The sequence below is a fragment of the Heterocephalus glaber genome, unplaced genomic scaffold (assembly GCF_053883595.1).
Source record: "Heterocephalus glaber isolate CG9 unplaced genomic scaffold, H.glaber_assembly_v1.0 deba00001509, whole genome shotgun sequence".
Classification (NCBI taxonomy): domain Eukaryota; kingdom Metazoa; phylum Chordata; class Mammalia; order Rodentia; family Bathyergidae; genus Heterocephalus; species Heterocephalus glaber.
In genome coordinates, this window is record NW_028258325.1 from 57,228,189 (window position 1) to 57,287,249 (window position 59,061).

The following is a 59,061-nucleotide window of genomic DNA, read 5'->3' on the forward strand; positions in this document are numbered from 1 at the left end:
GAAAATGGCCATACTTCAAAACATGCTATACAGATTCAATGCAATCCCAATTGAAATCCCAGCACCATACTTCATGGACCTTGAGAAAACAATCCAAAAATTCATTTGGAACAAGAAAAGACCCAGAACAGCAAAAGCAATTCTAGGTAACAGAGACATGGCAGGGGGTATCACAATCCCCAACCTGCAACTATACTACAAAGCTACTGTAATAAAAACAGCATGGTACTGGCAAAGAAACAGACCTGAGGACCAGTGGAACAGATTAGAAGATCCAGAAACAATTCCAGACACACTCAGCCATCTTGTCTTCAATAAAGGAGCCAAACACCTTCACTGGAGGAAAGATAGCCTCTTTAATAAATGGTGCTGGAAAAATTGGGTTTCAATTTGTAAATGATTAAAACTAGACCTGTATCTCTCACCATGCACTAAACTAAAATCAAAATGGATTAAAGATCTAAATATTAAAATAGAAACACTAAATTGGCTGGAATAGAGGTCAGGTAGAACTCTTGAAGACATTGGTGTAGGAAAAGAGTTTATGAACAAAACCTCAGTTGCCCATGAACTAGCACAAACAATCAACATGTGGGATCTCTTCTTATGAAAAGGCTTCTGCACAGCAAGAGAAACCACCAGCAGTGTAAAGAGACAACCCACAATGTGGGAAAAAATCTTCACCTGCTGTTCCTCAGACAAAGGTCTACTATCTCAAATCTATAAAGAACTTTAAAAAATCAGACCTCCCAAATTTAAAGACCCAATCCAAAAATGGGCTTCCAAAATAAACAAATATTTCTCATACAAAGAAGTAGATATAGCAAATAAACATATGATAAAATGTTCAATATCACTGGTCACTCAAGAGATGCAGATGAAAACAGTGCTGAGATTCCACCTCACTCCAGAAAGAATGTCTGATATCAAGAAATCACCCAATAATAAATGCTGGTGGGGTTGTGGGGAGAGAGGAACACTTCTCCATTGTTGGTGGGAGTGTAGGCTGGTGCAACCACTGTGGAAATCAATATGGAGATACCTCAAAGAAATAAGACTGGGAGTCTCATTTAACCCAGCTATTCCTCTGCTGGGTATCTTCCCCAAAGAATTAAAAGAATCATACCACAGTGATAAATGTGCACCCATGTTCATAGTGGCACAGTTTGTTATAGCCAAAACTTGGAAACAGCCCAATTCCCCATCAACTGGAGACTGGATAAAGAAAATGTGGGTTTTTTATAAAATGGAGTACTACTCAGCAGTAAAGAGTGAGAAATTAGAGACATTTATAGCTAAATGGATGCATATTGAGGCCATCCTCTCAAGTGAAATAAATAGGACGCATATGTGTAAATACTGAATAGTTTCCATGGTGTGACAAACTGAAAGTGTAAATAAGGAATAAAAAGTATAATTGATAAGGTGAAATAGGAAGAAAAGGGGGAAGGGGGAAGGGGAAGTGAAAGAGGTAGGGGAAAGGAAAGAAGGGAATGGAATTAATATGAGAAAATGAAAAAATGGAAACAAAGTCTTTGTAAATAGGAAGAGGTGGAGGGATTGAAAGGAGGGCAGGGGGATTGGGAAAAAATATGAACAAAGATATATCATGTAAAGTACAAATCCCCAATGATGAATGTCATCATATTGTTTACTTAAAATGCACCAATAAACTTAATGAAAAAAAAAAGAAAAACAGACTCATATCCTCTTTCTCAGCTTTCTGAACACTTTCTCAGGGCAGTCTCAACAACAAACATGGCTTCAGCAGTCCCTACAGCTTGAAGAGAACTCAAATTTATACATTTCTTTCCTGAGTAACAGAATGGCAACTCGGTAGTCACTCGTCATCTTCAACTTGAGCATTGCAGACACTTTTTATTCAAAACATACAATATGCACATCCCCCAAATTTCTGGTAAATTTGCTTTTCTCTGGTTTCTGTCTTTTTGAAATGCTACTATTAGTTACCCAGTCTCTATTCCAATGGATCTGAAGGTAATCCCACACAATTTCCAGTCTTCAGATGTTTAAGAGAATGGTGTCACCTTTCTCATGAGACACCAACATCTGTGGTGAGGACAAAAAAGAATGGTTAGAGAAAACGTCAGTCTTGAAGACAGTGAATCTCTCCCAGTATCTCCCCAAATAACTGTAGAACTATAAGCTAGAGAAATTTAAGTTACATAGTTCAACCCATAAATTGGTTACACTGAGGAATACTCCAAATACCTGTGTTGGATGCCTATCTCTTCCACTATATTGGGTATTGCTGGAAATTATGAGTTCTGTTTTGTTCATCTTCAATTTCTTAGTACCTGTGATGGCATGCAACATATAGTAGCTAATATTATTTAATATTTAAATGAATACATTCATAGAAGATGTGACTTGCCATATCTGTTTATGCTTTTAGGACTGAGGAGATGAGTGGTGTGGTGGAGCACCCTCTGAGTCTCTCATCAAGAAGGAGCTGCAGCTCAGAGGAGAGAAGCTTCTAGGCCAGGGCTTCTGGATTGGCTGTCACCAAGTCATCTTGCCTGGTTCCTAACATGCTTCTACATGGGTGAGGAAATGGCAGAAGAAGGGCAGAGGTGAGAGTTCAGGAACAAAGAACTTTCTATGCAATGGGAACACTTGCCTCAAAAGACTGAGCAGTTAAACTATATAATATGACTTCTATGTGGATTCTGAAGTTCCCTGGAACTTCTTCTTATCCTCTTTGTGGGAGGATATTACTAGTTCCTCCCAGTGCAAACCTTTGTTGGCTATATTCATAGCAGTCCTGCTGACCTTATTATTTAGCCCATATATTCTTAACTGTTTCTTTGGTTTTTGTCTCCTCCAGACTCAAAGCTATATGGCTACCAAGATAACAATGCCTACCACCTATTGAGGGATTTCAGATAGACTCTGTGGACTAACTCTAACTGCTGATCACAACTATGACCCTCTTCATCTGGAAGTAGCCCGAACTGTCTTCACCCTTTGCCCCCTCACAGCAGGGATACTTCTTCAGAAGGGGGAATATTGCAGATAGGTAAGTTAATTAGACATCTTGTGTGCAGTTAGACAGGACCAGCACTCCAGGAGCCAACACAGCAGGAGGCCAACATGGAGGACAATCAAGACACATTTACTGAAGGTCAGAATTGTAAAAGGAGAAAAATTTCACACCCTTGTGCTTCCCGTGGGGATAAATAGCAGTGATTGATATTCTAAATAGGTATCAATCACCTGGGTGGGGGGTCAAGGTCTTAACCCAGCCTCTCTAGGAAATATTGTATGCTTCCTATGGGACTTGCTCCCCCATTTGACCCCCATTTAATCAATATTACCTGGGTGACTGTACTTGTAATCTTACTGGTTGGTCATGGTTTTTTCCCACCTCATGCCCACCTTGTAAATTTCCACTGGGTCTTATAGTTTTGTCCCACTTTGTACCCACCTCACCACATGGCTTTGCTATATAAAACATCTTTGAAAAGTGGGGTGAGTGGGCAACCCACTTTCCGTCCCCCTTTGGTCTCTTTTAGGCAGAAGCTTTCTTTCAATAAATTTTTCCTACTGTTAAAAAAAAAATACTGGCCAGTATCACTCATAATAATTTTGTCTCTTTTTTTGAAGCATCAACAAGTAATGCTATAAATAGAAGCACAACACTATCACAGAATATAAATGAGATAAAACAAAGAGGATGTTATTTCCACCACATAAATATTTACTAGTCTGCTTAAACTTTGTAGAAGTCATGATGAATAGGTGCCCAGCTCTGGCCATGGGAGCATTGTGTATCTGCTGAAAGGAGAAACTGACTGTTTTCTTCCTTTTACATTTTTAGTGTTGTATTTTTAACCATGTTCATTTATTTACTGTGTGGGATTCCACATTTTTTTGTCAGCTTATTTCACTTACATTATAAACCCATGTCAAATGTTCATTGTGGTGACACTTATAAAGCCACTCAGTGGAATATAATGAGGCCTGCAGCCAATAAATAAATAATGTTGACCTGAAAAGAATAGCAAAAACACAACTTACACCCACAAGTAACTAGGACTGTTAACTGCTCTACAGAACACCATGAAAAGAACACTGTGCCCATGGCAACCCAGCAGCTGAACTCTGAGGGTGGGTTTTTGAATCTTGGGAGGAGGGAAGATGTGAATTCATATGCCTACCATAGTTAATAATAACTTCTAAATCTGGAATTTCCTAATAATACAAGTTTATATAACAGCTTTTATCCAAGGACCTTACAAAAGCCAAAAATCAAGCAAGTATTATCAGCATTTGAAAGATGAAGCCCCAGAGGATTATGCAATTTGCCCAAGGTCAGGGAGGAAAAACTTGCTAAAGCAAAAATACAATTCAAGGTAACCAACTCCCCATTTGTTGTTCTAATTATTAGACAATCCTCCCCTGTGCCAGGCTTGAAGCCTTGCCTTAGGTTCTCAAAACCTTCAACAGATCCTACAGTCCAGGGAATGCTCCCAAAGGGCAGCTGTGGTTAATTGAACATCTTGCATCTTGCAAGATTCTGTTATTAGTCTCATTAATTAGTCTAAAGCATTTCTCACAAAACAAATTCTCAAAACACATGAAAATTGAGGATTTCCCCTTTGTTTTATAATCTCACAAATGAAGATGTTAAAAACAAATTATAATTGAAATGAATGTATCACATTTTCATTTATAACTCAATAGAAAATAAAGTCTTAAATGTACCAGGTTAGGATAGCCACAAACAGGCTGGAGGTATAAAGACCACCTACTAAACTTTCTCCATGTTGAAGAGGGTGTTCTAGAGTAAGTAGCATAAAACAATAGGAGTTAATTGCATAAATCCAGCAAAAGAGTCAAAATCACTAGGCAGTAATTTCTAAGGTGCTTTCTCTCTCATCCTTGTGTCCCTGCATGTATCACTCTCAAGACCCAGGCTGTCCTGTCTTTCAACTCTCCTTCTTCACCTCACTAACTCACAGATGACCCAACCTTGGTGTTTCCATTTTTCTGAATCCTGGTCTGTCTACCACATCGTGATGGTCTAGGATGGAGTTCTCTTTTGTTCTTATGTCTACCCTCTACTACCTTCCTGGGCTTGAATAGTCTTGATTGTGAGTGTTAGGTTGAGCTCCATGAAAGGAGGGAGGGTCTGTGTTTCTATTTTGTAAAAGGGGAGAGTGGTTGTTTCTAATTTCCAGTGATATAGCTTGATATTTTGGAGGATTTAGAAAAATTGTGCAAAACTGGAAAAATGGATTTTTCTATTCCAGTTCCAACATGCAAATCACTGTAAGGTTGTTACTCTCCTTATTGCAAGGAGCCAAAAACCACATAAAATAAAAACCAGTAACTATTCTTGGACCCACTGGACAACTGAAGCTTCAGGGAAAACCACCACAACCAAAATCAGGAGAAAGAGGTGAATCCAGAGAATTATGGCTGAGATTGGCTTACCTGGAGCAGAGGTTTCTGATAGGAATACTGCAATTAAATGATAAATTTGATGAATTTCTGGAGGCTGAACATGCAGTAGTGAGATATTCCTATGGGCTGTAGGCTAAGGCAATGGCCACACTTTCATGGCTTTTATCTCCAAAAACTCTGCCAGGTTCTTAGAGTGAAAACCCAACAAAGAGCTTCTCATGGCCCTGGCAGGGGCCCAGGGAATGTGTTCATTGTGGAATACACAGAGCACTCTCTACTGCCAATTTACTTTCCCAGGGAAAAGATTTCCCCAGACTTAACTCACCTAGGGACTGAAAGCTCCCTGCTTGTACCTATTCTATCTTTCAAGCCTCTCACATAAGGGACAAGACTAAAACTAAGAGACTTCTGTGAAGATGATAGCCCAGGCTCACTAAAAGACTAAAATTCAATGATGAAATTGTAGAGCCTTTCCCTGGCCCACACCTCACTGCCACAGTATAACACCCACAGATTACAGCAGAAAGGGCTGCAGGATTCATGCTCTATCCAAAGAGGAATTTGGAGAGACCAAGGACACCAGAAGAAAAACACAAGGATATATAAGCAATTTGAAACCTATGATACAGCTAAAGCAAACATTAAACATAGACCAACTCCCAAAGCATATTAAAGGATATCTCCACACTAAAGGCCTGTTTGCCCCAGTTCCTAGTACTCAAAACATAGTCAATTTTCAACAAAAAATTGCAAGGCATGTCAAAAGGCAAGAAAAAAACATAGTATAAAAATAAAAGGCAACATTAGTATGAGAGTCAGACATGACACAGAGTTTGGAATTATCAGCCAAGAAATTTACAATGTGTATGATTGATATATTCTGAGCTCTAATGAAAAAGAGCAGACAATGATAAGAAGGGGTTTGGTAATACAAGAGGTATGGAAACACCAGGAAAGAATCAAAAGAAAATGCTAACAATAAAACACAGAGAAATGAAAATGTCTTTGACAAGCTCACCAGTAGACCACACACAGTCAACAAAACAATGAACTTGAAGGTAATCAATAATATCAATAAAATTTCCCAAAGCCAAGCATAGTGGTGCATGCCTGTAATCCTAGCACTCATGAGGATGAGATTGGAAGATCTCTGAGTTTGAGGGCAGCCTGACCTACATAGCAAAACCCTGTCTTCAAAAACAACAGCAGGCACCAATACCATCAGTAAGTGCATGCAGATCCATGCAAACAGCAGTGTGAACAAGAGCTTCCCAGCTGCAGGCAGATCCAACCAGGGCCTCACCCTGACCTCAGCCAGTTGGACACAAAAGCCCAAGACAAAGGCCTGTCTGGAAAAGAACTGCACAGGCACACAAGTGTCAGACAGAGGCTTGCCCCAGTATTATCAGTAAGTGTGCAAAGACCCTAGCCAGAAGCCTGCTCAGACACCAGGGAGTGAGGTTCACAGCCAACAGCCAAAGGCCCTCCCAGACAACAGATATGTAGGGGGGCAGGCACTAGCCAGAGACATGCCTAGATACTATCCCTAGTGTGCACAGGCCCCAGCCAGAAGCCCACCCAGGCAACAAGTCAGCTCAGGGGTCCAGAAAGCAACCATTCTGAACCCTGGAATGGGTGCACTGGTGAGCAGCAGAGAAAAGGCTTCTCAGTGACAAGCTGAGAATTGAAGACCACAGGGTGAGCAAAAAGTTGCCTCAACAAAGGCACAGCAGGATGCATCTGTTGAAATGAGAAGACATGTAAACAAGTCTCAAAACCAGACTTCCAGATCACCTAAGGCAACCACAAATGGAAATGAGGCTGAACAATCTGATACTAACCCACCTAGATACCCTGAACTGTTAATGAAAGAAGAAAAAATAAAATCAGAAATAATTTTCAGATAACAACAGAGATTGTGCCCATAGTGCAAGACATGATTAAGAAATCTAGAGAGGACACAGATAAAAAAACAGAGGAGCTGAGGAACATGACGGAATCCCAACATAGGAAACAAATGCAATTCATAAAACAGATGTAAACAGATTTCCAGGAGATTAAAAACTCTACTGAAAGTTTACACAGCAGAATAAGCAAATGTGAGGACATAATTTCAGATATAGAAGCTAAAATTGCAATTAGGGACCAGGAAAAGATAATTTTCTTAAAAATACTAATGAACCATGAGAAATCATTCCAGCAGCTGCTAGACAATGCAAAGAAGAATAACATAAGACTGATTGGAGTAAATGAAGAAACAGGAGAGAGGGCAGACAACATAAACTATTCACAGAGGTAATGGCAGAAAACTTCCCAAGTAGGAGAAAAGAACTTGACGTGCCAATAAGTGAGACATATAGGGCTCCAAATGGTCATGATGAAAAAAAATCTACACACAGGTATATACTAGTTAAGATTCCAGAAACCCAACAGAAGAACAAAATTCTACAAGAAATTAGAGAAAAGAAACAAATCACATACAAAGGAAAGCCCATCACAATCACAGCAGACTTCTCAACACAAACCCTCAAGGAAAGAAGAGCTAGGAGTGACATATTTCCAGCACTAAAGGAAACAGCCTCCAACCTAGATTGATGTACCCTGCAAAACTATCTTTCAAAACTGATGAAAAATGAGATACTTTCATGACAAAGAACATCTGAAGAACTTCATCAATACCAAACCAGCACTCTACAAAACGTTAAACAATATCCTAGGAAAAGACAATGAGGATCACAATCCCAAGAAGCCCAGCAGAATGAATCTATCAGGTACAGCAAGAAATTAAATGTAAAGGGGAAGAATTCAACAAAAAGAAAAAAGTCATGATAAGAATAAGTCAATACATATCAGTTATAACCATCAAGGTTAATGATTTCACTTCAATAAAAAGTAGATTGGCAGAATGGGTCAAGAAGCAAGATCCATAAATATGCTGCATACAAGAAGCACACTTATTCAAAAGGAAACTCATAGACTGAAAGTTAAAGGGTAGAAAACAATACTCCATGCAACAGAAATCCCCAAAAACATAGGAGTAGCTATCCTCTTTGCATATCAAGTGGAATTAAAACCAACACTGATTAACAGAGACAAAGAAGGACACTATATCCTTGTAAAGGAAACAATCCAAGAGGGAGAGATGGCAATCAATATATATATATACACCAAACACTAGTGTCCCCAAATATATAAAAAATAATACTACTGGACATGAAAAATCAAATAAGCACTAATACAGTGGTAGTGGGGGACCTCAATACTGCACTGTCACAAATAGATAGAACAACTAGACAGAAAATAAAGAAGGAAATACTAAAGCTCAATCAAACTCTTCAGCAAATGAATTTAACAGTTGTTCACAGAGTGCTCCACCCAAAAATATCAGAATACACATTCTTTTCAGCAGCACATGGGTTGTTCTTCAAAATATACCACATACTCACTCAGAGAACATGTTTAAGTAAGTGCAAAGGAATTGAAGTTATACCGTGTATATTGTCAGACCATAGTGTGATGGAATTGGAGATCAATAGCTAAAGAAACTGCAAGAATTTCATAAACACATGGAAATTGAGAAGAAGCTGGGCTGGTCCCAGCACCTGGAAGGAAGATCCCTGCTGCCATCCCATGCTCCTAGGGCAGAAAAGATGAGCCACACAGGTGCCAGAAGCACCTCTGCCACCAGGGGAAATGAGAAGACATGTAAACAAGTCTCAAAAACGGACTTCTGGATCACCTACAGCAACCCAAAGGGAAACAAGATGGAACAATCTGATACTCAAGCACCTGGACTCTCTGAACTGGCAACAAAAGAGGATCTGGGAAAAATGAAATCAGAAATAATTACTCAGATAACAGAAAAGATTTTGCTCATGGTGCAAGACATGATTAAGAAATCTACAGAGGACACAGATTAAAAAAATAGAGGATCTGAGGAACATGATGGAATCCCAACATAGGAAACAAATGGAATCCATAAAACAGATGCAAACAGATTTCCAGGAGATTAAAAATTCCATCAAAACTCTGTGCAGCAGAATGAACCCATGTGAGGACAGAATTTCAGATATAGAAGAAAAGATTGCAATTAGTGACCAGGAAAAGAAAAATTGCTTTAAAATTGTAAAGGAACACAAGAAATCAATCCAACAGCTGCTAGATGATGCAAAGAAAAATAACATGGGACTAATTGGTGTCAATGAGGAAAGAGGAGAGAGTGCAGATGACATAAAAAAAACTCTTCACAAAAGTGATGGCAGAAAACTTCCCAAGGAGGGGAAAAGAACTTGACATACAGATAAGTGAGGCATATAGGACTCCAGCTAACCTTAATCAAAAAAAAATCTACACGTAGGCATATAATTGTGAAGATTCCAGAAAACCAACAGAGGAAAAAAATTCTACAAGCAGTGAGAGAAAAGAAACAAATCACACACAAAGGAAAGCCCACCAGAATCATAGCAGACTTCTCAATGCAAACCCTCAAGACAAGAAGAGCTTGGAGTAATGTATTTCAAGCCCTAAAGGAAAACAGCCTCCAACCCAGATTGATGTACCCTGCAAAACTATCTTTCAAAATTGATGGAGAAGTAAGATACTTTCATGATAAAGAGCGCCTCAGGAACTTCATGAATATCAAGCTGGCACTCCAAAATATTTTAGACAATACCCTAAGAAAAGACAATGAGGATCACAACCCCAGGAAACCCAGCAGAATGAATCCATTGGGTGTGATAAATTAAACACAAAGGGGGGAGAATCCAACAAAAAGAAAAAAATCATGACAAGGCTTTTAAAACTTTGAACTTCATCTCCCTAATGAGTGTATAATTCAATCTTGTTATTGTACTGATTAGTATTTTTCTGATTCTAGAGTTGCACACCTTTCCTTGTGCTATACTGGCTTTTATCATCTTCTTATGTCTACATTTTAATTGGGTTGTCTATAAATGAGCTCTAAGAATTCTTTATATATTCTGGTCATAAGTTATATGCATTGTAAATATGGTCTGTTTAAGGACTACTTTTCATTTTAATGATGTCATTTAAAGTTCTAAATTTTGATGGGATCTCATTTATCAATTTTTTTCTTTTATACATCATGTCTTTTGTATACTAGGTAGTTCTTGCCTACCCTGAATTCATAAACATTTTCCCTTATAATTTCTTCTTAAAGTTTTATACTTTTAGGCTTTCATATTTAGGTTCATAGATCCCTTCAAGTTATTTTCATGTATGGAAAAAAAGGGTTGAGGTTAATTTTTTATATACGGATACCAGGTATTCTAGTGCCATTTGCTGAAAACACTAACTCTTCCTTGGCTCTTCAATTGAGTTTATATTCTATAAAAAGCTAATGTTAAATAATCTTTCAAAACTCAGTGGACCATATATGTGTGGTTCTATTTCTAGATTCTCTGTTTTATTCCAATGATCGATCTATATGTCTTTCCTTACACCAACACTGCCTTGATTACTGTAGCTTTAGAAGAAGTCTTAAAATTAGGTACTAAATGTCTTCCAACACTGTTTTTGTTTTTGGGCTTTTTTAACTTTTCGAGGTCCTTTGTGTTCCCACATAACTTTAAATTTCAATATCCAATTCTTCATTTATAGCCAAGTATACACAGACCTGAATTTTTATATAGACCTTGTGTTTTCTAATCCTGCTAAATTCAAATGCAATTCTAGGGGCTCCTAGAGATTTCTTAGTATTTTCTCTGTAGATGATCATTTCATCTACATATAAAGATTTTACTTCTACCTTGCCAATCCTATCCTAATTGTGTCATTTTGTTGTCAGACTATTTTGGTGGGGCCTAGGTTTCAAAATTTAATGGACAGATAAAGAGTAAGCATATCTGCCCTTGTTCCCCACCTTAAGGAGAAAGCATTGTATCTTCTCCATTCATATAAGGCGTTCTCGCTGGAAGTATGGAGTACATGTCTTTAATCTGCTGAGAAGGTTCTGTTCTACTTCTAGGCTCCTGATAGCTTTTACCATGAACAGCTGTAGAATTTAGTCCAATACTCTTTCTCCAACTAGTGACAGGATCATATGGCTTTTTCCTTTCCTCTGTTAAAATGATGACTTTTGGGGGTGGATCTTCCAATGCTGAACCAACACTGACATCCCTATAACAAAATCACTTTCTACATACTGCCAGATCTGACTTCTAAGAGTTTGTTTTGTTAAACAAATTTCTATCTATGTTCATACTTTTTTCTTCTATTATCTTTATCCAGTTTTAGGATTAGCACAAGGTTGAGTTCCTAAAATGAGGGGAGAAGTGTTCCTTCTTTTATCTACTGAAGTTGTTTGATATAATTTATCAGTTAAAATGTATATGAGCCTGCTGTTGTCATATAGGTAGGTTATCAAGCTAGGAATATATTTTCTTTAATAGGTGCTATTCAAATTTTATATTCCTCCAGAGTTAGTTTCATTCATTTGTCTTCCAAGGTACTTCTTAGAAGTTGTCAAGTTTATTTCAAAACAGATTTTTGAAATATGCTTTCTATATCCTTTTAAATTCTGTAAAATCTGTGGTAATGTCTCCTAGATCTTGATATTGTAACTTTAAAAATGTATACTTGATATTGTGTAACAGGAAGAAAAGGTCTAAAGGTGCAGGGGAAGTGGGAGGGGTAGACAAAATGAAAAAAGGGAAAAGAAAAAATATGAGAAAAGGAAAAAAATGGAAACAAAGTCTTTGCAAATAGGGAGTGGTGGAGGGAGTGAAGGGAGGGCAAGGAAAGGGGGGAAAAAAAACCCAAGAAATTCATGTACTGGTACAAGATCCCAATGATGAATGTAACTGTATTTTATACAAAAAATGTACCAATAAACTTAATGGGAAAAAAAAAGAAATTGAATAGCACACTTCTGAATAACCAATGGGTCACAGAGGATATTAAAGAATAAAGCAGACAGTTTCTACAATTAAATGACAATGTCAATACAACATACTGGAATCTATGGGACACAATGAAAACAGTTTTACTAGGGAAATTCATAGCACTCAATTCTCATGAAAACAGAGTGAGCTCAATTAAATAAGCTGATGCTGTACCTCAAGCTTCTAGAAAAAGAAGAGCAGGACAAACCCAAAGCTCATACAAGGGAGGAAACTATAAAGATCAGAGCAGAAATCAATGCAATGGAGACTAAGAGAATGATACAAAAAAATCAGTGAAGCAAAGAGTAGGTTTTTTTGAAAAGATAAAATTGAAAAATGCTTAGCCAAACTTATCAAAAAAAAAAAAAAACGAAAGAAAAGGCCCACATCCATGCAATTAGGAATGAAAAGGGTGAAATTAAAACAGATCCAGTAGAAATCCAGAGGATCATCAATACCTGCTTTGAGAACCTATACAGCAATAAGATGGAAAACACAGAAGAAATGGACAGATTCCTAGATAAATATGAATTACCAAAGATGAATGAAAAAGACCTAAAAATTCTAAACAACCCAATATCAATCAATGAAACTGAAAACAAAATTAAAAGCTTACCAACTAAGAAAAGCCTGGGTCCTGATGGCTTCAATTCTGAATTATACAAGACATTTAGAGAGGAACAACTGCCACTACTGTTTGAACTTTTCAATGAAATTGAAAGGGAAGCAATACTCCCAAATTCATTCCTGGAAGCAAGCATCACCTTGATCCCCAAAGCAGAGAAAGACACAACCAAAAATCACTATTGTGGGTCAATATCTCTAAAGAACATAGATGCAAAAATCCTTAATAAGATACTGGCAAATAGATCGCAGAAGATCATCAGGATGATCATACACACTGATCAACTAGGATTCATCCCAGGGATGCAGGGATGGTTCAATATATGCACTTCAATGAATGCAATACACTATATATAGAGCCAAGGACAAAAACCATATGATCATCTCAATAGATTAAGGAAAAGCATTTAAAAAGTTGAACATGCATTTATGATAAAAACCTTACCAAAAAATGGAATAGAGGGTCTCTACCTCAATCTGATAAAAGGCATCCATGAAAAACCAATAGCCAATATCATACTAAATGGTCAAACACTGAAATGCTTCATGCTAAAATCAGGAACAAGACAAGGATGTCCACTATCACCACTCCTGTTCAATATAGTCTTGGAAACATTAACCACAGCAATTACATAAGAGAAAGAAATAAAAGAAATAAAGATAGGAAATGAAGTCAAATTGTCATTATTTGCAGATGACATGATACCCTATATAGAAGACCCCAAGAACTCCACCAAAAGTCTTCTAGACTTAATAACCAAATTCAGGAAAATCGCTGGATACATGGTCAACACACAAAAATCAATAGCTTTCCTCTACACAAACAACAGACTCACCAATACAGAAATAGGGCAAACAATTTCTTTCACAATAGCATACAAGAAACTGAAATACCTAGGAATCAACCAAGTGAAAGAAATCAAAACCTCATTTCTGAAAACTACAGCACTCTGAAAAGAGAGATTGAAGAGGCTATCAGAAAATGGAAAGACATCCTCTGCTCCTGGATAGAAAGGATCAACACAGTGAAAATGGCCATACTTCCAAAACTGCTATATAGATTCAATGCAATTCCATTTGAAATTCCAGCAGCATATTTCAGAGAACTTGAGAAAAAAATCCAAAAATTCATTTGGAACAAGAAGAGACCCAGAATAGCAGAAGCAATTCTAGGTAACAGAGACATGGCGGGGGGTATCACAATCCCCAACTTGAATTTATACTACAATGCTACTGTGATAAAAAAAAAAAAAAACAGCAAGGTACTAGCAAAGAAACAGACCTGAGGACCAGTGGAACAGATTAGAAGATGCAGAAATAATTCCAGACACACTCAGCCACCTCACCTTTGAAAAAGGAGCCAAATACCTTCACTGGAGGAAAGATAGCCTCTTTAATATATGGTGCTGGAAAAATTGGGTTTCAACTTGCCAAAGATTAAAACTAGACCTATATCTCTCACCATGCACTAAATTAAAATTGAAATAGATTAAATATCTAAATATTAAAAAAGAAAGACTAAGCCAGCTGGAAGGGAGGTTAGGTAGAATTCTTTTTTTTTTATTAATTTTTATTAAATTCTTTTATTGGTACATTGTAGGTATACAACACAATTACATTTCTCATTGGGAATTGTACCTTTACATGATGCATCTTGGTTCTTATTTTTCCCCATTCCTAGCCCTCCCTTCACCCCCTCCACCCTTCCCTATTTACAAAGACATTATTTCCATTTTATCCACTTCTCATCATTTTTCCTTTCCCTTCTTTCCTTTCCCTGCCCCTCCCACCACCCCTACCCCTTTGGACCTTTTCTTCCTATTTTACATTATCAATTATTCATTCTAATCATTGGTACATTTTAGGTATACAATATAATGACATTCATCATTGGAAATTTGCACCTTTACATAGTTTTTTGGCTCTTATTTTTCACCCTTGCCCAGCCCTCCCTTCAACCCCTCCATTCTTCCCTATTCACAAAGATTTTGTTCCTATTTTTCCATTTTCTCATATTAATCCCATTCCCTTCTATCCTTTCCCCTAGCCCTCCCACTTCCTTCCCCTTTGCCCCTTTTCTTCCTATTTCACATTACCTATTTTTTTGTATTAAATTCTTTTATTGGTACATTGTAGGTATACAACACAATTACATTTCTCATTGGGAATTGTACCTTTATATAATGCATCTTGGTTCTTATTTTTTCCCCATTCCTAGCCCTCCCTTCACCCCCTCCACCCTTCCCTATTTACAAAGACTTTATTTCCATTTTTTCCATTTCTCATCATTTTTTCCTTTCCCTTCTTTCCTTTCCCCTGTGCCTCCCACTACCCCTACACCTTTGGACCTTTTCTTCCTATTTTACATTATCGATTATTCATTCTAATCATTGGTACATTTTAGGTATACAATATAATGACATTCACCATTGGAAATTTACACCTTTACATAGTCTCTCTTGGTTCTTGTTTTTCACCTTTGCCCAGGCCTCCCTTCAACCCCTCCCTTCAACCCCTCCAGCCCTCACTATTTACAAAGATTTTGTTCCTATTTTTCCATTTTCTCATATTAATCCCATACCCTTCTATCCTTTCCCTTAGCTCTCCCACTTCCTTTCCCTTTGCCACTTTTCTTCCTATTTCACATGACCTATTATACATTTAGTCCTTATTTACACTTTCAGTTTCTCACACCAGAGAAACTATTCGGTATTTACACATCTGTGTCCTATTTATTTCACTTAAAAGTATCGCCGCAATGTGCATCCACTTAGCTAAAAATGTCTCTAATTTCTCATTTTTGATGGCTGAGTAGTACTCCATTTTATTAAAAAACCACATTTTCTTGACCCAGTCTCCAGTTGATGGGCATTTGGGCTGTTTCCAAGTTTTAGCTATTACAAACTGTGCTGCTATGAACATGGGTGCACATATATCACTGTGGTATGATTCTTTGAATTCTTTGGGGAAGATCCCCAGCAGGGGAATAGCGGGGTCAAATGGGACTTCCAGTCCTAGTTCTTTGAGGTATCTCCATACTGATTTCCACAGTGCTTGCACCAGTCTACACTCCCACCAGCAGTGGAGCAGTGTTCCTCTTTCCCCACAGCCCGCCAGCATTTGTTATTGGTTGATTTCATGATAGCAGCCATTCTTTCTGGAGTGAAATGGAATCTCAGTGTTGTTTTCATTTGCATCTCTCGAATGACCAGTGATGTTGAACATTTTTTCATCACATTACCTATTATACATTTAGTCCTTATTTACACTTTCAGTTTCTCACACCAGAGAAACTATTCAGTATTTATACATGTGTGTCCTATTTATTTCACTTAAGAGTATGGCCTCAATGTGCATCCACTTAGCTATAAATGTCTCTAATTTCTCATTTTTGATGGCTGAGTAGTACTCCATTTTATTAAAAAAACCACATTTTCTTTATCCAGTCTCCAGTTGATGGGCATTTGGGCTGTTTCCAAGTTTTAGCTATCACAAACTGTGCTGCTATGAACATGGGCACACATATATCACTGTGGTATGATTCTTTTAATTCTTTGGGGAAGAACTCCAGCAGTGGAATAGTGGGGTCAAATGGGACTTCCAGTCCTAGTTCTTTGAGGTATCTCCATACTGATTTCCACAGTGCTTGCACCAGTCTACACCCCCATCAGCAGTGGAGCAGGGTTCCTCTTTCCCCACAGCCCTGCCAGCATTTGTTATTGGTTGATTTCATGATAGCAGCCATTCTTTCTGGAGTGAAGTGGAATCTCAGTGTTGTTTTCATTTGCATCTCTTGAATGACCAGTGATGTTGAACATGGTTTCATGTATTTATTTGCTATTTCTACTTCTTTGTCTGAGAAATGTCTGTTCATTTCAGATGCCCATTTTTGCATTGGGTCTTTAAATTTGGGAGGTCTGATCTTCTTGCTCCAAATGAATTTTTGGATTGTTTTCTCAAGGTCCATGAAGTATGCTGCTGGGATCTTAATTGGAATTGCATTAAATCTATATAGCAGTTTTGGAAGTATGGAATTTTCACTATATTAATCCTTCCTACCCAGGAGCAGGGGATGTCTGTCCATTTTCTGATATCATCTTCAATCTCTCTTTTCAGAGTGCTATAGTTTTCAAAGAAGAGGTCTTTGATTTCTTTCGTTAGGTTGATTCCTAGGTATTTCAGTTTTTTAGGTGCTATTTTCAACAGAATTCTTTGCCCTATTTCTGTCTCAGTGACTCTGTTGTTTGTGTAGAGGAAAGTTATTGATTTTTGTGTGTTGACCTTGTATCCACCTACCCTACTGAATTTGGATATGAAGTCTAGAAGGCTTCTGGTGGAGTTCTTGGGATCTTCTATGTAGAGTATCATGGCATCTGCAAATAATGACAATTTGACTTCTTCCTTTCCTATCGTTCTTCCTTTTATTTCTCTCTTTTGTCTAATTGCTGTGGCTAATGTTTCCAAAACTATATTGAACAAGAGGGGTGATAGTGGAAATTCTTGTCTTGTTCCTGATTTTAGTGTGAAAGATTTCAGTTTTTGACCATTTAGTATGATATTGGCTGTTGGTTTTTCATAGATGGCTTCTATCAGTTTGAGGTAGAGACCATCTATTCCAATTTTTTGTAGGGTTTTTATCATAAATGCATGTTGGATTTTGTCAAATGCTTTTTCTGCATCTTTTGAGATAATCATATGGTTTTTGTCCTTGGCTCTATTGATATAGTATATTACATTCTTTGATTTCCATATGTTCAACCATCCCTGCATCCCTGGGATGAATCCCACTTGATCAGTGTATATGATCTTCTTGATGATCTTCTGCATTCTATTTGCCAGTATCTTATTAAGGATTTTTGCATCTATGTTCATTAGTGAGATTGACCTATAGTTCTCTTTCTCAGTTGGGTATTTCTCTCTGTTTTGGGGATCAAGCTGATGCTTGCTACCAGGAATCAATTCAGGAGTATTGCTTCCCTTTCAATTTCAATGAAGAGTTTAAACAATAGTGGCAGTAGTTCCTCTCTAAATGTCTTATAGACTTCAGTGGTGAAGCCTTCAGGATCTGGGCTTTTCTTGGTTGGTAAGTTTTTAATTACATTTTCAATTTTGTTGATTGAAATTGGGTTGTTTAGAATTTTTAGGTCTTTTTCATTCAACTTTGGTAATTGATATGTGTCTAGAAATCTGTCCATTTTTTTCTCTGTTTTCCATCTTATTGGAAATAGGTTCTCAAAGTAGGTATTCATGATTCTCTGGATTTCTGCTGGGTCTGTTGTCATTTCACCCTTTTCATTCCTAATTGCATAGATTTGGGCCTTTTCTTTCCTTTTTCTGATAACATTGGCTAAGGGTTTGTCAATTTTGTTGATTCTTTCGAAGAACCAACTCTTGGCTTCATTGATTTTTTGTATTGTTTTCTTAGTCTCCATTGCATTGATTTCTGCCCTGATCTTTGTAATTTCCTCCCATGTATGAGCTTTGGGTTTGTCCTGCTGTTCTCATTCCAGAAGCTTGAGGTTCACCATCATGTTGTTTAATTTGGCACGCTCTGTTTCCATAATATGATTATTCACTGCTATGAATTTCCATTGTGTCCCATAAATTCTGATATGTTGCATTTGTCATTGTCATTTATTTGAAAGAACTGTCTGATTTCTTTTTAATTGCCTCTGTGACCCATTGGTTATTCAGAAGCGTGTTGTTCAGTTTCCATGTGTTTATGAAGTTTTTCAGTTTCTTTTGCTGTTGATCTCTAATTTCATCACACTATGGTCTGATAATATACAGGGGACAACTTCAGTTCCTTTGAACTTACTTAAATATGTTCTATGAGTGAGTATGTGGTCTATTTTGGATAAGGACCCATGTGCAGCTGAAAAGAATGTGTATTCTGATTTTGTGAGGTGAAACACTCTGTAAACATCTGTTAGGTTCATATCTTCAACAGTTTGATTGAGTTCTAGTAGTTCATTGATTGTTTTTTGTCTAGTTGATCTATCTATTTGTGACAATGGGGTATTGAGGTCCCCCACTACTATTGAATTAGTGCTTATAGGGCCAGAGATTTAGCTCAGTGGTTTCGACGTCTGCTGTGCAAACACAAGGACCTGAGTTCAATCCCTGGTACCAAAAAAAAAGACAGAGTATTAGTGCTTATATGGTTTTTCATGTCCATTAGTATTTGTTTTATATAGTTGGGTGCTCTACTGTTTGGTGCATAAATATTTACAATTGTCATCTCTTCCTCTTGAATTGTTCCCTTTACAAGGATATAGTGTCTTTCTTTGTCTCTCTTAGTCGGTGTGCGTTTGAAACCCACTTGGTCTGCAAAGAGGATAGCTACTCCTGCTTTTTTGGGGGTTCCCGTCACATGGAGTATTGTTTTCCACCCTTTAACTTTCAGTCTATGAGTTTCTTTTTGAATTAAGTGTGTTTCTTGTATGTAACATATTGTTGGATCTTGCTTCTTGACCCATTCTGCCAGTCTATCTCTTTTGATTGGTGAGTTGAGACCATTAACATTGATGGTTATAACTGACATGTATTGAGTCATCATTATCATGACTTTTTCTTTTTGTTTTGCCCTCCCCCTTTGCTTTTTAATTTCCTGTCATACCTGGCAGATTCATTCCACTGGGCTTCCCAGGGTTTTGATCCTCATTGTCTTTTCCTAGGATTTTGTCTAAAATTTTTTTGGAGTATTGGTTTGGTATTCATAAAGTTCCTAAGGTGCTCTTTGTCATGAAAGTATCTTATTTCTTCATCAGTTTTGAAAGATAGTTTTGCAGGGTACATCAACCTGGGTTGGAGGTTGTTTTCCTTTAGGGCTTGGAATATGTCACTCCAAGCTCTTCTTGCCTTGAGGATTTGCACTGAGAAGTCTGCTGTGATTCTGATGGGCTTTCCTTTGTATGTGATTTGTTTCTTTTCTCTAACTACTTGTAGAATTTGGTTCTTCTGTTGGGTTTCTGGACTCTTAACAATTATATGCCTATGTGTAGTTTTTTTCTTTTTAATCAAGGGTAGTTGAAGTCCTATATGCCTCTCTTATCTGTATGTTAAATTCTTTCCCCTGCTTGGGAAGTTTTATGCCATCATTTCTGTAAACAGTTTTTTCATGTCATATGCACTCTCTCCTGTTTCTTCTTTAACTCCAATCAGTCTTATGTTATTTTTCTTTGCATCATCTAGCAGCTGCTGGATTGATTTCTCATGGTCCCTTAAAATTTTAAAGATTTTTTTCTTTTCCTGGTCACTAATTGCAATCTTATCTTCTACATCTGCAGTTCTGTCTTCACACTGGTTCTTTCTGCTTCTTAGACTTTCAATGGAGTTTTTAATCTCCTAGAAATCTGTTTGCAGCTGTTTTATGGATTCAATTTATTTCCTATGTTGACATTCCATCATGTTCCTCAGCTCCTCTGTTTTTTTTATCTGTATCCTCTCTAGATTTATTAATCATGTCTTGCACTATGGGCACAATCTCTCCTGTTATCTGAGAAATTATTTCTGATTTCATTTTTTCCAGATCCTCTTTTGTTGCCAGTTCAGTGGGTCCAGGTTGTTGAGTATCAGAGTGTTCCATCTCGTTTCCCTTTGGGGTTGCTGTAGGTGATCTAGAAGTCTGGTTTTGTGACTTGTTTATGTGTCTTCTCATTTTGACGGGGGGGGGGGTCGCTGTGTGTGTGTGTGTGTGTGTGCATGTGTGTGCTTCTGGCACCCACGTGGCTCACCTCCTGTGTGCTGAAAGCAGTGGTATAGTACCCGCGAAGCCTCCTCTGCACTGGGAGTGGTGGTACGGCAGCCCGGAAGCCTCCTCTATTTTTCTTTTCTTTTTAAAATTTTATTTTTTTACTTTCCTGTTCTTCAACACCTCCATTTTTATTATTACTATTAATCTTTAGCTATTTATTTGGCTCTATGGTATTATTGCTGGTCTTTTTTACTGTTAATGTTAATGTAATTGTTGCTTTTTATTTATATTATATGCCAATATTTGGTTTGTCTTTGTGTCTATATTAATATTTTTCAACTCTTTTCTAATGTTAAGGATAGTATAGTTATAGTTATAACTGGTTTTTATGGTACGTCAATAACTTGTTAGTCTTTGACTCTGTTATTGCCAATTACATTTCTATTGTTAATGGTGTCATAGTTGCTGCTTTTAATTAGTTTTTACTGTATACCATTATCTGGTTTGCCTTTTATGTCATCAACATTACTGCAGTTCATTTCCTTTCTGGAGAACAAACCCCCCAGAATAAGTTTGAAGCAAAACAAAAAAAGACCCTCAATCATTATGCTGAATAGGTTGAAGAGGGGTATAAACACCAAGCACAACCAAACCCAAGGATACATCACAGGGAAACAGAGTCTAACTAAACAGGTCTCCATAGTAGTGTTTCTCTACTCTGATTTTCAACTAGCTGTGCAAAAATAATAGAAAGCAAGACAACAAGATGCTCCCCAAAACTTTGAACTCCACAAAAGCTGATCTCATCGACACTTTTATAGAAGCTATAGGCAAAGAACTGCAAAATAAAATGATCAATATGTTTGAAGCGATAAAAGAAGAAATATAAAAGAAAATGCATATAATGTTTAGCAATATCAAAGAGGATTTAAACAGATAAAGGATTCACCCCCCAAAAATTCAATGAGCTTAAAGAAAAATCAGACAATATACAAATTGAGTTAAGCAAAACAATATGATATGGATGACACTTCAGAAAAAAATTTAAAAGTGTGAAAAGAAAGCAAGCAGAAATAGATGATATGAAAATGTCAATGGAAAGCTGGATAGCAGACTTGAGAATGAATGTCAGAAATAGAAAACAAGGCAGATATATTAGATCATAAACATACCCTTTAAAAGTCCTCAGAATTATAGGCATAAAGGAAAAATTAGAAGATTACTCAAGAGGTATACAATAAATTATTCACTTAAATTATAGCAAGAAATTTTCTAAATCTAAAGAAAGAATTTAATTTTCAATTACAAGAGGTGAGTAGAACCCCAAATAGCCATAACCAGAAAAGAACATCTCCACAACACATCACAATCAAAATCCCAGAAATTCAACAAAAGGAAAGAATACTGAAACCTCTTAGAGAAAAATGGCAAGCCCATTAGAATAGCTTGTTTGTAGCTACAATGTTTATAGCAGCACAATTTGTAATAGCTATAGCCTGGAAACAGCCTGTATACCCATTAACACATGATTGGGTAAAGAAAATATGGTATCTATATATAATGGAATATTACTCTGCTGTAAACAATGACAGATTTGAGACATTTGTAGGAAAATGGATGTGCCTGAAAAATATAATGTTGAGTGAAATAAATCAGACACAGAAGCTTAAATCCCAAATGGTAGCTCTCATTTGAGTGAGGCAGAGGTACAAAAAAAGAGAATAATAAAGGATGGATAGAAGAGAACAAGGGAATGGATCTCTTGCAATATGGAAGTGATCTAAGAAAAAAAGTTCAAAAGATGAGGAGACAAGGGAAACAAGTAGAATAAAGATATGCCATGTACAGGAACCTAATAACCTCAATTAATGTAAACATTATATGCTATCACATGAGCTAAGATTAATAATACCAACAAGAATGAAAAATGGGGTGAGGAATTGGAGGAGGGGGAGGGAAGGGAAAGGAGATTAAAAAAAAGAAAGAAACAATCTGTGGAATGTACATGTAACCACACTCCAAGATGATTATGAATTGCATGAACTGCAAACATGTACTAATAAATAAAAACTTTTTAAAAGAAACAAAAGGTTATATATACAAACATATATAATATACATTATATAGTACATAACATATATATAAAACATATCTATATATATATCATATATATTTCTTAACAGAAATTTTAAAGACTAGGAGAGCTTAGAGCAGTGGTGGCAAACCTATGGCACATGTGCTGAAGTAGGCACACACAGCCTCTCTGTAGAGCCAAGTCACTCCAACCATTGTTTGACAAATTATCAGCATGCATATGACAGCAAAGATTACATTAATTGTGCAAAAGCACACCAAAAGCAAACTTTTATCTTTCAATAAAAGCTGTGTCATTGAAAGCTCTGTTATCATGTTTTAAGACAAAAGATGTTAATGTATGAGTTGTTTTCTAAACCAAAACCTCAGTATTCAGGTTTAATTTTAGTGCTGGAACTTTATGATAAATAAGTGAGTTTTGGGTTGCAGTTTGGGCACTTGGTCTCTGGCTTGGGCACTGGCTTAGAGCAAAGTTTTTCCGACACTTTTCAACCCAGACTTTTGTATTCTGGAAAATTGGACTTCAAAATTAACAGAAAAGACTTTCCATGACAAAGAAATCCTAAAGAAAAACATGATTACTAAAACAGCATTGTGAAAAATACTTAAGAGGACCCTAGACAGAGACAGAGAGGTCACTAGAACCAAACTGCCTGAAGTAAAGTATACATCTAGTTAAATAATAAATAAAGGAATCAGCACTGGAAAAATAGTGCAATTCAATAAATACCTTACAAAAATACATTTCAATGCCAGTGCTCCCAACTCCACAATTGAAATGCAAAAACTAGCAGATTGGATTTTTTAAAAATGCAACAATACATTGCCCATAGGAGATTCACCTCATCCAAAAGGAGCTACATGGGCTAATACTCCATTCAACCAGCTCCTGAAAACAAGCAGTAGTAGCTATCTTATTTTTAGACACAGCAGACTTCAATCCACAACTGATCAAAAGAGATAAAGATGGTCATATATAATGGTAAAGAGAACAATTTAACAGGAAGAGATAATAATTACAAATATCTATGCACTGAATGTCAGCGCACCCAACTTCATAAAACAGAAACTACTTGACTTAACAGAGAGACACCAGTGCAATCATACTGAGGGAATTTGATACCCCACTTTCACAATTAGGCTAGTCAGACAAAGAAATCGACAATAACAACAAAATCAGAGTTAAACCACACCTTTGAATAAATGAGTTTAACAGATACCTACAGAATGTTTCATCCAAGAACAAAAGAATACACATTTTTCTCAACAGCACACAGAACTTTGTCCAAAATAAACCATATTTGAAGTCATAAAGCATGCTTAAATAAATACCAAAAAATTCAAATAATATGATCCAAGGTAGTAAGATCTGCATACTATCAGATCATAGCAGAATAAAGCTAAAAATCAACAGCAAAAGAAGACCCAGAAACTATGAAAATGTATAAGAGATTAAATAACACGCTATTGAATAATCAGTGGATCACAGAAGAAATCAAGGAAGAAATTAAAAAGTTCCTTGAATCAAATGACTGGAAACAGAACATACCAAAACCTATGAGACAAGCAGTTCTGAAAAGGCAACCGTAAATGCCCACATAAAGAGAATAGAGAAATCCCAAATAAATACCTTATTAAGCCTCTCAAGGTCTAGCAAGACAGAAACAATCCAAATCTGAAATTAATAGAAGGAAAATATAAAGATCAGAGCAAAAAATAATGAAATTGAGGCTAAAAAACAGTACAAAGGATCAGTGAATCTAAGTTTCTTGAAAGGGTAGAGAAATGATCTGGGAATGGGAGAGACAGGACAGAGAGGAGGAGAACAGGAAGTAAAAAAGATCAAGATGCAATCTCTATATGTACCAATTCCCCACAAGGAATGCATTTATTAAGCAGCATTTCAAATATGTACTAATAAAAATCAAGAAAAAATAGACATAGAGTATAATGTTTTCTCAACGTACAGTTTTACTTTCTTGCCATTTGGGATGCTTCCCTACCCTACCCCTACCTACCCTACCCCACTCCACCCCATGCTATTGCATTGACTGTGCCTCTTCTGTGCTGAAAGGAAATGGTAAGAGCAGAGATCCTTTTCTTATTTCTGATCTTAAGGAGAAAGCACTCACCATTACAGTTGATTTTAGGTGTAGGTATTTTGCAGCTGGCCTTTACCAGATGAAGAAATTCTTATTTATTCCAAGTTTTTTAATTAAAAGTCGCCATTAGATTTCATCAAATAATTTCTCTGCATCTATTGAGATGATCGTATGGGTTTACTAGTCAAGGTTATTACCATAACATTTAATTGATAAATTTAGAATGTTTAGAAAATTTGGCTTTTGGGGATTAAACTCACATGATTGTGATATATAGGTTTTTAGGTTATATTTTGTGATTTAATATGGTTTTGTTTAGAATTTTTGTATCTATGTTAGTAAGGGATATTAGCCTACAGTTTTCTGTTCTTATAATGTCCTGCCTGGTTTTGGAATCCAATTATGATAACTTCAAAGAATGAGTTGAGACATTCTAGCTCCTTTTTTATTTTCTGTATGAGTATGTATATAATTAGTATTATTTCTTCCTTAAATATTCTTGGAATTCACTCAGAAAGCAAAAAAAATAAAAATAAAAGTTATCCCAAATAATGGAATCCAGCAATAATCATTGTATATAAATATTCCTGTGTAGTACTATAAGATTACATATAATTTTATGTTTAGAATAATGAAAATTCATGTCATTTAAACACGTAACAATAAATATTTTAGTAAGTACAGATCATCTCTACAATATCATGCAATCACAAATACTAAAAGAATTTTTAATTCTAAGCTTGTTTAGTAGGACAGGATTGTGGGTTTCTGATATAACCTATGCAAATGTCTTTTTAAAGATATAACAGTGTGTCACAAACCCAGGATTGAGGATTCAATATATACAATATGCCTTTGAGATTAATTTGTTTTTTAAAATAAGTTGACTAGGGCAGAGGATTTAGCTCAGTGGTTCTGGCACCTGCCTCTCAAGCGCAAGGTCCCAAGTTCAATCCCCAGTACCAAAAAAACAAACAAACAAAAATAAGTTGACCATAAGCTTGGCTTCACAAGGAAGTGGCCACTGAAGAGCCACGAAGAAGCCTTGTGATATTGACTAATGCAGATATTTTTGGCTCAGAAGTATTTGTTTGTTTTTGTTTAAATTTGTTTTTGCTAATTTACATTTACAGTTGAACCATGGCTATCTTAGTCTCTGATTGTATTTATATAAAGACGACAGGAAAGAAGGAAAATGTCTTTTCTTTGTACAATTTCTGTATCTCTCTATGAAGCCCATGTGCAGCAAGTTTCTACCTTTTTGTAATGAAGTGCATTGAATAGTGGCTTATAGGTAATATAGGATAAGAACCACAGGACTACAGAAAAGACCTGTAGAAACAATCTTTAATGAAAAAAGATGAAAAATAAAACTGAACTGGGCTTTGACGTCACTTGTGAAGTTTTAATTAAGATTGAACACCCTCAAATGAGCTGTTTGACATTGCATTCTAATATCATTTTCTTCTCATAATTTTCACACTGCTCTGGTTTGAACAGGGGTGTCCCCCCCTACATAGAGGAAGTGTTTCCTCTTTTGTCATGCTGTGAAAAGAGTGCATAAGCTAGAAAATGAGAATTAGGAGCCAAGCACAGATTGAGACAAATGTTTAGCAGAGGCATGAAAGTGCTAAGGCTGACTCCTGTCAAATATAGACAGGCAGTGGGTTAGGCAGGGAGGAAGCCTCCCCAGGACCCAAGGATTGGCAAGTATCCAACTTGGAGAGCAGCCCCAGTGAGGAGCCAGATTCAAGCTAGTCCTTGTGTTGGGCTTTCCTTATATTATTCCCTCACATTCAACAAATCTTGCCCCAGGAGGCAGCCTGATTTATACTGTGAAAAATGAAGAGAAAGGTCTGGCAAAGAGCAAAAACAGAGGGAAGAGAAGTGGCCACCTCTTTAAGGCCAGAACTGAGGGAGTAATGGAAGAACTACCCAAAGAAAGTTGTACTCAGAAGAACAATTGCAGACAGAAACACTGGACACAAGCAGCTGATAAGGAAGGTGAGGAACCTGTTACCAAATATGTAGAGAAGCTGTGGAAATCTTTAGAGTGTGGAGACTTATAAGGAAAGAATAAATCATGAGATCATTTGGAAGAAGAATAGAACAAAGAATGTAATAAGGGAACATAGTCGTGTTCAGGTTGGTTTTTACACATACTAGCTGAATGAACTATGCCACATAGTTTGGCTGCTCTCTCCCTTAGGGTCCTCACTTTTAAAATGGGAATAATAGTTATACTTATCTAATTGGGCTGTTCTGAGGGGGATGTGAATATTAAGCTCTTAGGATAGTATTTGAATAAATGAAATATTATGTATTACTTACATAGACTGGTGAGTGTCAGGAGTATTTCTACATAAATTTTGGAGAAAAATCATTTCATAATTAAAGTACCACTATAGCTGTCTAAGGTTCAATGTCACCTTGCCTGTGAGCCAGCTATGGCATGCAGAAACATAACTCCATTTTGTCTCCAGTCACAGCTGAGGCCTCAAGGGTCTCGTGATGCTGTGGCACTCAGTGGCAAGATTGCATCAGCTGAAGACATCCTGGTTTGTTGAGAGCCAAGTAGTAATACAAAAAGAAAAAGGTTTCACCTGGGGAGGGACTAATTCCTTGTCAAACTTAACTCATCCCACCCACCATTGTAAGAATGCTCTCTATAGAGTCCTCCTCAACAGAAGAACCTTGTGACTTAAGATCTTCATCTGCTCCTCATTGTCCTAGGATTACCACTGCCCCCTCAGTCACCTGATACTCCCACAAATTATTGTATGTACCCAATAAATAATGTCTAGCTTGGAGAGTCTTGGGCTTTGCCCACTCTGAGGCACTGACATCCCAGCCCCTCATATACTTTGAAATTATGCAAATCTCTATTGTCTTTTTTCTCTTTAGCCCTTGCCATCCCCCTTTCTAGGTAGTCAGAGGATTAATTGCCCCCTGATAGCTGAAGGCTTACTATAGCATTTATTGATGGAAATATACCCATAATTAATTTAATAAATGTCATAAATAATATGCATCTTTTAATAGTATCTTTCAAAAATGTAGATTTTTTTTTGTTTTGCTTTGTTTTTTGAGACAGGGTCTTGCTATGTAGTCCAGGCTGGCCATGAACTCACTTTGCAGCCTAAACTGCCCTCACACTCATAGTAAACCTTCTGCCTGGGAGGTTTACTGTAATCCCAAGTGCTGGGATTACAGGCATGCACCACTATTCCTGGCCAACAAATGTAGATATACAAACAGAAATTATGAAAAAATATACCCCAATACCTCTAGATTAGAAGGTTACAGTTCCAACTTTTTTTTCCACATCTCTACTTTTTAAATTATCTACAGTGAACTTTTATAATAAGAAAAAAATGAAAATATATTGAAATATGTAATGAAAGAGCAGTATAATATAATATACCTTGTCCCTCACTTCTTCCTCTCTGGCACTGTTACTACTCTGCTTCCCAGCTGCCATGAACTAAACACCTTTGTTTCACAAGGTGCTTCCATATGATGTTTCTGCCTTGGAGCTAGCCAACCATGGACTGAATACACAGAAACTATGAACCAAATTAAACCTCTCCTCCCTTAAATTGAGGGTTTTGGGTATTGTATCTCAGCAATGGGAAAGCTGACTTATACAGACAGGGAAAAAGCAAGCCAAGATTCATAAATCTGAATACATACCCAGGTACTCAGATGAACTTTTAATTATATGAACTCAAAAGCACGTGTGTGCACAAACATCACATGTGACTGGGATGTGTCTTAGTCAGTTTTGTTTGCTAAAACAAATGTCACAGACTGGGAAGCTTAGGAACTGTAGACACTTTGCACAGTTTTGGAGACTGGGAAGTCCAAAATGCTCAGAGAGATTTGGTGTCTGATTCACAGCTAACACCTCCTCACTGTGTTTTCACACGGTAAAGAGACAAAGCAGCTTTCTGCACTGTTTTGATAAGGGCATACACCTCATTCATAAAAGCTCTGCCCTCATAACTGTATCTCCTCCCAAAGTCCCCACCATTGAACACCACCACACTAGTGATTAGATTAAACTTACGAATTTTGGGAGGACATAAACCTTCAGATCACAGCAGAAAAGTCCCCAACACACATAACAATCAATTATTCACAAGATTTTCCAGGACTAACCTCACTGACTTGAAAGTTTCTGTTAGCTTACAATTTTGAAGGAAAAGAGGGAATACCATCAATTAAAACACTGAATACCAGAGGGGTATACACCTCCCTGCGAAAAACATCTAAAAAGAATACATTGTAAGCTTGGGAACCCAACATAGCAGACTTTTCTCTTGATTGTCATTATAGAATGTAAGTGTCCCTCATACATTAGTTCACTTATTCCACAAATATTCACACACTGTCTGTTACATTTCAGGCATTCTATGGGAGACTGTGATAATGTTCCCAACAGTCCACTGAGAAGCATTTTATTTCTTATTTTAAGCTTCTCAGACCATCATTCACTAACATTCAGCATTAATGTAAAGGAAAATGCCCCTGAAGATGATTTAGGCAAGAAGAAGGATATCAGGGGAGAAGGCAAAGCACCGTGAGGGAGAGTAATGAGGGTGTGGATAGGATCAAAATATGTTGTATGCATGTATGAAAATGTCACAGTGTAGCCCAATATTCAGTATGATTAATTGCACTAATATCAAAAATGTCCCTGCCTCCAACAACACACATACTGCTGCATGGACAGAGGCCTAAACAAGGAGCAAACTGTATTCACGCTTATTAAAATCCAATTAACAGTATACACATATAAACACATATATGTAAATGGACAATGGGAGAATGAGTAAGAATCTATGCAAATAAAGGAAAATGCAATCAAAAGGCCTGGTACTCAGCTGGTATTTGTGTAACTGATGACTTCTTATCCCCAAAGATCCAAGGATTTAAAAAAGAAAACAAACAGCAAAAAAAGGTTGTGAAGATGACCATAAATGGTGGCTAATTCTCTGCTTTTTCCATGGAGGACACTTTGTTTTTGATGATGATGATTGCTTCTTTCTCCTTCTTTCCATGCAGGGAGAATCCTTCCTGAGCTGCAGCACCCTTTATTATGGCAGGCACGCTTTGTAATGGAGTCATTATCCCGCTGAGGACTGAGCAAGAGAAAGTGATCCTTCTTTCCTGTACTAAAGTGCCTGCTCCTCAGCTTGGTTATTAAAATGAGAACTCAAATAGCTCCTTGTTCTAATTTTCCTTATCAGCCTCCACAGGGCCCATTTCAGGCTGTCTGTGAAGTGTTCGAATGCAATTGTGTTCTTGAATAAAAAGGAGAAACTAAATTAGAGCCTCTTAAGACCATTATATTGTCTTATTTAGTGATACTGTTTGCCTCACCACTACTAAGCAATGAGCTAAGTGTTCTTCCTGAGTAAGAATAATAATACCCACATTTAACCAGCACTTTACACTTTGTAAAGCACTTTTGCATATGTTATCTCTTTTGAGCCATGTGAGAAGCTGAAGCACATTCAAAGGTGTTAGGATCATCAATTTACATAGTAAGTTATGGCTTTCAAATTTCAAAGCCAGGCCTTGCAAGCCAATGATCTGGCAAAGGAGCAGAGTGAGTTGTCTTAACTTTGGGCTCCAAGCATCTGCCACAGACCCTCCCAGATCATCAGGGATGACCATTGTCCTCCCTGCCCCTCTATATGGAGACCTCCTGATCTCAACTTACATGAGTAGCCTTTGAGAGCAGAAACCAATCAGAAGAACCAATCAGAAGAACTTCATATTAGGGGCACACACATGAATACTTGTTAGTAATCCACAAATTATGGAGGGCAGTGTAGGAACCAGCCTATGAATTTATTCCTGATCGAGGGGTGAATGAGAATGAAAAACAAAAGACACAAAGATAATTTGGAATGAATGAGTCAGAGGGATCTTTGACTCAAGTGGACAAAGCCCTAAGCGTTTGGCTCATCTTGTTTTTATTAACTTAGACACAGGAATGAACTATTAGGTTAATAGAAGATTCATCTGCCTCTTGTTATCTATAGCATGTACCCAAGTAAACATCCAGATCTCAACTGTATTGACTCTTCTCCAAAACTTCCAATGTGCTAGCATGCCTGCACATTGCCAGAGGAAATGCGGCTTGCTGTTTTTCTCTTTGGTGCTTGCAGAGAAGATCGATTAGGCCTCAATCCTCATTATGTGGTCTCCTACATCTACCTTTTTTGTTTTTGTAATAGCAGGAGCTGAAGCAAAATGAAGTGTGGTTGTGTTTGCATACATTGTTGAGTTCCTCTCCTGAGGTGGCAGACTATGAACAAAACAATAAGACAAATAGTTAAGAATCCCATCAATCCTTCATATATGCCAAAATGAGCATTCATATAACTGCAAGGACCAAATTGATTCAATGCTTGTGCAAATTAATCCTATTTCTGTATTTATCAAATCTTCAGTTTGTTAATACATACCCAGTAAGATTCACTTTGTACTACAGGTATACATACAAGTACATGCTATGATATCAATCATAGCAGTGAAGAGACTATCAAGCATTCTAGGAAGGCCTTGATGATGGACAAGTTTTTCTGCCTCCTGAGTGGTTTTCTTTAGTTGTCCCCATGTTATGAGATCCACGGCTCATGTGGATTGTAGAGGCTGTCTTTACTTACTGTCATCTAATGTCATCTGGGAGGAGGCACTCACTGGTGGAGAGAGCAATCAAGCTCCATCACAGGCATGTCATGAGAGGGGGGGACTCCTCTGTGGTTGCACGTTCCTAGAGGGCACCCACATTGCCCATCCATTTCCTGGAACAACACAAGCAAACTCCTATCCCCATGGCAACAGGTAACTGGTCCCTCCCATTTCCCCATCTCCAGGGACCACCATAACACTTGTAATTTCTCCTTTTTCCCAAACTCTTGTGCTTTTGACCAATGTAATTCCATTGGAGTGCTATCTATATTACCAACAGGATTCAAAATATTAAGTGTAAACACTGCAAGATTAAGGTGAGATTGTGGCTCCAAGGAATTAGTGACATTAACTACATACAGAATCACATAAAATGTTAACAGCTTCTGTGAGACTACATTCTAATACAATAATTACAGCAACCAATTCTGATCCTTGAGCTGAAAGTTCAGGGGTAGCAATCTTCTGGTGATTTTGCATAGTCCAGTAAGCAGCAAAACCATGAGAAGATGCATCCATAAAGTAGGTTGAGGTATCCATAAGAGGAATTGTCTGAGTATTTCTAGATAAGATAAATGAATAATGCCAATATAACTGTACAGAGTTATTGGAAGGATAATGATTATCAACTAATCCTATATAATTTGCAAAGACTATCTGCCAGACCAAGGAAGTTTATAATAAATGAGTAGTGGCCATCTATCTGAATATGGACCTGTTTCTAACAATGTATTTTCAGTAATCTCTGGATGTCTTGCCACTTGATTCTGTCACCTTGTTCAGCTGTTAATTCTTGAAAATTAACATGGAAATTTAATTATTGTCCTACAGAAAGGAAGGACCTAGCCAAATGCTTAATGTCTAAAGGAGCAAAGCATAAAGCTTAGGACAGATTCTAATGCACCCAACATGAAAGGTCCTTGAACCCCACTGTTCATGACATTGGATTTTAATTCTTTAAGCAACTTATACTCCAAAGGATGATGCTCATGAATATTCTGTTGCAGATTGTTAGGGTGAGGACAAACAGTAATTGGAAATGCACATATTCCAAAGGGTTGTGTGTTAAGAACAGCCTATCTGACCAATTTTTGATAAGGAGACACTACTTCTGTATCAACCGCAGATGAAAGGGAAAGATGAGGAGGAAGAGAAAGGGACCAAGGCTCTTCACCCTCATTTTTATCTTCTCTCAAGGGTGAACTAGATGTGGGATGTTTTCTTGAAATTAAAGGACAATGAACCTCATAGACCAAGCTTCATGTGGAGAAAGTTTCAGGGCATATAACAGAGTCCTGGCCATGAGCATGATTCAAACCTTCTCCCACTTTATCCCAACTTTTCTACATTAAACGAGCTAGTCTGAGGAAACCAAGGGTTATGTTTGATAACATCTTGTAACATATGAGAAAGCAATTGGGTACTGACTTCAGTCCCAAATTGGTGCAACAGAATTGCCAATAAAGGGACATAATGCTATACTTCAATTGACGAATTCTGCCCCATAACCCTAGATAAGAAAAAGTTTTCTGCACACACTTACTTTTGTTTTCTTGTCAGCTGGCTCAACTCATCTCCACTGTGGAACTTCTTGTCACTTATTCCCAACACCTTCCATTCAGGCAGACTTTCCCAGGTCAGGATCCTGTTTGGGCACCACTTGTGGGAACCAGCCTATGAGTCTATCTCTGACTAGCAGGCAAATGAGGATGAAAAACAAAAGACACAAAGATAATTTAGAATGAAGGGGCCAGGGGCCTCTTTTCCTCTATGGGACAAAGCCCTAAGCCTTTGGCTCACCTCACTTTTATTCACTTAGACATGGGAACAAACAATTAGATTAATAGAAGATTCATCTGCCTCTCATTATCTATAGCATGTACCCAGGTAAACATCCAGATCTCAGCTGTATTGACTCTTCTCTGGAACTTGCAATGTGCTAGCATGCCTCCACATTGCCAGAGGACGTACAGCTTGCTGTTTTTCTCTTTTTTGTTTGCACAGAAAGTCAATTAGGCCTTGATCCTTATTATCTGGCCTTCTACAGGGCAGGTCATTTTTAAAGTGTTTGAGTTTTTGAACAGCTGCTTTAGCTACATGGATTCATGCGATTATTTTATAATCTGTTCAAATACTGTGTCACATGGCAAGAAAAGTCCACATTTTACAGAACATTTCAGTGTTGTCACAAATGATCTTTGTGAATGTAGGTTTATATGCAGGCTTATTTCTTTTAAAAGCAAAGTTAATCTTGGAAATATTTAAGTTAAACAATTTTCTGACATACTTAAACTACAAGAAGTGTTTTCCTACTTTATATTATTTCTTACGATGTACATACTTACCATGATGATGTTTTGAATACACTATCCCAAACTATAGCACCTTGGCATTTGAAGAATTTGAACTGAAGGAATTGAGAAACAGTATGTATAGCAGGGAATTTCTAACCTTCCCTGGAAGCAGCTCATAAAAGTGTCTGTGAAAGGTTCCCTTCTTATATCCACATGAAAATAATGTCCTTATCTCTGCAAATGAAGGGGCACAGAAAGGAATGTACATGAACAAGACTAAGTGTTGCTAAATATCCCCCAGTTTAGTACTCATAGCTCAGACACTTTGTCCTATTGATGTAGGGATGATATTGGACCTCCAATTGATATAGGGAAATATTACAACTCCCAACCTGCTAGATGTCAGATAGGTCAAGTTTTTGTTCCCCAAAATAAAAGAATGAATTCTAAGGAACAATGGGGGTTAAGAAATATTTATTGAGAAATATAGCTCCTGAGAGGCAGGAAAGGTCCCAAATGGGTTGCTGAAGACCCCACTTTACAGGAGAAGTTTTATAGAGCAAAATCAGGAAGTCGGTACAAAATCACAAGGCAGGTACAATGTGGGACACAACCAATAAAATTACAAGTATAGCTCCTCAGGTAATATTGATCCAATGGGAAAGCGAGTCACATAGCAACTATACATGGAAAGAACAAAGAACATTTTAGGAAGGTGATGGGTCCAACTGAGCTGACTGATGTCTGTCAATCCAGACTTCATTAGGTCAGGTGTTACCATTTATCTCATCCCTTGGAAAAGCATGTAGGCCTGGTCATTTCACCCTTATCTTGTGGCCTGGCCTCTAACTGATGCACTTCCAGCCACAGTTACAATGTGTTTTTACCTTTTGCACTGATTCTCTCAAGGGCCTAGCACTATCTGACTGACTATACTATTTCTACGTAACTTAGCTATTTCTAATACTATCATACATTTCCATGATTTTCCACACTTCACCAAACCTTCAGGATTAACCATTTTGGGGGATCCTTGTTTTCTTATAAAAGCTTCTGTGTGATGTAAAATTTAAACTAAGTTTTTATTTGTTAATGTGTTTTTTGAGGATTTTTTTTTTTTCATGGTACTAGGGATTAAATCCAAAGGCTTTGCACTGAACTATATCCCCAGCACTTTTTTATTTTTAATTTTTGAGGTTCTTGATAAATTACTAAGTTTCCCAGCCTGGGCTTGAATTTATGATCCTCCTGCTTCAGCCTCACAGAGTCCTGAGATTACAGGTGTACACCACCAAACCCAACTGTTAATCTGGTCTTTTGTTACAAACGGCAGCCAATAAACTTAAAATGAATAGAAAGAAAAGATATTTTTTCCACCCACTTGACTAACTTCATTGATCAATTTGTATTTTGAGTAAGTACAAGATTCTCTTCAAGCAGCATGTGCAGAAATGACTTTTAGAGATGTCAGTTGTTCAGTGTAAGCAAAGCACACCAGCTGCTGGGCCTCTATTATGGGCCAGGACTCTGCTAGAATCCAAGAACATAAGGACAAAAATACAAATTCTTGCTCAGATTGCTCAGAAACTTATGTGGCAAAGAAACTAACTAGGAGAATATTCTTTTTGCTCATTTGATGGTGAAGGAGCTTAGGAAATGCCACCCCAAAATATGCCAACTCAACATGCTGATTACTTCAAATCAAAGGCATGTGGAAAACAGCAAACACAGGAAGAGACTTTTTCCTTGCTGCCCTCACCTGGCTGAAGATAGAGCCTCAGAACAGCTCAGCTGGCCTTAACCCTCTTCTTGGTGTTTCATCAACCAGGCAAGATTGACTCTCATCTTAAAGGAAGACAAGAAGTCAGCACCGCACACCGACAAACTTTGTCAGAAGTTATCATCTGTTTTTCTCAGGACCTATTTATCATCCCCAAAATAATTCACTCTCCCCTAAACTGCCTGTTTCTTCCCTCTGACCTTCCTGATGAAGAGGGTATATCAGCATCTACTTGGATTTTAGAGTTCATTTTTTCTTCATGTGACATACCTGAGCACATACCAGTTCCTTTTCTCTTGGTAATCTGCCTGTCATCAGTTAATTTCATAGACTTAGAGGTACAGTTTGGATCTGGACTCTCCCCCCCAAACCTCATGTGTAAAGGTGTGTTCTCTAGCTGGTGGTCCCATGGGAGATGCTGGAGACTTAGGAGATGGGGGCAGTTGGAGGAAATGGGTTAAAGAACCATGTCCTTCAGGGCTACTCTTTGTCCTTAGCCCCTGGCTCTCTTCACTACCCTTCTGCCATAAAGTTTCTGCTCCACCACAGGTCCAAGGAAATGGAGCCAACCAACTATGAACTAAAACCTCTAAGACTGGATGCCCAATTAAATACTCCTTTAAGTTGATTTTTCTCAGGTTTTTATGACAGTTTTGGAAAGGTTTTTTTATATAATCTTAAAGAATCATGTTTCTTTCCTCACAACACTCCAGGGTATGTCATTGGCATTATTTGGCTAATTATCCATAACTTCCAATAAATACTAAACTTTGATAAGTACACATCTGATTTTTTGTATATCCTTTTATTGGTACATTTTAGGTGTACAACGTAATGACATTCATCATTGGAGATATGCACCTTTACATACTCTTAGTTTTTATTTTCCCCCTTCCCCTACCCTCCCTTCAACCCCTCCATCCTTCCCAATTTACAAAGACTTTGTTTCCATTTTTTCATTTACTCATATTAATTCCATTCCCCTTTCCTGTCCCCTACTCCTCTCACTTCCCCCTCCACTTTGCCCCTTTTCTGCCTATTTCGCATTATCTATTATAACTTTTAGTTCTTATTTACACTTTCAGTTTTTCACACTAGAGAAACTATTTGGTATTTACATATGTGTGCCCTGTTTATTTCACTTAAGAGTATCTCCTCACTGTGCATCCATTTATCTATAAAGGTCTCTAATTTCTCATTTTTTATGGCTGTGTAGTACTCCATTTAATTTTTTTTTAAACCCACATTTTCTTTATCCATTCCTCAGTTGATGGGCATTTGGGCTGTTTCCAAGTTTTAGCTATTACAAATTGTGCTGCTATTAACAAGGGTGCACATATATCACTGTGGTATGATTCTTTGAATTCTTTGGGGAAGATACCCAACAGGGAGATACCTGGGTCAAATGGGACTTCCAGTCCTAGTTCTTTGAGGTATCTCCATACTGATTTCCACAGTGGTTGCACCAGTCTACACTCCCACCAGCAGTTGAGTAGGGTTCCTCTTTCCCCACAACCCTGCCAGCATTTGTTATTGGTTGATTTCATGATAGCAGCCATTCTTTTTGGAGTGAGGTAAAATCTCAGTGTTGTTCTCATTTGCATCTCTCGAAACACCAGTGATGTTGAACATTTTTTCATATGTTTATTCACCATGTCTACTTCTTTGTGTATGAAATTTCTGTTCATTTCAGATGCCCATTTTTGGACTGGGTCTTTAAATTTGGGAGGTCTGATATTTTTAAGTTCGTTATAGATTCGAGATAGTAGACCTTTGTCTGAGGGACTGCTGGTGAAAATTTTTTCCCACATTGTGAGTTATCTCTTCACACTACTGGTGGTTTCTCTTGCTATGCAGAAGCTTTTCAGTAAAAAGAGATCCCACTTGTTGATTGTTTGTGCTAGTTCATGGGCAACTGAGGTTTTGTTCATAAAGTCTTTTCCTACCCCAAAGTCTTGAAGAGTTCTACCTAACCTCTGTTCCAGGCGGTTCAGTGTTTCTGTTTTTATATTTAGATCTTTAATCCATTTTGATTTTATATTAGTGCATGGTGAAAGATATAGTTCTAGTTTTAGTCTTTGGCAAGTTGAAACCCAATTTCTCCAGCACCATTTATTAGAGACTATCTTTCCTCTAGCGAGGATGTTTGGCTCCTTTATCTAAGATGAGACGGCTGAGTGTGTCTGGAGTTGTTTCTGCATCTTCTAATCTGTTCCACTGGTCTCCAGGTCTGTTTCTTTGCCAGTACGATGTTGTTTTTATCAAAGTAGCTTTGTAGTATAGTTTCAAGTTGGGGGTTGTGATATCCCCTGCCATGTCTCTGTTGCCTAGAATTGCTTTTGCTATTCTGGGTCTCTTCTTGTTCCAAATGAATTTTTGGATTGTTTTCTCAAGATCTATGAAGTATGCTGCTGGGATTTCAATTGGGATTGCATTGAATCTATATGGCATTTCTTGAAGTATGGCCATTTTCACTATGTTGATCCTTTCTACCTAAGAACAAGAGATGTCTTTTCATTTTCTGATATCCCCTTCAATATCTTTTTTCAAAGTGCTATAATTTTCAGAGAAGAGGTCTCTGATTTCTTTTGTTAGGTTGATTCCTAGGTATTTTAGTTTCTTGGATCCTATTGGGAAAGGAATTGTTTGCCCTATTTCTGTCTCAGTGAGTCTGTTATTTGTGTAGAGGAAAGCTATTGATTTTTGTGTGTTGACCTTGTATCCACCTACTTGACTGAATTTGGTTATTAAGTCTAGAAGACTTTTGGTGGAGTTCTTGGGGTCTTCTATATACAGTATCATGTCATCTGCAAATAATGACAATTTGACTTCTTCATTTCCTATCTTTATTCCTTTTATTTCTTTCTCTTCTCTAATTGCTGCAGCTAATGTTTCCAGAACTATACTGAACAGGAGTGGTGATAGTGGACATCCCTGTCTTGTTCCTGATTTTAGTGTGAAGGATTTCAGTTTTTCATCATTTAGTATGATATTGGCTGTTGGTTTTTCATAGATGGCTTTCATCAGATTGAGGTAGAGATTGTCTATTCCGATTTTTTGTAAGATTTTTATCATAAATGTGTGTTGGATTTTGTCAAATGCTATTTCCGCATCTATTGAGATGATCATATGATTTTTGTCCTTGGCTCTATTGATATGGTGTATTATATTGATTGATTTGCATATGTTGAACCATCCCTGCATCCCTGGGATGAATCCCACTTGGTCAGTGTGTATGATTCTGTTTGACAGTATCTTATTGAGGATTTTTGCATCTATGTTCATTAGTGAGATTGGCCTATAGTTCTCTTTTTTGGTTGGGTCTTTCTCTGCTTTGAGGATCAAGGTGATGTTTGCTCCCAGGAATGATTTTGGGAGTATTGCTTCCCTTTCAATTTCATTGAAGAGTTTAAACAATAGTTGCAGTAGTTCCTCTCTAAATGTTTTATAGAATTCAGCAGTGAAGCCTTCAGGACCTGGGCTTTTCTTGGTTGGTAAGTTTTTAATTACATTTTCAATTTCATTGATTGATATTGGGTTGTTTAGAATTTTTAGGTCTTCTTCATTCAACTTTGGTAATTCATATGTATCTAGGAATCTGTCCATTCCTTCTGTGTTTTCCATCTTATTGGCATATAGGTTCTGGAAGTAGGTGTTGATGATCTTCTGGATTTCTGCTGGGTCTGTTTTAATTTCACCCTTTTCACCTAATTGCATGGATTTGGGCCTTTTCTTTCCTTTTTCTAATAAGATTGTCTAAGGGTTTGTCAATTTTGTTGATTCTTTCAAAGAACCAACTCTTGGCTTCATTGAGTTTTTTGTGTTGTTTTATTAGTCTCCATTGCATTGATTTCTGCCCTGATCTTTATAATTGCCTCCCTTGTATGAGCTTTGGGTTTGTCCTGCTCTTCTCATTCTAGAAGCTTGAGGTTCAGCATCAGGTTGTTTAATTGGGCACACTCTGTTTTCCTAATATGATTGTTCACTGCTATGAATTTTCCTCGTAAGACTGCTTTCATTGTGTCCCATAGATTCTGATATGTTGTATTGTCATTGTCATTTATTTGAAGGAACTGTCTGACTTCTTCTTTAATTGTCTCTGTGACCCATTGGGTATTCAGGAGTGTGTTGTTCAATTTCCATGTGTTTATGAAGTTTGATCTCCAATTTCATCGCACTATGGTCTGATAATATACAGGGGACAACTTCAGTTCCTTTGAACTGACCTAAATATGTTCTATGAGCGAGTATGTGGTCTATTTTGGATAATGACCCATGTGCAGCCGAAAAGAATATGTATTCTGATTTTTGGGGGTGAAACACTCTGTAAACATCTGTTAGGTTCATATCTTCAGTAGTTTGAGTTCTAGTATTTCATTGCTTGTTTTCTGTCTAGTTGATCTATCTATTTGTGACAATGGGGTATTGAGGTCCCCCACTACTATTGTATTAGTGCTTATATGGTTTTTCATGTCCATTAGTATTTGTTTTATGTAGTTGGGTGCACTAGTGTTTGGTCCATAGATATTTATGATTGTCATCTCTTCCTCTTGGATTGTTCCCTTTACAAGGACATAGTGTTCTTCTTTGTCTCTCCTAGTCAGTGTGGCTTTGAAATCCACTTGATCTGCAAAGAGGATAGCTACACCTGCTTTTTTTTGAGTTCCTGTCACATGGAGCATTGTTTTCTACCCCTTACCTTTCAGTCTATGAATTTCTTTTTGAATTAAGTGTGTTTCTTGTATGCAGCATATTGTTGGATTTTGCTTCTTGACCCATTCTGCCAGTCTATTTCTTTTGATTGGTGAGTTGAGACCATTAACATTGATGGTTATAACTGACATGCATTGAGTCATCATTGTCATGACTTTTTCTTTTTGTTTGATCCTCCCTCTTTGCTTTTAATTTCTTGTCATGCCCGGTGGATTCATTCTGCTGGGCTTCCCAGGGTTGTGATTCTCATTGTCTTTTCCTAGGATTTTCTCTAAAATTTTTTGGAGTGCTGGTTTAGTATTCATGCAGTTCCTAAGGTGCTCTTTGTCACAAAAGTATCTTATTTTACCATCAATTTTGAAAGATAGTTTTGCAGGGTACATCAGTCTGGGTTGGAGGTTGTTTTCCTTTAGGGCTTGAAATACATCACTCCAAGCTCTTCTTACCTTGAGGGTTTGTACTGAGAAGTCTGCTGTGATTCTGATGGGCTTTCCTTTGTATGTGATTTGTTTCTTTTCTCTAACTACTTGTAGAATTTTGTTCTTCTGTTGGGTTTCTGGAATCTTAAAAATTATATGCCTATGTGCAGATTTTTTCTTTGATCAAGGCTATTTGGAGTCCTATATCCCTCACTTATCTGCATGTCAATTTCTTTTCCCCTGTTTGGGAAGTTTTATGCCATCACTTCTGTAAACAGTTTTTTTATGTCATCTGTCCTGTCTCCTGTTTCTTCATTGACTCCAATCAGTCTTATGTTATTTTTCTTTGCATCATCTAGCAGCTGCTGGATTGATTTCTCACAGTCCCTTAAAATTTTAAAGAATTTTTTCTTTTCTTGGTCACTAATTGCAATCTTATTTTTTATATCTGCAATTCTGTCTTTACATTGGCTCATTCTGCTGCTTAGACTTTCAATGGAGTTTTTAACCTCCTAGAAATCTGTTTTGCAGCTGTTTTATGGATTCAATTTATTTCCTATGTTGGCATTCCATCATGTTCCTCAACTCCTCTATTTTTTTAATCTGTATCCTCTCTAGATTTATTAATCATGTCTTACACTATGGACACAATCTCTGCTGTTATCTGAAACATTATTTCTGATTTCATTTATTCCAGATCCTCTTTTGTTGCTAGTTCAGTGAGTCCAGGTGGTTGAGTACCAGAGTGTTCCATCTCTTTTCCCTTTGGGGTTTCTGTAGGTGATCTGGAAGTCTGGTTCTGTGGCTTGTTTACCTGTCTTCTCATTTTGACATGTGGGGGAGCGTAGGGTTGGTCTGTGTTCCTGGCACCCTTTCAGCTCACCTTCTCTGGGCTCAGAGCCATGGTATGCCTACCTGGAAGCGTCCTGCTGCCTGGGAGCCGTGGTGCACCAATCTGGAGGTCTCCTCTGTCCACATCTAATTTTTATCTCCTTTGGGTCATTAGTAGCTGGCACTTAGTAGCAGCTCAGCAAATACTTGTTGAGTGAATAAATGGATAAATAAAATGAGTATGCTCAAGACTCAGTCTCAGAGTTGTTGGCTTTTAACCACATTTCAGCTAGCTTCTCTGGTAGTGATATGATATTAAAATTTTTCTGGATATTTTGCTTTCCATATTTTTTGTATTTAATGGGTCTTGCTATTGTTTCTTTCTCTCTCTCTTCTTTTTTTTTTTTTTTGGTGTTTGAGATCAAATCCAGACCTCATGCATGCCAGGCAAGTGCTCCAACTACTAAGCTACATCCCCAGCCCTCCCTGACTGTTCTTGAATCCTTAGTTTTCTCTTTCTTTTCTAGTCATAGTAGAGGGGATTTCTAGTTCATAAAAAAAGGGCTCCTTTTGTTTGTGAGTGCTGCTGTGGCCAAGGCTCCTCTGCCCTGTGGATGACAGGCATGCCCGTGCTGCCTGAGGCAGGCACCTGTGCCTCCAGAAAGAGGGGTGTGAGTGCACTGACCTCTTTACACAGGAGATCCACTCCAACTCAGCTCCACTGGACACTTCCTTAACACCTGCTTTTAGTGGCCACCCCTCAGGCTCTTGCTCTTGGGGTCCTGCACCTGGCGCCAGCCCTCTTAGGCAGATAGGAAAAAAGTAAAATGGCCCAAGCCAAACTACTTTCCGAAGTGTCCATTTGTGAGGAGAATTTTCATTCATGGCAGTATAATCAGTGATTCTTTTCCATAAAAAGGAAGAAAAGAAAAAAGATAATATGTAAAACTGTCAAATACAAATACTTCAGTTCTCTAGACATCTATCTTCACTCCAAGCTATTGATCTTTCCTAATCCTCCCTTCCATCTGATTTTTCTGACCTTTGTCCTTTATATTCAAATCACTGCCAGGTGATTAGAGGACGAAAACTAATCAAATTCTGTTGTGGAGCTGATAAGTATGAATAATATAACTGTTTCACCAGTCTGGATGACACATTTTGCAGTTTACTGGACCCTCCAAAGTCTTAGCCGAAAGGAAAAAGTAATGAAAATTTTAAGTACTACTGCACATCAGTGAGGGAGATGTTTTAGATGTGTAGGAAAAGATTCTTTCAGTCTTTCTTAAGTCTATAATTTATCTAAGTTGCTCCCTCTTCTCCTTTCTAAAAGCATTGAAGTCTATATTTGCACTTAAGGAGAATTAAATAACTTTATTTTTGTGACACATTTTGAGATAATTGGAGAACTCCTGATGTGTCGTGAAACTAAAGATTGAAATTCTCTATACTAAATAATTTGGTGGAAAGCTTACATAAGCAAGATACTTCCAAAATAAGAATACCCAAATCTTCCCTTCAAAGTTTTGCTTCTGATCCTTAAATTATTTTGATCTATTTCCACTGGAGCTTTTTATGACAACTAAAGTAAAACTGCTAGAGGTCCTATAAATTACATGGCATATTAAAATAAACATTCGGAAATTGAATTTTTTGATAGATTAAAGGGTTCCGAGCGCCACCTGCTGGTAGAATGTGTAAACTCATGAAACTTTCCTTGATTATAGCAGATGTTGCGGAGTCAGATTTCATACTACCAAGTCAAAACTTTAAAAAGTTAACTTTTGAAAAAAATTAATTAATATACATATGAATGTGTGTATTCCTTTCCAGAGGCAATTCAAAAATTTCTAAGTGAAAATTACCTGAAGATTGTGCTAGAAAAGAAAGAAGGAAAGAAAAAAGAAAAAAAGAAAGAAAGAAGAAAGAAAGAAAGAAAGAAAGAAAGAAAGAAAGAAAGAAAGAAAGAAAGAAAGAAAGAAAGAAAGGAAGGAAAGAAAGAAAGAAACTGCCTTGACTCTGCCAACTTCTAGCCACGATGCCATAAGGAAGTTTTTAACATCACTGATCCTTGGGTTCCCAATATATAAAATTTAGGTTGAAAAATGATTCCTGATTAAATAAGATGCTTTGGATTCTGGGGAAGAATGGGAAAAAGTGAGAGATCTGGTGTTCAGGACATTCCACCCAAAACCCCAAAACATGACACTTAGGCACTGGAGAAGGCAGAACTCAGGTCATTGTTCTCTCCCCCTCATTCCTTCTCTGAAGTAGGCCATAAATCCCAGCTAACCTTCCTGCAGTGTAGATCATAAGACCCATATATGTTCTGCACCAAAGGGTGTCAGGAGGCTAAGCATTGGCTGAAGTGTCCAGTGTACACTGAGTGGTCAGTGTAGTCATGAGAAAAAATTGTCAGCAGGAGTCAAAGCCCTTAATAACCATGAGTAGGATCAATAGATGACAAGATTTGATGATAAAAGGGATGAAAAGAAAACGGAATGGTAGATGGCATCAGTCCCAAAGCACATTTTCTCATTCAATCAACCCTCTCCCTGCTCTCCCTCTCTTTTCTGCTCTCTCTCCCACCCCTATATATGTATGTGCCTGCATATCTGTCCTCTCTCTCCCTGTCTTTCTTCTAAATATATAGTGTCCCAAAAGTTTCAGGGTTCTTCTCAGCTTTAAAAACTCCAAATATACAAAGGCTAACATCCCAAGGCCTCTTCCCACACATACATGCACATGCAGAGACCAATTTAAAAGACTTGAACTTGGGAAAGTTTCAAGTTTGTTTCTGGAAGTGAATGAAACAGCTGGCCAACCATTAAGATGTAGTAGTGTTTCAATTTTTTAAAAATTGAGTCAAATTCCTGGGAAATTTTTGCTAAATGAGTCAGGCTACAGCTTAAATTTCCTGACTTTTAATTCAGCCTTACTCTCCTTATGAAAAGGAGTCAATTTTAAAATGTATTTTAATAAACTTGCAGTCAATGTTATTTTATGTGACGGGACATACTAACCCAAAATAAGGCATCTTAGCATGTTGAATACAATAGAAAGAATTCTCTGACCTTCCCCCAAAACAGGTCATAAAACTTTCATAGGAGAGCACTTCTCTTCCTCTCCTCGTCACATATTAACCTAATAATAGTTTAATTTAAAGTAGGAAGTAATAATAATTTAAAGTAGGAAGTTAAATTGCCTCTGAATCAACTTTTTCCAAATTCAAGGTACAAAGAGAGTTTCCTTTTCCCTAATCCCCTCTTTCTATAAAAGAATTTGGGACCAAGATGTGAGACAATTAACTTCGCTTGAATTCCAGGGAGATCTTGGCATATTTGAGTTCTGTGTCTCCTTGCCACAATAGATTTTAAATGTTAGAGTCTAGCTCTTAACCCATCCCCCAAAATGTAGATTTATTCTTGGGAAGACAAATTTTCATTCCTTGCTGTTCCCTGGATACAAATGAAATGGAGATTATTAAAAGGCCAAAATAGTTTTGAAAACCAAAACTATAATGCCTAGATTTAACTAATTAACCCTCCAATTGAAAGAATGACAGGGTTAATTAGCTCAAATAGGATGCATCTTTTAGTTTGGGAAAAAGAAAAAAAAAAGAGCCTTGGAGCTTAAAGTCATTCTCTTGCCATCTTGTGGTTTGATTCCCACACTGCAATGTGAAATGCTGAATAGATGTATTGTTGATGAGTGTAATTTTACTATTTCTTGGCATGTATGTAAAAGTGCTATTTAAAACCACTAAATGATTGCATTTTGTCTTGTTTTCAAAATGCCAGATATTCAAATACTCAGTTTTGAAATGCCTCTAAAAAGGGGGAACATTCCCTATATCTTTGTTGATGAATGAGGCAAGACTTCGTGAGGAGCAGCTGAGTCTAGAAAGGAAGGCTGAACTTGAACAGTTCTATGGGTTTCTGACTTACAAGCTACATTCTCTGCCAGGGTGTGATCTGTAGTACACTTAGAGGACTCAATCAACACAATTTAGACCACTTACCTTGAAGACAGACTGCTGTTGTTGTTGTCGTTCTCATTAATTTTTCTTTCTTATGTTGGGATGGCCCATTCCTTCAGCTCCCTCTCTTCATCAAGGCTGCTGAGGAGAGAGCCTGAAAACCCACTGCCAGAGTCCTCTGCTTTGGTTAAGTAGGCACAGCCCCAGTTATCAGTGCTGAGGCCAAGAAAAACTTTAAGTTCTCTAATCCCTCATCAAACACTTTTATTTCCATAGAACATATAAAGCAAAAATGATTCTGTGATTTCATGATTACAAAAAGGTGATCAGAGATAACCTTTGAAAATAAAAGGGATCACTTCTCAGCCTTTTGGCTAAGATCAAGTGAAAATAAAATGGAATCCATAGTTAAAAGAAGCAAGTCTATCAGTTTTCAACTAAAGTATAATTGGACACTGAATGTGGACACATCTGTCCTTAAAGAATGTCCTGCTATGGCTGAGACAGCATTATAAATGAATCCACTGGAGAAGACTCCCTATTCTATATCAGCTACCTGTTATAACAAGTGGTAGACAGTGTATTCTCTACAGTTTCATAAGAAACCATCCCAAATTTTACTGACTTCAAACATTAATTGACGATATCAACAATTTGAGCTGGGCTTAGCCAGATAATTCTTTTAGCATTTCCTGGGCTCACATACCCATCTGTGGTCATTCATTAGGTTAGCCCAAAGGACGATAGACTAGGATGGTGTCACTTGGGATGGATTTTCTCTGCTACCCATAGTCTCTCATCCAGTGTGCTAACACAGGAGTGTTCACATGATGTACATATAGGTTTTCAAGTCTTAATTTAGGCCTACACTTGTATCTGGCCCAAGAAATAGCCAAGAACTCTTGTAGCCTCAGCATAGATTTGACACATTTTCGTTTTTGCTGGGACCAGTAAAGTCACACTGAAAGGGCATTATATAAAGGGAAGAATAGAAATGAGGTTGCCTTTTGCAATATGTCAGTTTTTCCAACATGCCAGTTTTTCCAACACCATTTATTAAATAGGCTATATTTCTCCCAATGAGGGTGGTTGGCTCCTTTGTCAAAGATGAGGTGGCTGAGCACGTCTGGAGTTGTTTCTGGATCTTCTAATCTATTCCACTGATCCTCAGGTCTGTTCCTTTGCCAGTACCATGCTGATTTTGTCACAGTAGCTTTGTAGTATAGTTTCAAGTTGGGGATTGTGATAACCCCAGCCATGTCTCTGTTGCTTAGAATTGCTTTAGCTATTCTAAGTCTCTTATGGTTCCAAATGAATTATTCGGTTGTTTTCTCTAGTTCTGTGAAGTATATTGTTGGAATTTCAATTGGAATTGCATTGAATCTATATAGTAGTTTTGGAAGTATGGCCATTTTCACTATATTGGTTCTTCCTACCCAGGAGCAAGGGATGTCTTTCCATTTTCTTGTATCCTCTTCGATCTCTTTTTTCAGAGTGCTGTAGTTTTCAGTGTAGAGGTCTTTTGCTTCCTTTTTTAGATTGATTCCTAGATATTTCATTTTGTCGGATGCTATTGTAAAAGGAACTGTTTCCCTAATTTTTCTCTCAGTGAGTCTGTTATTTGTGTACAAGAGGGCTATTGTTTTTTGAGTGTTGACCTTGTATCCAGCTACTCTACTGAATCTGTCAATTAAGTCTAAAAGTTTTCTGGCGGAGTTTTTTGGGTCTTCTATGTAAAGTATCATATCGTCAGCAAATAATGACAGTTGAACTTCTTCTTTTCCTCTCTTTATTCCTTTTATTTCTTTCTCTTTTCTAATTGCTGTGGCTAATGTTTCCAGAAATGTATTGAACAGGAGTGGTGATAGTGGGCATCCTTGTCTTGTTCCTGATTTTAGCATGAAAGTTTTCAGGTTTTGACCATTTAGTATGATGTTGGCTGTTGGTTTTTCATAAATAGCCTTAATCAGGTTAAGATAAAGACCTTCTATTCCAATTTTCTGTAGGGTTTTTATCATGAATGGGTCCTGGATTTTGTAGAATGCTTTTTCTGCATCTTTTGAGATGGTCATATGGTTTTTGTCCTTGACTCTGTTAATATGGTGTATTACATTTATTGATTTACGAATGTTGAACCATCCTTGCATCCCTGGGATAAATCCAACTTGGTTAGGGTGTATTATCTTCTTGATGACCCTCTGGATTCTGTTTGATAGTATCTTGTTGAGGATTTTTGCATCTATGTTCATTAGGGAGATTGGCCTGTAGTTCTCTTTTTTGGGTTGGGTCTTTCCCTAGTTTTGGGCTCAAAGTAACACTTGCTTCCAGGAATGAGTTTGGAAGTATTGATTCCCTTTCAATTTCCTTGATGAGTTTAAAGAGTAATGGTGTTAGTTCTTCTTTAAATGTCTTGTAAAACTCAGCAGTGAAGCCATCCAGACCTGGGCTTTTCTTTGTTGGTAAATATTTTATTACATTTTCATTTTCCCTCATTGTAATTGGGGTGTTTAGAATTTCTACATCTTCTTCATTTAACTTTGGCAATTTGTATGTATCTAGGAATCTGCCCATTTCTTCTGTGTTTTCCATTTTATTGGAGTAGATGTTCTCAAAGTAGGTACTGATGATACTCTGGATTTCTGTTGGATCTGATGTGACTTCACCTTTTTCATTCTTAATTGCATATATTTGTGCCTTTTCTTTCCTTTTTTTGATAAGGTTGGCTAAAGGTTTATTGATTTTATTTATTCTTTCAAAAAACCAACTCTTTGATTCATTGATTTTTTTTGTATTGTTCCCTTAGTCTCCATTGCATTGATTTCTGCCCTGATCTTTATAATTTCCTCTCTTGTACAAGCTTTGGATTCGTTATACTCTTCTTTTTCTAGGTGCTTGAGGTTCTGCATTAGGTTATTTATCTGAGTTTTCTCTGTTTTCCTAATATGGGCATTCACTGCTATGAATTTCCCACGTAGAACTGCTTTCATTGTGTCCCATAGATTCCTGTATGTTGTACTGGCATTTTCATTTACTTGTAGAAACTGTTTAATTTCTTCTTTAATTACTTCTGTGACCCATTGGTTGTTCAAGAGGGTGTTATTCAGTTTCCATGTGTTTGTTGGGGTTTTGTGGTTTCTTATGTTATTGATCTCCAATTTTATTGCACTATGGTTTCATAATATACCGGGGGTAACTTTGATTCTTTTACATTTACTTAGACAGGTCCTATGAGCTAGCATGTGGTCTATTCTGGAGAATGACCCATGTGCAGCCAAAAAGAATGTGTATTCTGATTTTGTGGGGTGGAAGACTCTGTAAACATCTATTAAATCCATTTGTTCAATAGCTTGGCTCAGTTCTAGAATTTCATTGTTAATTTTTTTGTCTAGATGATCTGTTTATTTGTGATGGGGTATTGAGGTCCCCCACTACAATTGTGTTAGTGTTCATTTGGTTTTTCATGTCTATTAATATTTGTTTTGTATAGTTGGGGGCATTTGTACTTGGTGCATATATATTTAGGATTGTCATCTCTTCCTCTTGGACTGTTCTCTTCTCAAGGATGTAGTGATCATCTTTGTCTCTCTTGATTAGTTTTGGTTTGAAATCTACTTTCTCTCCAAAGAAACTTGCTACCCTTGCTTTTTTCTGGGTTCCTGTCATGTGGAGAATTGTTTTCCATCCTTTCACTTTCAGTCTATACATTCTTTTTGAGTTAGGTGTGTTTCTTGTATACAGCATATTGTTGGATTTTCCTTTTTAATCCATTCTGCCAGTCTGTTTCTTTTGATTGGTGAATTGAAGCCATTAACATTGATTGTTATAATTCATAGATATTGATTAATCCTTGTCATGATGTTTTACTTTTGTTGGCTCTTTTATTTCTTATTTTTCCCCCTTTTCCTTTAGTGTCTTATCTTACCTGGTGGCTTCCCTCTGTTGGGCCTCATGGAGTTGTGGCCTTCATTGCTTTTTTCTAGGATATTGTTTAGAATTGCTTGTAGTGCTGGTTTGGTGTTCATGAAATTTCTCAGGTGTTCTTTGTCGTGGAAGTATCTAATTTCCCCAGCGATTTTGAAAGATAATTTTGCAGGATACAGCAGTCTAGGTTGGAAGTTATTTACTTTTAGGGCTTGAAATACTTCACTCCAGGCTGTCCTTGATTTGAGGGTTTGTGTTAAGAAGTCTGCTGTGATTCTGATGGGCTTTCCTTTGTAGGTGATTTGTTTCTTTTCTCTAACTGCTTGTAGGATTTTGTTTTTCTGTTGAGTTTCTGGGATATGACTATTATATGTCTAGATGTAGATTTTTTTTTGATCATGGCTAGTTGGAGTTCTATATGCCTCACTTATCTGTATGTCCAATTCTCTACCTCTGTTTGGGAAATTTTCCACTATTACTTCTGTGAACAGTTTTTTATGTCAATTGTGCTTTCTCCTGTTCTTTCATGGACTCCTATCAGTCTTATGTTATTCTTCTTTGCATCGTCTAGCAGTTGTTGGATTGATTTCTCGTGGTCCCTAACTATTTTTAAGAAATCTCTATTTTCATGGTCTCTAACCATGATTCTGTCTTCTGTATCTGATATTCTATCTTCAGATTCCCTTAATCAGCTGTGGATATTTCAATGGAGTTTTTGATCTCCTGAGTATCTGTTTGAATCTGTTTCATGGATTCCATTTCTTTCTTATGTTGGGTGATCATAGTTTCCATTTCTTTCTTATGCTGGGTATTCATGGCTTCCAGCATGTTTCTGAGCTCATCTATTTTTTTATCTGTTTCTGTTCTAGATCCTCTAATCATGTCTTTCACTCTGCTCACCATCTCTGTAGATATCTGAGAGATTATTTCTGCTTTGAATTTTTCTAGAGCCTCATTTATCTGTTTTGTTACTTCCTGTGCTATCAGTTCAGGGTATCCAGGTGGTTGGTTATGGGACTTTTCCATCTCATTTCCCCCAGGATTTACCCTTAGTGGGGTGGAAGTCTGAGTTTGTGCCTTGCTTAAATGTCTTCTCATTTTTGTTTTTGGTACTCTCCTTGTTTTAACTCCTGGGTTGACAGTTTGAAATTGCTTATTGTAGGTATCTTTGTTGCTTGTAATTAGAACCCTTATGGAATGATTGCTTCTCAGAGGTGTCTTCCAGATATAGCTGGTCTTTAAGTTTTGAGTCTCTAATGACTCTAAGGCTATCTCATTTTCCTTATACTAGGAAGGTTCATTGACTAGATCAATACCAACACCTTAGCCCAAGTGATACAATCAGCCACACCACTGCATCAAGCACATTTTTGAAAATGACATTTTGTGGTAGTTATTAATCTATCACCTTTAGCTGTGTGGATTAAATCAAGATCAAGGCCCAACCCAACATATAGTGAATAAATTCTTCAATATAACAACTTTACCCTTTGGGATGGGGAGTTAGAAGGGGTTGGGGATGGAGGGACAGATGGGAAGAAGGATAGGGGAAGGTTAGCAGTGTGGCCAGAGGACACAAGTGAGAAGGAAAAAGACAATAATAGTAAAATAAAGAAGAACTCTGAATGAGGACCAAAAGAGGGACAAAAAGGGAAGGTGAACAATGTGGGAGAGCAAGAGAGTGAGTGTAAGAGAGAGAGAAAGGAAAGAGAAAAGAAAGAAGAAAAGAAAAGAAAAAAAGGAGAGAAAAACAAACATTTGCAAAGAGTAGGGAAAAAATTAAAGATAAGAGGAGCAAAAGAAAAGAAAAGAGAAAGAAAACAAACTAATAATACTAATTTTGGGAATTAAAAAAACAATGAAGATGTAGGGCCTCTTTCAGGGTATGTGGCTACTATCACAATAGACAATGTGGGTAGCAGAGTGCAGATATAAGTCAATGAGTCTCAGCTAGCTAGTCGCAGACCCATGAGATTCAGGCAGTCCCAAGTTGAGTTCCCTGTCCTCCCACAGGGTTGAACTCTGCAGAGTTGTATTGCACGTTCCAGCTGCCCTTCCCCTGAAGATAGTCCAGGTCCTGATGGGAGGTGAAGATGACTCCAACTTACCCAGTACAGTGGTCTGGTGGTCCAGTGTCCTCTGCATCTTTGTAGTGTGGAACCAGGTGGCCGTACAGAGGAGCAGGTGGGGGCGGTGTCCAGTGGATTGCTGCCAGGGCTTGGGCTGATTCGGCAGGTTCCCTGCAACTCACGGCTTTGCTACGTCCACAGGCCTGCCTGTCTGCCTCGGGCTGATTTGGCGCATTCTGCGGGACTCGCAGCATTGCTACAGCATCCGCAGACTTGCCTGTCTGCAGCAGGCTGAGGCAGTGTGTTCTGCGCGACTTGCCACCTCGGTAGGCCATCCGCAGACCTGCCTGTCTGCAGTGGGCTGATTCGGCGTGTTCCACGAGACTCGCGACCTTGGTAGGGTGTCCACAGACCTGCCTGTCTGCAGCGAGCTGATTAGGCGTGTTCTTTGGGACTCAGGATCTGAGTAGGGTGTCCAAGAATTGGTACCTTTACGTGATGCATCTTGGTTCTCATTTTTCCCCATTCCCTGATCTCCCTTCACCCCCTCCACCCTGCTTTATTTACAAAGACTTTGTTTCCATTTTTTCCATTTCTCATAACTTTTCCTTACCCTTCTTTCCTTTTCTCCACACTGCTCCCTACTTCTTTTCTTCCTATTTTGCATTATCAAATATTCCTTTTAATTATTGGTACATTTTAGGTATACAATATAATGACATTCATATTGGAAATTTGCACCTTTACATAATCTCTTGGTTCTTATTTTTCCCCCTTGCCCTGCCCTTCCTTCAACCCCTCCATCCCTCCCTATTGACAAAGAATTTGTTTCCATTTTTCCATTTTCTCATATTAATTCCATTCCCTTCATTCCTTTCCCCAACCCCTCCCACTTCCCCTTCCCCTTTGCCCCTTTTCTTTCCATTTCACACTATCCATTATATCTTTTACTCCTTATTTACACTTTCAGTTTCTCATACCAGAGAAAATATTCAGTATTTACACATGTGTGTCTATTCATTTCACTTAAGAGTATGGCCTCAATGTGCATCCACTTAGCTATAAACGTCTCTAACTTCTCTGTTTGTATGGCTGAGTAGTACTCCATCTTATAAAAAAACACATTTTCTTTATCCAGTCTACAGTTGATGAGCATCTGGGCTGCTTCCAAATTTTAGCTACTACAAATTGTGCTGCTATGAACACAGGTGCACATATATCACTGTGATATGATTCTTTTAATTCTTTGGGGAAGATACCCAGCAGGGGAATAGCTGGGTAAAATGGAACTTCCAGTCCTAGGTTTTGAGGTATGTCCATACTGATTTGCATAGTTGTTGCACCAGTCTACACTCCTAACAGCAGTGGAGCAGGGTTCCTCTTTCCCCACAACCCTGCCAGCATTTCTTATTGGTTGATTTCATGATAGCAGCCATTCTTTCTGGAGTGAAGTGGAATCTCAGTGTTGTTTTCACTTGCATCTCTCAAATGACCAGTGATGTTGAACATTTTTTCATATGTTTATTCACTATTTCTACTCCTTGGTCTGAGAAATGTCTGCTCATTTCAGATGCCCATTTTTGGATTGGGTCTTTAAATTTGAGAGGTCTGATATTTTTAAGTTCTTTACAGATTCGAGATAGTAGGCCTTTGTCTGAGGAACAGCAGGCGAAGATTTTTTCCCACATTGTGGGTTGTCTCTTCACATTGCTGGTGGTTTCTCTTGCTGTGCAGAAGCTTTTTAATAAGAGATCCCACTTGTTGATTGTTTTTGCAGGTTCATGGTCAACTGTGCTTTTGTTTGTAAAATCTTTTCCTACACCAACACCTTTAAGAGTTCTACCTAACTTTTTTTCTACTTAACTTCTGATCCAGCCAGTTCAGCAGTTATATTTTAATATTTAGACCTTTAATCCATTTCAATTTTAGTTTAGTGCATGGCAAGAGGTATAGGTCTAGTTTTAATTTTTGGCAAGTTGAAACCCAATTTTTCCAGCAGCATTTATTAAAGAGGCTATCTTTCCTCCAGTGAGGGTGACTGGCTACTTTATTGAAGAAGAGATGGCAGAGTGTGTCTGGAGTTGTTTCTGCATCTTCTAATCCGTTCCACTGCTCCTCAGGTCTGTTTCTTGGCCAGTACCATGCTGTTTTTATCACAGTAGCTTTGTAGTATAGTTTCAAGTTGGGGATTGTGATGCCCCCTGCCATGTCTCTGTTACCTTCAATTGCTTTTGCTGTTCTGGGTCTCTTCTTTTTCCAAATGAATTTTTGGATTGTTTTCTCAAGGTCCAGGAAGTATGCTGCTGGGATTTCAATTGAGATTGCAATGAATCTATACAGCAGCTTTGGAAGTATGGCCATTTTCACTATATTGATCCTTCCAACCCAGGAGAAGGGGATGTCTGTCCATTTTCTGATATCATCTTTAATCTCTCTATTCAGAATTCTATAGTTTTCAGAGAAGAAGTTTTTGATTACTTTTGTTAGGTTGATTCCTTGGAATTTCAGTTTTTTTGATGCTATTGTGAAAGGAATTGTTTGCCCTATTTCTCTCTCAGTGAGTCTGTTGTTCGTGTAGAGGAAAGCTATTGATTTTTGTGTGTTGACCTTGTATCCAGCTACTCTACTGAATTTGCTTATTAAGTCTAGAAGACTTTTGGTGGAGTTCTTGGGATCTTCTATATAGAGTATTGTGTCTTCTGCAAATAATGACAATTTGACTTCTTCATTTCCTATCTTTATTCCTTTTATTTCTTTCTCTTGTCTAATTGCCGTGGCTTATGTTTCCAGAACTATATTGAACAAAAGTGGTGATAGTGGACATCCTTGTCTTGATCCTGATTTCAGTGTGAAGAATTTCAGTTTTTGACCATTTAGTATGATACTGGTTGTTGGTTTTTTGTAGTTGGCTTTTATCAGATTGAGGTAGAGACCAAGTATTCCAATTTATTGTAGGGTTTTTATGATAAATGCATGTTGGATTTTGTCAAATGATTTTCTGCATCTATGGAGATAATCATATGATTTTGTCCTTGGCTCTATTGATATAGTGTATTACATTGATTGATTTGCATATGTTGAACCATCCCTGCATCCCTGGGATGAATCCCACTTGGTCATGGTGCATGATCTTCTTGATGATCTTCTGCATTCTATTTGCCAGTATCTTATTAAGGATTTTTGCAACTATGTTCATTAGTGAGATTGGCCTATAGTTCTCTTTTTTGGTTGGAGTTTTCTCTGCTTTGGGGATCAAGGTGATGCTTGCTTCCAGGAATGAATTCAGGAGTATTGCTCCCCTTTGAATTTCATTGAAGAATTTAGACAGCAGTGGCAGTAGTTCCTCTCTAAATGTCTTGTAGCTTTCAGCAGTGAAGCCATCAGGATCTGGGCTTTCCTTAGTTGGTAACTTTTTAGTTATGTTTTCAATTTCATTGGTTGATATTGGGTTGTTTAGAATTTTTAGGTCTTCTTCATTCAACTTTGGTAATTCATACATATCTAGGAATCTGTCCATTTCTTCTGTGAATTCCATCTTGTTGGCATATACGTTCTTAAAGTAGGTATTGATGATCCTCTGGATTGCTGCTGAGTCCATTGTAATTTCACCCTTTTCATTCCTAATTGCATGGATTTGGGCCTTTTCTTTCCTTTTTCTAATAAGGTTGGCTAAGGGTTTGTCAATTTTGTTTATTCTTTTGAAGAACCAACTCTTGTCTTCATTAAATCTTTTGTATCATTCTCTTAGTCTCCATTGCATTGATTTCTGCTCTGTTCTTCATAATTTCCTCCCTTGTATGAGTTTTGGGTTTGTCCTTCTCTTCTTTTTCTAGAAGCTTGAGATTCAGCATCAGGTTGTTTAATTAGGCACACTCTGTTTTCATAATATGATTGTTCACTGCTATGAATTTCCGTTTTAAGATTGCTATCATTGTGACCCATAGATTCCAATATGTTGTATTGTTATTGTCATTTAATTGAAAGATCTGTCTGATTTCTTCTTTAATTTCCTCTGTGACCCATTGGTTATTCAGAAGTGTGTTGTTCAATTTCCATGTGTTTATGAAATTTTTCTGGTTTCTTTTCCTGTGGATCTACAATTTCATCACACCATGGTCTGATAATATACAGGGGATAGCTTCCATTCCTTTGCACTTACTTAGACATGTTCTATGAGCAAGTATGTGGTCTATTTTGGAGAATGACCTGTGTGCAGCTGAAAAGAATGTATATTCTGATTTTGTGGGGTGGTACACTGTAAACATCTGTTAAGTTCATTTGTTCAAGAGTTTGATTGAGTTCTAATATTTCATTACTTCTTTTTGTGTAGTTGATCTATCTATTTGTGAGAGTGGGGTATTGAGGTCCCCCACTACAATTGTGTTAGTGCATATATGACTTTTCATGTCCATTAGTATTTGCTTTATATCATTGGGTGCACTAGTGTTTGGTGCATACATATTTATTATTGCCATCTCTTCCTTTTGGAATTTTCCCTTTACAAGGATGTAGTGTCCTTGTTTGTCTCTCTTAATCAGTGTTGCTTTGAAATCTACTTGATGTGCAAAAAAGATAGCTACTCATGCTTTTTTTCAGGTTCCTGTCACATGGAGTATTGTTTTCCACCCTTTAACGTTCACTCTATGAGTTACATTTTGAATTAAGTATGTTTCTTTTATGCAACATATTGTTGGATTTTGCTTCTTGACCCATTCTGCCAGTCTATTTCATTTCATCGGTGAATTGAGCCCATTAACATTGATGGTTATAAATGATACATATTGACTTATCATTGTCGTGGCTTTTTCTTTTTGTTGGATTCTCCTCCTTTACATTTAATTTCTAGTAGCACCCAATGGGTTCATTCTGCTGTGCTTCCTGGGGTTGTGATCCACATTGTCTGTTCCTAGGATATTGTCTAAAATTTTTTGGAGTGCTGGTTTGGTATTCACGAAGTTCTTAAAGTGGTCTTTGTAATGAAAATATCTTATTTCTCCATCGATTTTGAAAGATAGTTTTGCAGGGTACATCAATCTGGATTGGAGGTTGTTTCCCTTTAGGACTTGGAATAGGTCACTCCAAGCTCTTCTTGCCTTGAGGGTTTGCACTGAGTAGTCTGCTGTGATTCTGATGGTTTTTCCTTTATATGTGATTTGTTTCTTTTCTCTAACTGCTTGTAGAACATTATTGTTCTCTTGGTTTTCTGGACTCTTAACAATTATATGCCTATGTGTAGATTTTCTTTGATCAATGCTATTTGGAGTCCTATATCCCTCACTTATCTGTATGTCAAGTTCTTTTCCCCTGCTTGGGAAGTTTTCTGCCATTATTTCTGTGAAGAGTTTTTTATGTCATCTGCACTCGTGTTTCTTCTTTGACTCCAATCAGTCTTCTGTTATTCTTCTTTGCATTGTCTAGCAGCTGCTGGATTGATTTCTCATGTTCCCTTACAGTTTTGAAGCAATTTTTCTTTTCCTGGTCATTAATTGCACTCTTATCTTTTATATCTGAAATTCTGTCCTCACATTGGCTCATTCTGCTGTGTAGACTTTCAATGGAGTTTTTGATCTCCTGGAAAATTGTTTGGATGTGTTTTTTGTATTCAATTTGTTTCCTATGTTGGGATTCCATCATGTTCCTCAGCTCCTCCCTAGATTTATTAATCATGTCTTGCACTATGAGCACAATCTCTGCTTTTATCTGAGAAATTATTTCAATTTCATTTTTTCCAGATCCTCTTTTGTTGCCAATTCAGGGAGTCCAGGTGGATGAGTATCAGAGTGTTCCATCTCATTTCCCTTTGGGGTTGCTGTAGGTGGTCTGGAAGTTTGGTTTTGAGACTTATTTACATGTCTTCTCATTTTGACAGGGTGGGGGGGATGCTGTTGGCACCCGCGTGGCTCACCTCCTCTGAGCTGGGAGCAGTAGAACTGCTACCCAGAAGCCCCTACCTCTGGGCTGGGAGCAGTGGAACAGCAGCCTTAAAGCCCCTTCCTCTGGGCTGGGAGCATTGGAATGGCAGCCCCGCAGTCCCTTCCTCTGGGCTGGGAGGGGTGAAAAGGCAACCCAGAAGCCCCTTTCTGTGGGCTGGGAGGATTGGAACAGTGGCCCAGAAGCCCCTTCCTCTGGGCTGGAAGCCCTGGAATGGCATCCCAGAAGCCCCTTCCTCTGGGCTGGGAGAGGTGGAAAGGCAGCCCAGAAGCCCCTTCCTCTGGGCTGGAAGAGTGGAATGGCGGCCCAGAAGCCCCTTCCTCTGGGCTGGGAGGGTTGGAATGGTGGCCCAGAAGCCCCTTCCTCTGGGCTGGGAGGGTTGGAATGGTGGCCTGGAAGCCCCTTCCTCTGGGCTGGGAGAGCTGGAATGGTGGCCCGGAAGCCCCTTCCTCTGGGCTGGGAGTGGTGGTGAAAGTCACTTTAATAGGAAAGCAAGTCAATAATAATAATAATAATAATAATAATAATAATAGAAATAGGCTTGAAAATTTTCAACTTTTTAATTTTATTTTTCTTTTCATCTATTTTTTATTTTTGTTAGTACATGTTTGTAGTACATAATGATTAAATTCTCATGGGGAGTTGGTACATGTACACAACACATTTGTTTTACATCAGAAAGTAACAGACCTATGAAAATGGCTAAACAGTGTATGGGAATATGATGAGAGGAGAGCAAATGCCAGTTCCTTATATAAACAATTGAATTATTTCATATTATTATACTTTCTGTATTTCTTATACCAAAGTTTATCTTTAAAAGAAAAAAAAGTAAATTGTACCCTGTAGGAATTTAGAAAGGTGTAACTCAATTTTGTCCAAATTTCTTTAAAGATTTCAGTTTTGTCTTCAATTACTTGAAATTTCCTTCTATCTTATAATATTAGTGCAGGTAAAACAATGGAGCTGTGTAAGTCACTCTTTTTACCCAATTAAATTTAAATAGCACCCTGGGACCTTTCTTCCTAGGAGAGGTAGAGAATAACATAACAAAAACCCAGGTCTTTGCTGCCCTAGGCAAGAGTACGTATTAGATATCCTGACCATATTTTTAGTCATCATCACCCTACTCAAACATTATCAAGGGTTCATGAATATGCTCTGCATATCATAATTGTAATTTAAATATGAGTAAATTCTGGGACAAGTGTGGGTATTGAGAGCCCCTGACATGACACAGCATTCTGTCAATCATTCCTGTCGATCACACCCAGAGATTTAAGGGGAGGCACCTGGACTGATGTGCATATCCTTTAAAATTCCAAAAGGCAGGTTTATCTGTGTGCAGTGTACTGTGTCGTGCATGCCATGCATTTTGCTTTCCTGTCATCCCAGCACTTTTCTTGTCATGCTATATTTTTGTCAGCACAGATTTGCCCTGAGCATAACTTCTTGTGATCTTCAATAAATGCTCCTTTTTACTTGCCATTTGGCCTGTGCATATGCAATTGTCTACTTATTGTACAAAACAGCCTGGATTTTACCTGCTGAACTACATCACACAGAAACAT

At 37.7% G+C, this 59,061-nt stretch overlaps 1 long non-coding RNA gene across 1 annotated transcript; it reads right to left on the reverse strand.

Annotated features, from left to right (window-relative positions):
* Window positions 1–30,821: 30,821 nt before the first annotated feature.
* LOC110350209 (uncharacterized) lies at window positions 30,822–33,453 on the reverse strand. Its single transcript, XR_002396653.2, has 3 exons — window positions 33,097–33,453; window positions 31,529–31,666; window positions 30,822–31,167 (listed from the first exon to the last, which is right to left on the reverse strand). It is a non-coding gene; the product is annotated as an uncharacterized LOC110350209 (long non-coding RNA).
* Between the last annotated feature and the right edge of the window lie 25,608 nt (window positions 33,454–59,061).